Here is a 70,729-nt window from a genome sequence, read left to right as displayed (position 1 = left end):
GGTAATTCAAAAAATGCAGTTTACCCAAACTGTAATTAATCCAGAATATTACTTGAACATTAAAATAACGCTTTCTCCATCATATATCAACCCTGGGAGAAGAGGTGCATTGTGGGAAGTGTAGTTTGTGTGTTTTGCTGAAGCCTCACAGCTCTTTGTGTGACTGTAGTTGAACTTCCTTGTTTGGTAAGTAACCGCTGCAAAAATCTTTTGTTTAACGGAAGCGAAAGGCCCTACTGGTGATATTGTGATAAAGCTAATTATTAGTATTAGCATCTCAATGGCAGCTGCTTTTAGAAGCCTCCATTTATATGTTGCTTGCAAGGATTTATCAGAATAAACAACTACTCTTGAATGTCTATCAGTGTATCTACCAGCAGGGGTGAAAAGATGAGACTAAACACACAAACCTTGAGCTCAACATCCAACAAGAAAATGCTACATACAAATAAATATAAAATGCACTTGCAGTCCAGAATAACATGGTTTAATTTGTCCGTTAAGCAGAAGAACACAAGTATCTCATGATAAATATTAGAAGTAAATACATTCAAATGATCTTTGCATTTGTCAGCTGTAAACATATCAGGAACAACTGTAGCAACAGTAACCACAATGAAAAAATAAATAAAAAATAATTAAAAAAAATAAAAAAATAACAAGATTTCTGAACTATTTATGGTGAGTAGAGCTGACAAAATGAGTTTGATTATGACTAATATTCAGGAAAATGATGAAAATGATGAGGAGAAGGATGATTTATTTTGGCTTTGAATATGCTTATAAATGAATTACATTATGTATTAGTTATGTTATTTTATTAGGTAAATCAAACTCGTTTGTGTTTTGGTGTTGATGAAGAAATGCTTGAGTCTCTTTTCCTCGGTTAAGTTCAGAAAATCTGCATTAAACTCTCAGCAGTTCCTTAAAATACTTTTTAAACTCAAATCTCCAGTAATCCTGCTAATACGGCTCTCTTCTATGAGTGTAGAGTAATATAATAATTGATGCTCATCTCACGTGATGAGAATCAAACATTAGTGTTAACGGACTGTGTGTCTGTGTTTCCATGTGATGTTGTGGGTGTTACGTGTAAAAACTGACCAGGAAATTAGCTGTGAGCCCACAAACCGCAATATGTTTCCTGTCTGTTTCTGATCTTTCTCCAATATGTTTGAGAAGTTTTCTGTTGCCCTTTGCTGGCTACAAACCCATACAGCAGAATGAAAGAAAGAGATAAAGAGAGAAAGAAAAAGGAGGAAAAAACAAAGAAAGAGTTTTTTTTTCCAAATATTTTTTTTTTGTTTGTTATATGTATTTATAAAATATATTCATACATTATTTATTTATTTATTTATTTATTTTGAAAATGTGCTAGAATATGTGTCAAAATATATTAACAAAAATATATTTTATACCAATATTCTTTGGCAATTTTTTTTTTCATTTTTTTCAAAAATAAATAATAATAATAATAATAATAATAATAATAATAATATTTATAATGACAACAATAAATAGATGACTGACAAATGCTTGCTAGGGTTATTTTCAGTGTTAATCAGCAGCATGGCAAATATGCTGTTGCTTACAGAAACTCTCAATAATACAGAATATTGCTTAAATAAAAAAAGTCTCACTTTCCCCATCATATATCAGCCCAGAGAGAAGAGGTGCATCGTGGGAAGTGCAGTGTGTGTGTTTAGCTGAAGCCTCACATCTATTCCTGTGACTGTGGTTGAACTTCCTGTTTGGTGTACCTGCTGCAGGCATCTCATGTTTCACTGAGGCAAAAAAAAAATTAAAAATTAAAAAAATTAAAAAAAAGCCCTACTAGTGATATTGTGATAAAGCTAATTGTTAGTATTAGCATCTTCTAGAGCCTCCATTATATGATGCTTGCAATGATTTATCAGAATAAACAACTACTCTTGAATGTCTATCAGTGGAGAAAGATGTTCTTTGGCAGCAGATGGGTGCAGTGACAGCATCTACCAGCAGGGGTGAAAAAGTGAGACTAAACTGACAAACCATCAGCTCAACATCCTACAAGGAAATGCTATAAATACAAAAATGCACTTGCAGTCCAGAATAACATGGTTTAATAGTTTCAAATGATCTACATTTGCGTATGTCAGCTGTAAACCTACCAGGAACAACTTTAGAAACAATAACCACATTGAAAATAACCAAGTAAGTAACCAAATAACAAAATAACCAAGTCAAGAATATGATTCTGATCTATTTATGGTGAGTAGAGCTGACAAAATTAGTTTGATTATGATTAATGCTCAGCAAAATGATGAACATTATGAGGAGAAGGATGATTTCTTTTGGTTATGTTATTACAATAGCTAAATTGAACTTGTTTGTGTTGTGGTGTTGATGAAGAAATGCTTGAGTCTCATTGACGGGTCTATAGGGACACATTCTTTATAACACAACTTTAAGAAACAAAGCAGTAAACCACAGTTGTTTCTGTGTCTCTGTCTCCTGGATTACAGTGATGTCCAGTGTCTTTGATCTACAATCATGTAAAACAAGAACTAGTTAATTAACAGAGAAAACAAATTAGTCCAAGTGAATCTATTTACAGTTTTAACACACAAATATGATAATTCACATACCATCTACTGGATATTCAATGTCAAACTACTGAAAATCACTGTAATTACAATCTTGAGTGAAAATGTCTATTAAATGACAGCAATCATCAGTTTCTGAAGACTCACCTGTTCATATAACACTGGATTAAACTCTATGATAGAGGACGACAGACCTGTCCAATAGATCAGCGTTAGTCTTTCTGAGATTAATGCTGTAAACCTCCTTTAAAAGTTAATCTAGGTACCCACACATGCCATCCGAAACCCAACCAAAGGCAATCTTGTTTGATTATTTAATGTAAAATATTACCTTTAGTCTTCTTTTTCTTCCGTAGAGCCACTATAACCAATGGAAGTCCTATCAGGAGTAAAACCAAAGCCTCGGCAGTGAAGATAATCACAAATGAACCTAAAACAAACAAGAGGAAAGCACTGTCTAAAATATTGCAAAACAGAAACAACCACCAGAATCAGAACATAAATTGGTTTACAGAATGAGTAAATGAAAGACTATTGCATGAAATAAGACAGATGGCTGTCACGGACAGACGTCATCGAGGCATAGAGTATATTAAAGGAAAATACAATGAGAGTGAAATATGAACTGACCTGTTGAGGAGGTGTGCTGATCTGTGGTTGTTTCTTTGTTTTCTGTGACTTTGATGCTGGTGGATTGTGGATTTACTTCTGTTGTGCTGGAATATGATGGTGTGGTTGTAAAAGAGCTGATGGTTGAAACCTCAGAGGTCTTGTTATCTGAAGAGTGACAGAAAAGATCAACTTTAACTCAGTTAATATTAACACTCAGCATGCATTTATTTTACAGTATATATATATCACTTACCATAAAAATCACTTACCATGTTTAACCAGCAACAGTATCTCTGAATAGCCATCATAAATCCTCCCCTCCACACCACACCAGTATTGTCCTTTATCCTCTGTTCTCAGATCAGTGATGGTGACAGTGAAAACTCCGGCCGTCTTGTTGTCAGTCAGAGAGAATCTCACGTCTTTAGCTGGAGAGTCTGATTCAACAATTTTGTTTTTGTTGTGTCCATAGTTACACTCGCCTTTACAAAAATACTTTGAATTTGATTCATATTCAGTTTTATAGCTGCATTCGATGTCAAGCCGCTTTCCTTTGTATCCAGTAACTGGTTTTGGAGCACCTACAACAACTGAACAGATAAATACCATTATATAGATATGTTATATGTGAGAAAGAGTTAATAGACAAGAATAATAACTTACACATATGACACTAATGATCATGTAGTAACGGAGGAATAAATAACATTTTAAATTCTGTTTAAAAGACCTCAGAGTCTTAAACTCACCTGTACAGATGCTGCAAAAGAGGAAGAGAACGTCCCACATGCTGAACATTTTACACACATTTTGCAACAACACAAAAGTTATGGTTGTTCTCTTCCGTATACAGAGTGTAAAAGCATGCTGCGTCAGCAACAGTCATTAACATTTCCTTCCCCTTCTTTGTATCTCTTACCACATCAGCTCTTCAGCACATCTTCAGAGAGCACATCTGTGACGTTTTATTAGTATAGTCATACATCAGCCGTGGAACCGTATGTCTGTTGTGTGCATCAGTAAACTCAATCATCTATGCATTCAAATATGAATAATATTAATAGAGGCACTGATTCTTCACACAGGAAAACTGCATGTACTGGGTCTAATATTTTAGATCTCTTGGATGCTGGAGCGTTAATAGGAGTGCTGCTTACTATACATCTGTCACGGTTCATGGGCTCACTCTCTCATCTTGCTGCGTTGTGTGTGTGTGTGGGCGGGGCCGCTGCTGCTTACGAGCTGATGATTTCCAGCTGTCGCTCGTTTGCTCAGCTATTTAATGCTGCTCTGTTTGTCTCATGTTGTCAGATCGTTGGTTTGTGTTCGTCGGTCCTGGTTCTCTCCCCGTGTTTTCTCCATTCCCTGTTTGATGTGGATTCGCTTCCTGGGATCTCTCTGTTCCGGCTGGCTGCTGCTGACTTCTCCTGGTCGCCCATTGATTACCTGCGCTACCAGTGTCTACATCGGCACGCTCACCAGCTCATCTGACCATCTCTGTGAAATTACCTGTCTGTCTAATAAACTGTTGAATTTACTCGCGCTTGAATCCATCTCATTTATCATGACAGAACGATCTGACCAACTAATGGATTCAGCGAGTGCTCAGACGCTGCAGGATATTCTGTCTTCCAATAACGCTCGTATGGATCGGCAGGACGAGCAGATGCTGGCCACCGGACGAGCAGTTCAAGCCCTGGTAGCGCAGGTATCCGAGCTCACCAACCAGTTACAACGCTTGAGATCGCCCGCTGCGCCACCCCCACCGCCGTCCCCTCCGCCCGCTGTGGTTAACCCCACTTCCCATCACGAGCCTCGATTGCCGACCCCGGAACACTATGCGGGTGAGCCCAATTTATGCAGAGCTTTTTTGACGAAGTGTTCCATGTTCTTCTCGTTACAGCCCAACACTTTCGCATCTGAACAATCGAAAGTGGCGTTGGTGTTAACTCTGCTGTCGGGTCGAGCGGCTCAGTGGGGAACGGCGGTGTGGGAGAATAAACATCCCTGCTGTGCCTCGTTCCAGCTCCTCTCCGAAGAAATGAGGCGGGTTTTCGATCGGGCCGTCATCGGGCGCGAGGCAGCCAGCAAACTAGCCAGTCTACGGCAGGCTGATCGCTCTGTTTCGGATTATTCCATCGAGTTCCGGACGCTGGCTGCCGAGTGCAGATGGAACGAGGCGGCGCAGTGGGACGTCTTCCTGCATGGGTTGGCTGACCGTATTCAACGAGTGATTTTCACGTTGGAGTTACCCCCTGATCTGGACGGACTGATTTCCCTGGCCCTCCGGGTGGATGCTAGACTTCAACAACGTGATCAACTTACCCACCTCAATCCCGGAGCGGCGTGGATGGATCCAGGCTCCAGCGTCACTAATACGGTCAGCCCCCCTCAAGATCCTGAACCCATGCAGGTGGGTAGAGCTCGGCTCTCCCGGGAGGAGAGAGAACGTCGTAGATCCAGAGGTCTGTGTTTGTACTGTGGAGCCGCGGGACACTTCCTCAACACCTGCCCAGTAAAAGACCAAGCCCGACAGTAGAACAGAGGTTACTGTCGGGCGGCTTATCCCAGGACAAACCCTCATCCACCACTCTCCTCCCGGTGAGACTTCAATGGGCGGCCAGTTCTCATCACTGTCAGGCTCTTGTGGACTCTGGAGCAGAAGGTAACATCATGGACTGGAGCTTAGCTCGTTCACTACGTCTTCCTACCACTCCCCTTAAGACTGTTATCTCTGTCAATGCTCTCAACGGCCAAACTCTTCCTCCTATCACTCACTCCACCTGTTTCCTCACGATGATTACCTCTGGCAACCACAAGGAGGAGATCGCCTTCCTGCTCGCAGAGTCCCCCCTGGTTCCCATAGTCCTTGGGCATCCCTGGCTGGTCCGCCATCGTCCCACTGTGGATTGGGGCCTCAATTCTGTTTCTTCCTGGGGCGAATCCTGCTTTGCTAACTGTCTCTTGTCTGCTTGTTCGTCTGTCTCTTGTTCTCTGTTGCAGGATGAGTCGGTGGACCTGTCAAACGTGCCCCAAGAGTACCTCGACCTGAAGGGAGTGTTTAGTAAGTCCAGAGCTGCTTCTCTACCTCCGCACCGTCCCTACGACTGTGCTATAGATTTACTGCCAGGTACGTCTCCGCCTAAGGGCAAACTATACTCACTTTCTGCTCCTGAGAGGGAGGCCATGGAGAAATATATTTCTGATTCTCTGGCAGCCGGGATCATCCGCCCTTCCTCCTCTCCGGCCGGGGCAGGATTCTTTTTCGTGGGTAAGAAGGATGGCTCTCTGCGACCATGTATTGACTATCGAGGTTTGAACAGCATCACGGTTAAGAATACTTACCCTTTGCCGCTGATGTCTTCGGCCTTCGAACGGTTGCAGGGAGCGTCTTTCTTCACGAAACTGGATCTTCGCAACGCCTACCATTTGGTCCGCATCAGGGAGGGGGATGAGTGGAAGACCGCTTTTAATACCCCCAGGGGGCACTTTGAATATCTGGTCATGCCCTTCGGGTTGTCCAACTCCCCCGCGGTCTTTCAGGCACTCGTCAATGACGTGTTGAGAGATATGGTCGATCAATTTCTGTATGTCTACCTGGACGACATATTGATTTTTTCTTCTTCTCTCCAGGAACACGTTCAACACGTCAGGCGAGTGCTCCGAAGGCTGCTAGAGAATGGGCTTTATGTCAAGGCGGAGAAGTGCGCGTTCCATGCACAGTCAGTTCCCTTTCTGGGGTTTATCGTCTCATCCGAGGGAGTGCGCATGGATCCCGACAAGGTTAAGGCTGTGGTAGATTGGCCAACCCCCGATTCCCGCAAGGCCCTGCAGAGGTTTTTGGGGTTCGCCAATTTTTACCGGCGTTTCATTCGCAACTTCAGCCAACTAGCCGCGCCTCTGACATCCTTGACCTCTACCAAGACTACGTTCAGGTGGTCTGATGCTGCCGAGACAGCATTTTCCAACCTCAAGAGCCGCTTTGTTTCGGCTCCCATCCTTGTTGCCCCTGATCCCACACGTCAGTTTGTGGTAGAGGTCGACGCGTCAGAGGTGGGGGTAGGTGCGGTTCTCTCCCAGCGAACTCCCGTGGATGATAGGATGCATCCTTGCGCGTTTTTTTCTCATCGTCTGTCCCCCGCTGAATGTAACTACGATATTGGTAACAGAGAGTTGTTGGCAGTCAAGTTAGCGTTGGAGGAATGGCGCCACTGGTTAGAGGGCTCGGGGGTGCCTTTTATCGTATGGACCGATCACAAGAACCTCGAATACATCAGGTCTGCCAAACGCCTCAACTCCAGGCAGGCTCGATGGGCTCTTTTTTTCGGACGCTTTGATTTTTCGATCTCGTACCGGCCGGGCTCCAAGAACATCAAGCCTGATGCCTTATCACGCGTTTTTGACCGCTCCGAACATCCGTCCACTCCCGAGTGCGTCATTCCGGAGAAACTTATTGTTTCTACACTCACTTGGGAGGTGGAGACTAAGGTCCGCAAGGCCTTAGAAGGGATAACGTCCCCGGTCGGTTGCCCATCGGGTCGCTTGTTCGTGCCGGAGGGGCTTCGGTCCGACGTCATCAGGTGGGCCCATTGTTCCAACGTGGCTTGTCATCCGGGAGTAAGTCGCACTTTATTTTTGGTTAAACAACTATTCTGGTGGCCCTCTATGGCTCGCGACACTCGGGATTTTGTTTTGGCTTGCTCAGTCTGCGCCCGTTCTAAGACTTCCAATCGACCCCCAGAGGGGTTCCTCCAACCGCTGTCGGTCCCTTCGAGACCCTGGTCCCATATCTCGCTCGATTTTGTTTCGGCCCTCCCACCCTCCCAGGGCAATACGGTTGTTTTGACCGTAGTGGACCGGTTCTCGAAGGCGGCCCATTTCATTCCCTTACCTAAATTACCCTCTGCTAAGGAGACAGCGGTAGCTGTCGTAGACCACATCTTTCGCATTCATGGCCTCCCGAAGGATGTGGTGTCCGACAGGGGTCCCCAGTTCGTTTCCAAATTTTGGAAGGAGTTTTGCCATCTACTGGGGGCAAGTGTTAGTCTGTCCTCTGGTTTCCATCCTCAGAGCAACGGTCAGACTGAGCGGGCCAACCAGGACCTGGAGAGAGTGTTACGATGTTTGGTTTCCCAGAATCCTTCCTCCTGGAGCCAACAACTCTCATGGGTTGAGTACGCGCATAACTCGTTGCCAGTATCGTCCACGGGCCTGTCGCCGTTCGAATGTAGTTTAGGTTACCAGCCACCTCTTTTTCCCAGTCTGGAATCCGAAGTCGCGGTCCCCTCTGCCCACGCCTTCGTCCAGAGGTGTCGCCGCACCTGGAGGAGAGCCAGAGAGACCCTCCTCCAGGTGGGAGCGCGCACCAAGGCCAAAGCCGATCGCCACCGGTCTAGGCCTCCCGTCTACGTCGTTGGTCAAAAAGTGTGGCTTTCATCCAAGAACATTCCGCTCCGATCCGTTTGTAATAAGCTTGCTCCTAAATTCATAGGCCCGTTCCCTGTCACTAAGATCATTAGCCCAGTGGCAGTCCGCCTCAAACTCCCTCCTGCGTACAGGAGAATCCATCCCGTTTTTCATGTCTCCAAAATTAAACCCGTCTTTTATTCTCCTATTAATCCGCCTGCCCCAGTTCCCCCACCGCCGCGTCTCGTAGATGGGGAACCCACTTATTCGGTTAACCGCATTCTGGACTCGAGGCGGAGGGGACGAGGATTCCAGTACTTGGTGGACTGGGAAGGTTACGGTCCGGAGGAGAGAAGTTGGGTGCCTGCTAGGGACATATTAGACCATTCCCTTATCGATGATTACAATCGACGGGTAAGTTCTTCTGGGAGCGCCAGGAGGCGCTCCTAGGAGGAGGGGTACTGTCACGGTTCATGGGCTCACTCTCTCATCTTGCTGCGTTGTGTGTGTGTGTGGGCGGGGCCGCTGCTGCTTACGAGCTGATGATTTCCAGCTGTCGCTCGTTTGCTCAGCTATTTAATGCTGCTCTGTTTGTCTCATGTTGTCAGATCGTTGGTTTGTGTTCGTCGGTCCTGGTTCTCTCCCCGTGTTTTCTCCATTCCCTGTTTGATGTGGATTCGCTTCCTGGGATCTCTCTGTTCCGGCTGGCTGCTGCTGACTTCTCCTGGTCGCCCATTGATTACCTGCGCTACCAGTGTCTACATCGGCACGCTCACCAGCTCATCTGACCATCTCTGTGAAATTACCTGTCTGTCTAATAAACTGTTGAATTTACTCGCGCTTGAATCCATCTCATTTATCATGACAACATCAGTGAGAAAACATATTCGTTTCTGCCAAAATAACAGTCTTGAGAATGTTAAACTCTTGTTTACCCTTTATTTCCAAAGGTACATCTAGTTTTCTTCAATGCCATTAAACACATCAGCAACTGATCACTCTCCACACTGACCTCTAATGGCCAACATATGGAAGTAAACCAAAGCGACATGCTTTTGGAGGATCTTAAGGTTTCAAGTGGTCTTATATTTATTTATTTTCGAAGCATATGCAAACATATGTTTAGAACTGTGTTGTAGGAAAAAGCTTTTAAATGTTTTTATTATATGGCATCTCCATACATCTTACAACACAAATTTACTTTGTTCTTTTCAAGTGGTTGAGGTTTGCTGCCAAGATCTGGGTAATGGGCTGGTTTGCAAATATCAGTTTACACCTGGGCCTAGTTGTTCAAACGTTTAACCCTCCTGTTATCCTTGGGGTCAATTTGACCCCATTCAATGTTTAACGTATGTACATATATAATTGACTTTTTTTTTTTTTTTGCTTCAGATTGAATGACTTTTCCTAATTTAATGGGGAAAACTTGGTAAACATAAAACTAACATGATATTATTTGTTCAATGCCCTGTACACATTTTTGTTACATCGGTGTTCTTTGGGGTCAATTTGACCCCAGGTTCTTTTAGCTGTATAAAACATAAGAAATATAAAAAATTTACACACATTTGTTTTGGGTGATATTGAGGTCACTATAACATGCTATGATTTTATAATATGCACTATAATTTTATATGTTAAGTATAATAAAAAAAATAAAAAATAAAAACTAACACAACCATATCTGTAGTATTGCGAGAACCACTGTCAGTTGAATTGCTCTCTCAATCGAAAATGGCCTCTAAGCAAAGGTTTTCTGTCAGTGAGATTTTGTCACAGGTGTTTGACAGTGAAAGTGGGGGTGTGTTTCAGATTGTTGTTAAGTAGTCAACAAAGACATCAATTACCTGACACTAACCTTTTAGCAAAACAATATCATATTCTAGAGGTTTTAAATTTGGGGTCAAATTGACCCCAATGGGAAAAAGGTGTTAGCGGATTTTAGGGTAACAGGAGGGTTAATCGAGATTAAATCCATCCAGAATAAGGACATTTATCTTACTATCTTACTTGTCAGTCCACTGCTTCCATTTATGGCAGAGATAAAGTGATCATATTTACACTCGGTTTACATTTATTAGATCTACAGGATTATTAAAGTCTACTGTACCATTTTCAAACATTCATATGTAACATTCATATGCAACAATCTAAAGCAAAAAGGGTTTTGATTATTTGTTGATGGGGCTTCAGTGTTCAGTCCATCATTTAATGAATACTGTGATAAATGGACTCTTTTTGAACCGAATCAGCTGTGAGACTCTGATAAATCTGACTGTGTCTACTGGCATTCAGTTCTGTGCAGATGTGATCTGGATTCATGCTGTTTCTCAGTACAGCAGCAACGTTTATGTAATCATGGTCTATGTCGACTGCTTCTGTGTGTGCAGGTCTGTGAAACTTGTTCACTCCAAATCCAGCATCACTTTGAGCTGTGTATGAGTTTGAGTCCACAGCTGGCTTTCCTTTCTCATAAGCATTCTGTAACTGGAATAAGGAAATGATTGTTTCTTCATCATTATTGAGCAGTAATGTGAACCATGACTTCTACTGGTTAAGAATTATTCTAGAAATGTTAAGCAGAGATGATCCTGACTCACCTCTTGTCTTCTGTTTTCTTTCAGTTGAAGCCCTTCAGCAGCAGAGGAATGATATAAACCTGTGATAAATGAATATTACATTACTTTTAAAACATCCATGACAGCTTGAATTAAATGTCCATAGATTAGCCCAGCAAAATTTAAAACCTAACTGTTTTAGTCATATTTGTTCTAAATAATTCAATATGATTTTATGTACACTGAGAAAAAAAAATAAATAAAAAAAATAGAGAAAAGAAAAGGTAGAAAGACTGGAATAGTATTTTCTTGAAACATACTCAAATAACCTTTGTTTTGTTTACACATTCAAAAAAAAAAAAACAACTTCCCCCATAATTAGAGACTATAAAGAGCAGATTTGTTTGAACTCACTGCTAAAAAATTAGAAACATAGATTTTTTTCATTCCACATTACCACATCTCTGCTTTTTCTTCCGTGTGGCCACAATAAGCAATAGAGCACAGATGAGGAGCAACATCAAAACTCCTGCGGTGATGATGATGACAAATGAACCTACAAACCAAAACAGAGTGTACAAAGGAGACATTGTGTGATTTTACAGGAGCAATGCGCAATGTTAAATAGCATAATTATATCCTGAAGGAAAGCAACAATCGATTTAGCAAAACAGCAACATCAATTGATTACCATTTACAGGAAAAATAAATAAAAAATTATATATATATATTAGTGGTGGGCCGTTATCGGCGTTAACGTGCTGCGTTAACGTGAAACTCTTATCGCGCGATAAAAAAAATATCGCCGTTAATCTATTCTCAAATCTGGGTTGGGAGCTGGGTCTAAACTACGCAAGCTATGATGATTTTCACCTTGATAGTTTAACGCGGATGTATACCGAAGACTACAGAATATGGTCGCGCGTTTAAGTCTCCTCCGCCAAAACACAGACGGGGTCGCATCGTCCTCCATTCATAAAAACCGAATCTACTATAGCGAAATGCTACGTAAATTCGTCGTTTTTTGGATTCATAAATCAAATGTTGGTCAGTCACTTAATTCAAATCGCGATATGGAATAGTGTATGTGAAAACTGAAATGCAAAAAGACCGTTTTAAAATGAATCCGATATGTTCCGTTTGCCTAGCTGTATGTATGCATTGCGGAGACGAGCTTTTACTACACGCATACTGAAACACACGTGACGCTCCCGGTAATTTTTGGCATTTTCATCTCACATGAACAGATAAACTCAATCTCCCAAACTGCTGTGAGTGTCACTTTTACCGTTTCATTTGAGAAAACTAGCATCATATCATACTGTATGACACAGAACTTCAAGGCAACCTGTCAAAATAAAAGTACGGTGTAACATGTAATGGGCTGGGTAGGTGTTGACGTTAAAAAAACACAATCTAATAGGTAGAAAAAATAATTTCATTGTTAGTTAGTTAACACAAGTACATCTAATTTAACATAATTTATTTTCATCAACAAATTATCATAGAACTGTCACGACCACACACAAAGGGAGAAGGTGAGTATCTTTCAAGGTATTTATTAACAAACGTGCACAGTTCAACACACGTGCAATCGGGTGAATAAGGTCTCTGTGGTCAAATCTTCAAACATAACACAACAGGTGAGTTCAAGTTCATAAGGATTATAGCGTTAGCAACAGTCACTTCCCTTTGACACGATTAACGTGTTTCACAGGAGAACATCAGAGCAATCCACGGGGAGCACAGGAGAACATCGGAAGAATCCACGAGGAGCACAGGAGAGACAACAGGAGGGGGAGAAGATCCACAGAGAAGCGTCCATGCAACTTCGATACCAGCCGGTGAGTGAGTGATAGAGGTAAGTATTTGAAGGGTGTGGTGATTGCTGGTGCAGGTGACGGTGATTAGAATTCTGGTGATGGTTCACGGGTGTGCTGTGGTGGTGATTGGCTGGTTGGTGGAGGATCGTGGTGATTGGGGCTGAGGGAACGTGCAGAGGGTGTGACATCACCCCCTCCTCCACGGGTGACTCCTGGCACCCAAGAACGGCGACGGGGACGACCACGACCTCTGGGAGCTGGGCGTTCGGGATGTTGGCGGTGGAATTCCTCGAGGAGAGTCGGGTCCAGGATGTCGTCACGGGGTATCCACGATCTCTCCTCGGGTCCGAACCCCTCCCAGTCCACTAGGTACTGGAGCTGGCCGTTCCGCCGCCGGGAGTCTAGGATTTCTTGGACTTGGTAGATGTTATCTCCAAGGATCTCTGGCGGGTCGGGAGGAGGAGGTGACTCCGATTCTGTGGAGGAAGGGAACAGGGGTTCAGTGTGGCGTTTGAGTAGGGAAACGTGAAACGAGGGAGCGATTCTGTAATGTGGAGGTAGGTTTAGACGGTAGGTTACAGGGTTGATTTGTGAGTGCACGGTGAAGGGCCCTATGTAGCGGGGACTCAGCTTCCTACTGGGCAGCCGGAGGCGTATGTCTCGAGTGGACAGCCATACCTGGTCCCCGGGGAGGTAAACTGGGTTGGGTAACCTACGACGGTTGGCGTGTTCCGTATGCCTCCGTACTGCCCGCTGGAGATGGACGTGCGCTGAGTCCCACACCCTCTCGCTCTCTCGGAACCAGTGATCTACCGCGGGCACCTCGGAGGACTCTCCAGTCCATGGAAACAGAGCTGGTTGATAACCTAGAATACATTGGAATGGGGTTAGACCAGTAGAGGTTTGACGGAGGGAATTTTGCGCATACTCAGCCCACGGTAGATACTGGCTCCAGGTGTTTTGATGTTGGGAACAGTACGTCCGTAGGTAGCGGGAGATTTCCTGTATTTTCCGTTCGGTCTGCCCGTTCGTTTGAGGGTGATATCCGGACGACAGGCTGACTGTGGTACCCAGGAGTTGGAAGAAGGCCCGCCAGACCCTGGAAATGAATTGGGGTCCCCGATCGGACACGATGTCTTCTGGGAGTCCGAAGTTCCGGAATACATTGTGGAACAGTGCCTCTGCGGTTTCTAGTGCTGTGGGGAGACCTTTGAGAGGTATTAATTTGCAAGCTTTTGAGAATCGATCGACTACCACTAAAATTGTGGTGTAACCCTGAGAGGGGGGCAGGTCTGTGGCGAAGTCAATGCCCAAGTGTGTCCAGGGTCGGCGGGGAATAGGTAACGGTTGTAATTTACCTTCGGGTAAGCGGCGTGGGGTTGTGTTAACGGCGCAGACCGAACATCCTTGGACGTACCGTTCCACTTCCCTGCTCATGTTGGGCCACCAATATTTCTGCTGGAGGAGCGAGAGGGTTCGCCTGCTGCCAGGATGTCCTGAGCCGGGGGACGTGTGCGTACTATCCAGCAGAAGGGGTCTGAGACGGCTTGGGACATAGACACGACCCGGGGGAAGCTCCGGTGGTGCAGGTTCCTCGAAGGTGGCGGCCCGTATATCTTCATCCAGCTGCCATAGTATGGGTGCGAGAAAGACAGATGGGGGTAGAATTGGATCAGGATCGTCAGAGGTAGGTTCAGGTGAGTACATACGTGATAGGGCGTCTGCTTTGGTGTTTTTGTGGCCGGGTTGGTAAGTAATGTTGAAATTGAATCGGGCAAAGAATAGTGACCAGCGAGCTTGGCGGGCATTTAGTCTCTTGGCGTGCTGAATGTACTGGAGGTTCTTGTGGTCGGTTATTACGGTGAAGGGGAACTGGGCTCCTTCCAACCAGTGCCGCCACTCTTCGAGGGCGAGCTTTATTGCCAGCAGTTCGCGGTCTCCAATTCCATAATTCTGCTCGGCTGGGGTGAGTTTCTTGGAATAGTACGCACACGGATGGAGGGATCGGGGTTCATCAGACCACTGGGACAGCACAGCTCCTACGCCTACGTCCGCCGCATCAACTTCCACCACGAAGGGCCTTGAAGGGTCGGGGTGCTTGAGGATAGGAGCGGTGGTGAACATCAGCTTTAGACGGTCGAAGGCTCGCTGAGCCTCTGGAGTCCACTGTAGTACCCGGCGTCCTCCCTTTAAGAGGGAAGTGAGTGGAGCCGATAGGAGGCTATAGTTTTTTATAAAGCGTCGGTAGAAGTTAGCGAAGCCTAAGAAACGCTGAAGCTCCTTCACCGTCCTGGGCTCCGCCCACTTGGCCACTGCGTCCACCTTACCGGCTTCCATACGAACTCCCTCCGCAGTGATCACGTATCCGAGAAAGGAGATGGAGGGCTGATGGAATTCACATTTTTCTAATTTCAGATAGAGTTGGTACTCACGGAGGCGTTGGAGAACCTGGCGGACGTGGTCTTGATGTTCCTTTAGGTTACGTGAGTAAATGAGGATATCGTCAATGTAGATGATTACGAATCGATGGAGGTAGTCGCGGAAGATTTCGTTCATGAAATTCTGAAATACGGAAGGACTGTTAGCCAGGCCATAGGGCATCACCTGATATTCATAGTGACCGGTCGGGGTGATGAAGGCGGTTTTCCACTCATCTCCTTCTCGGATACGGATCAGGTTGTACGCACTGCGGAGGTCGAGTTTGGTGAAGATGTGGGCTTCCCGTAGTTCCTCCAAGGCAGCTGGCACTAGAGGAAGTGGATAGGCGAATTTCACCGTGGCATCGTTGAGCACCCGGTAGTCAATGCAGGGTCTGAGCCCGCCATCCTTCTTGGGGACGAAGAAGAAACTGGATGCTGCTGGGGACGTGGAAGGTCTGATGAACCCCTGTTGGAGAGCCTCCTGGATGTAATTCTCCATGGCCTCCTGCTCAGGACGTGAGAGGGGGTAGATCTTCCCGTGGGGTAGTTTGGCGCCTGGCAGCAGGTCGATACTACAATCCCAGGGCCGGTGCGGTGGTAGTTGTGTGGCCCGTTCCTTGCTGAAGACATCGGTGAAAGACTGATAGACGGGGGGAATGGCGGTGGCGGATTGAGTGGCAGGGCTCTCTATGGTGGTGGCGTGCAGAGGGATAGGATGGTATGGAGACTCTGCATCCGACGAGGAAGGATGGTAGCCGTGGTTCTTACACGTTTTGCCCCACTCCAGGACCTCTCCTGTGCTCCAATCTATGCGGGGTTGGTGCTTAATGAGCCATGGTCTGCCCAGGATGACATCCACGTTGGCTCGCGGGAGTACTAGGAGGGTCAGATGTTCACGGTGGTTGTGTTGGGAGACGAGGGTCACTTTTCTGGTCCGGCGAGATATCTTACCATCGCCCAATGGTGAGTTTTGGATTGTGGTAATTTGGTATGTGACCTCATTTTGAACGGTGGGAATTCGATGTTTAGCAATGAAGTGTGATGAAACAAAGTTGCCAGCCGCTCCGGAATCCACGAGCACATAGATGGGGAGAGTACGAGAGTTTACTATTAGTTCAGCGGTAATATGGGGTAAGAGAGACATGGCTGGAGTAATAGATACGGTACTCACCATTGGACGAGGCGGGCGGACTGGACAGGCACTGATGAAGTGAGAGGCTTCTCCACAATATAGGCACAGACGATTATTAATTCGTCGTTTCCTCTCCGCAGGATCCAGGCGATAGGAGTCAGTAATCATAGGTTCCTCCGCATCTCGTTGGGGTGACGGTGTTCGGAGTGGAGGGAAGCTGGGTACAGACTTTGTAGAAGGACACGCTGAGAGATGTTGAGAGATGCCTACTGCCTTCTTAATAAAGGTTTCCAGCGGTACGTTGTCATCGTAAATGACCATATGCTTGCGGATCTGGGGTTTAAGCCCCTTACGGTAGGCTGCTAGGAGAGCGACTTGGTTCCAACCACTGGTGGCCGCTAGGGAGCGGAAGCGCAGGGTGTATTCATGAATATTGGACGCACCTTGATTCAGAGTGATCAGTTCATCGTGTACGGAAAGGGGAGTGAGCGCAGCTCCAAACACGTCCTTGAAGTGGGCAACAAAAGCATTATAGGAGATTAAAGCGTCGCTCCGTGAATTCCAGAGTGCGTCTGCCCATTGAAGTGCCTGCCCAGTGAGGAGGGAAATCATAAAAGATATCTTAGAAATTTCGTTAGGAAACTGGTGTGCGTTGGCTTCGATATAGAGGGAACTTTGCAGGAGAAAACCATTGCAGCCACCCGGGTCTCCGGAATAACTCATAGGGCGAGAGAGGGGCGTGTTGGAAATCGTCGTTGGAGCAGCAGGTAGAGATTGATGAAGGACGTTTACCATATCCGAAAATGGGTCGGGGGTGTCTTCGGTGATAGCGGCGCTCGCCTCCATGAGTGACGCGGTGAGTTAATACTTTCGGGGCTGGTATCCTGTCACGACCACACACAAAGGGAGAAGGTGAGTATCTTTCAAGGTATTTATTAACAAACGTGCACAGTTCAACACACGTGCAATCGGGTGAATAAGGTCTCTGTGGTCAAATCTTCAAACATAACACAACAGGTGAGTTCAAGTTCATAAGGATTATAGCGTTAGCAACAGTCACTTCCCTTTGACACGATTAACGTGTTTCACAGGAGAACATCAGAGCAATCCACGGGGAGCACAGGAGAACATCGGAAGAATCCACGAGGAGCACAGGAGAGACAACAGGAGGGGGAGAAGATCCACAGAGAAGCGTCCATGCAACTTCGATACCAGCCGGTGAGTGAGTGATAGAGGTAAGTATTTGAAGGGTGTGGTGATTGCTGGTGCAGGTGACGGTGATTAGAATTCTGGTGATGGTTCACGGGTGTGCTGTGGTGGTGATTGGCTGGTTGGTGGAGGATCGTGGTGATTGGGGCTGAGGGAACGTGCAGAGGGTGTGACAAGAACAGCTTTATGAGCTTTATGATCCATTCGCAATGACTTTAAATCATTATTTGGGTAGCACACATATTCTGAATGCCTTCAGCAGAATTCAAATTAGCCATTTTAATCTAGATTAATCTAGATTAATTCCAAGATTTAATCTAGATTAATCTAGATTAAAAAAAATAATCTATGCCCACCCCTAATATATATATATATTTTTTTGATTTTTTTTAATTTGGAGATCTCTTAATTGTAGTAATGACAATTGCATGAGGGCATTCAAATGAGATACAGACTGAGAAAATCTGTGCAATCATGGGGTTTCATTTTTCATTATCCAAACTGATAGACAAAACAAGTTGTAAATGAGCTTTTGAAGTACTAATATTTTTTGTGATTAAACATCATTCAGTCATTGTCTGACAATGGGTGAGATATAACTATATGAATTTGCAGATTCAAATGGTTATGTATAAGTTCATTAAGAAAGTTATTTTGTAATTGCACATAAGACAGTTATTTTGATATTATTTGGACATTCTATGTTAAACATTACTCAACATTTATCTTTTTTATTTATATTATCAGACTTTTAATATTTGCACATTTTATTAATGTTGTTTGTTCATATTTATTCATGAATTTTTTTTTTATTCATTATGACTGACAACATAAATAATACAATGATTTGGAGCATTATAAAACCAGCGTTGGTAAATTCAATCAAAACAAACAATCAGAGAGTGGGGTATAGCAGCCAGCGTTAACCAGTGTTACACAGTCAACCCGGAGGGAAAAATATCAGTCAGATAAGGAAAATCAATTTACATCATTCACAAATAAAGCATATAAGTTAATGAGAGAGGAAGGCAGAAGCTGATTTGACCTGTTGAGGAGATGTGATGATCTGTAACTGTGATGATGCTGGATTGTGGATTCATGTCTGATGTTCTCAAATGGGGCGCCGTGTTTGATAATGAGCTCATAGTTTGATCTGAAGGAAAAATATAGATTGTGTTGTTATCCTCACACAGTAATGCATATGTAATAATGAATATCCAGTACCTGGATGAATGGTGGAGGTAAAGATCTGGACAGGTCTTGGCCTCTCTGGAGCTGAAAAACAAGGAGAATGTTCATGATACACAAAAAGAAACAAATATATTACTGAAATGATCACTGATTACAACAGAAAGCACAGTTTGAAACAAACTGTTGTTAATTATTGTAAATCAGGCACCTCTGATCACATTTAGATGGATTTGTTTATGGTATCCCCATCCAGCTCGACAGATATACGGTCCAGCGTCTTCCATCCTCAGATTTCCAATGGTCACTATCAATAATCTCATCTTGCGATCATCCCGCAGTGAGAATCTGCCATTGACTGAAGTCTCTCCTCCATTAGATTGTAGTATAATGACATAATCTTTGTAATTACCTTTGTAAAAGCATTTGTACGCTTTTTCATATACTTTATCATAAGAACACTCAATAATCATTTGTTCTCCCTCCGTTCCTCTCACTGTAATGTCCACACACCGTGAACAGTTCACTGTACAAACACAAACACACATCAGTACACTTCTGTCTAGAGAACTATTGTCAAAGATGATTAACAATTGGCCTAGAATGAATAAGAGCAATGCTAACTCCAGTAGGGTAAACAGAACAGAACCATGCAATAAGCATAACATTTTGTGCTATCAGACTTGTTAAAAATATTTAACGGAATTGACGCAGGGGCGGAGCTTCTGCCTCTTTGTTCTTGACAAGAATTGCATTCAGATGCAGAAGTTGTGAGAAAATATGATTCGTGTCAGATCTGCATCATGTTCAGCAGTGGCAGCTCTTAAAGTAATAGCAGCCAAAATAACCCAATAACCCACACTGTAAAAAGTGTTCACCAGTTTCAACTTAAAAACGTAAGTTTAGCAGCTGTCTTAAGTTTTTAAGTTAAATCAGCTTAAAACTACAAGTTATTTTAACTTATTACAATAAACATGAGTTGATATAACTTGTGAGTTTAAATGACTTAAGTTGATTTAACTTCAAATCTTAAGGCAGCTGCTAAACATTAATGTCAGGTGGGATTAATAATTAATTACAGAAAAAAGTGCCATTAATTAGTTAATTGTTTAATCGATTAACAGCACTAACTAAATGCATACTACTAAAAGATCATCTTAAAACAAAAAATAGAACTAAAGAGCAGAGCTTACACATCAGTAGAAACACACAGGCCGTTTGCGAGAAGCTCATTCTTGCAGTCACATCAGTTATTTTGTGAAGGTCAAATAGTCCCCTCCAAATGGCTCTTCTATCACTGAACTGTTAATCTAATGTAAATGTTGATTGTAGTTTTGATGCTTGTCTCGTGATGAAGGTCAAACAATAGCTAAAATACCACGGGTGTATGTGCATAAAATGTTGAGTGGTGCATCTCAGTGGTAATCAGGAAATTAGCTCTGAACTTTGCCTCTATAGACTGACCACAAGCAGTTTCCTGTGTGCAGTGGTGTTTTTCTTTTAACATTTCCATGTCTGCAGCAGACTGCACTCTTAAAAATAAAGGTGCTTTGAAAGGTTCTTTAAAGCAATGCCATAGAAGAACCATTTTTGGTTCCAAAAAGAACCATTTAGTCAAAGGTCATGTAAAGAACCATCTCTTTCTTACCTTTTTATACTCTGAAGTATCACCACAAATAGCCTTTTGTGTAACAGAAGGTTCTACAGATTTTAAAAGTTCTTTATGGAACTATTTAGACCAAAAAAAAAAGTTATTTTATGGCATCCTGAAGCACTTTTATTTTTTAAGAGTGTACATATACAGTATGCATTCATGAAACATTGGTGTTTTTAAAGGCATATTTCATTTTTATTAGTTTTTTTTTTTTTTTTTTTGTACAATACACACTCAAATACACTGCATGAATAAAAGTATTGAGGCAGTAGACCTTTTTTATGGCCTTTCGCTTTTCTTTAGTGCAACCATAGTGGGTTTCAGGAACTCATTCCCCTCTATACTGACGTTTAACTTGCTAGTAAGGCCCATGTTAGCCCCTGCTGGTAGATGTCATAAATACACCAGCTGCAAAACATCATTCTACATTGACAACCAAACCACATTTCCACATTTGCAACATTTTAACTGTAAATATTTCAAATTTAGGGGCTTTTAGAATGTCTTTGATTTCATGTGATGTCATCAGTGAATCAGTGTTGTCATGACATCATTAGCCACTCCCTTTGATAAACAGTAGTAAACATTTACAGCAGTTTGTGTCTTTCGAGACTTCTGTTATCATTATGTGATTGTTTGTTGATGAGGTTTCTATGTTCAGTCTGTCATTTGATCAATACGGTTATAGATGGACACTTCTTGAAGAGAATCAGCTGTGAGACGCTGATAAATGTTACTGTGTCTACTGGCGTCCAGTTCTGTGTAGATCTGATCTGGATTCACGTTTGTCACTGCAGCAGCAGCATTTATGTAGTCGAGGTTTGTGTCCACTGCTGCTGTGTTTGCAGGTCTGTGAAACTCGTTTGCAGAAGAACCATCATCACTTTGAACTCTGTGTGAGTTTGTGACGTCAGCTGGGTTTCCTGTCTCGTAAGCATTCTGTAAATTGGAAGATGGAAGAATTGAGCAACAATATGAACCTTGACTTTTTCTGGGAAGAACTAAAGTTCATGTTGTAATTAATTATATAAATCTTTATTACAGATAATCCTGACTCACTTCTTCCCCGATTCTTCCCGTCACTTGAAGCACTGCAGCAGAGAAGGAAACCAGACCTGTGATGGATGAATGCGTATTTTAGTTTTAAAACTTCCAGTAACTGAAATTAGTTCCTCATGTTAGCTTGAATCCTATCACTATCTCATAAAACAAATCAATATATTTATTCTTTTATTTATTTATTTTTTCAAACCCATTGTTTGCATGTTGATTTTCCATCATTGGAGACTATAAAATGCAAGTGTGTCTATGTTGTCTGAACCAGGGTTATTTTAGTTAACTAACTCATTGAAAAAAAATATATAAAATAAATAAATAACTACATAAATAAATAAATACATACTTAAACGTTAAAACTGAAATATATAATATAAAAATACAAATGAATTCAAAATATTAATAAAACCTATAATAGTATCTCAGCAGTAAAATAACACTTTTTATATTGGGAAAGCATCATACATGTAACCCTGGACCACAAAACCAGTCATAAGTGTCAATGTTTTGAGATTTATGCATCATCTGAACGCTGAATAAATAAGCTTTCCATTGATGTATGGTTTATTAGGATAAGAAAATATTTGGTTACAACTTTTTGAAAATCTGCAATCTGAGGATGCAAAAAAAAAAAGATGAAAAATAAAAATTAAGTTGCCTTTAAAGTTGTCCAAATGAAGTTCTTAGCAATGCATATTACTAATCAAATTAACTTTACATATATTTATGGTATAGGAAATGTACAACATATCTTTATGGAACATGAGCTTTACTTAATATCCTAATGACTTTTGGCATAAAATAAAAATCGATAAGTTTGACCCATACAATATTTGTTTGGCTATTGCTACAAATATACCCATGCTACTTAACACTGGTTTTGTGGTCCAGGGTCACATATGCCTATTTTATATATTTCATAAATAGTTAAAAAATATTACCACATGTCTTTTTCTTCCGTGCGGCCACAATAAGCAACACAGCACAGATAAGGAGCAAAACCAAACCTCCTGCGGTGATAATGATGATGACAAGTAAACCTGAAAATACAAAGACAAAAATTACCATTCACAGAATTACATGAAATGTTTATGTGGGAGAAACATGAGCAGTGGAAGCAGTGGTGCCGTCAATCGGCAGCCAGGTGCGATACAGGGCCCACAACTGATCTAAATTATCCGGATAGAAATGTGTTACCCATTCTCAATGGTAAAGTGCCCAAGCAACACTGCAAAAAAAAAGTTGCCGGATAAAATTGCTCAAAAAGTTGCTCCTTGTATCATCAGCCTGAGTGAGTGAGATGTGGAAGGATGTTTACCTGAGTCAGGTGGAGGCGTCTGCGTTAACAGGGGTTGATGAGTCAATGGAGCTGATGAAACATGTGTGATTGTAATTGAAAACAGACTGATGGGTGGAACTTCAGTCATCCTTTCATCTAAAGGGATGACAATAAAGACAGAATAGAGACAAATAAATTACAATACAATACCCCTGAGTGTTTGGTCTTAAATTTATCCCCATTGGTTTCAATGCAATATGACTTTACACTTGTTGACTGTGAAACTCAAATAGATGAAGAAAAAGTAAATTATATTGGATGATTAAGCAGATGAGTCTTTAATATCAAGTAAACTCTGAGTTATAAATGTCACATCTTCTGACTTCTTTAATACAAATGTTGGTTTTTAGTGACTTGCATGGAAAGCAATGGAGGTTGATTTGTCCTCAATACATTTAATGTTACCAAAATGTGTACAGTCTCTCTCAAACACATCGGTGTGTTAAAACTTTCAATGCATGTTCATTAGAAAAAGTCCTATCCATACACAAGGTACTACAGCAACTGAGTCTTTTTCATGTACAGTTCTATTACACTCTTTTAAATAAAAGGTGCTTCAGGAAGCCATAGAATAACCATGAAAGGTTCCATGAACCTTTAACATCTGAAGAACCTTTCTGTTTCACAAAAGGTTCTTGGTGGCAAAAGAAGGTTCTTCAGAGTATAAAAGGTAATAAAGAAATGGTTCTTTAAAAAAACTTTGACTGAATGGTTCTTTGTGGAACCAAAAATATGGTTCTTCTATGGCATCGCTCGAAGAACCCTTAAAAGAACCTTTGTTTTTATATTAAAAAAAAATGTAAAGGTCACAGTAATCTCACCCTGTTTAACCAGCAACAAAATCCCTGAATAGACATCAACAGTTAAAAACCTCCTCACAGCACACCAGTATTGTCCCTCATCCTCTGTTCTTAGATCAGTGATGGTGACGGTGAAAACTCTGGATGTTTTGTTGTCAGTCAGAGAGAATCGCGTGTCTGTAGCTGGAGATCCCGATTTAACCTTGATGTTTTTATTTTGAAAGTTACACTTGCCTTTACAAAAATACTTGACATTTGTTTCATATCCAGATTTATAGGGACATCTGATGTCAAGCTGCTGTCCTCTGTGTCCAACAATTGCAGTTTGAGCATCAACAACAGCTGAAAACAAGACATTATTAGCCAGGATTATCACATTTACCGTATTAAGAAACACTGTCTGCTGATTGTAGACTATTAGATAAGTAATACAATTAGAGAAGTGTAAAACCATCACACACAAGAGTCCTGAACTCACCGATATGCATGCAGGACCAGAGAAAAATAAATCTCCACATGGTGAGGATTTACAGCACTTTTGTCTAGATAAAACAAATGTTTTTCTTTTCGGTACTGACATGTATATGGCGCAATCCTTAACTTCTCCTTCCCCTTCCCTGTTTTTCTTACAAAATCATCACTACAAACACATGATATTTTGACATTTAAAGCTCACTGTGCACATCAAAACAATATCAGGGTGCCTTCAGAGTATTTTTTATTTTTTTTTTACTCACACGTAAAATGTGTAAATGTCATTACATTTGCTTTTCATAATTTCCACTCAGTGTCATTTCTTTTTTAGTAGAATATACAATGAAGTTGTAAGAAATGCATCAATAGTCCATTTTGTAATTTATGCCCTATATTTTTATTCAAAAGTATTAACTAACCATTTCAGACACTACTATGTGACTTTTCACCATACAGGTAATTGTAACTTAATTCAAAATCATGTAATAGTTTATCTTTTTTTTACTTTTCAGACTTACTCTTTATTCTATTTACAATTCTTCAACTTAGAGAAATGTTCTTCAATTTGTATGGCTTACTTCTGCACAGTAAGTGGATATGAAAGTACTTTAGTGTCTGAAAATGACAAACCAACTCCTTAAATACTCAACTGAGGGTGGGGAAATGCCATATGTGTTGACTCATAATCTGAAGGACATTTACACTCTTAACAATAAAGATGTTTTACAAAGCCATTGAAGAACCTTTTTTTGTCTAAATGGTTCCATAGAGAACCTTCAACATCTGAAGAACCTTTCTGTTTCACAAAAGGTTCTTTGTGCTAAAAGAAGGTTCCTCACATTATAAAAAGGTAAGAGATGGTTCTTCAAAGAACCTTTGACTGAATGGTGCTTTGTGGAAGCAAAAATGGTTCCTCAATGGCATCACTGTGAAGAACCTTTTAAAGCACCTTTAGTTTTGTAGCTCACTTGCACTGTATAAAAATATTAATGTAGACATGTAAAACTTTTTAGCAAATAAGTCTGTATTCAGCATAGCAGGGTTTCTAAAGTTTGGTCCTTGAGGTCGACTTTCCAACAGATTTTTAACTCCAACTCTAATCAAACACACCTGAGCAAGCTAATCAAGCACTTCAGGATCACTAGAAAGTTACAGGCAGGTGAGTTTTATCAAGGTTGGTCCTAAACTCTGCAGAAAAGTGGACCTTGAGGGCCAGTACAAAAATAGAAAGACATTTACACTATAAATTAAAAGTGAACTTGTCAAATCAGCCTAATCTACAGTTCTTTGCGAACATTGCTATATATTACTGAGCTTGGATCAGTGATGTCTGACTGGTGTTGAGTTCGAATAGATGAATAAAGTGTTTCCTGTTCATTCGGGTTCATTTCAAGTGTCTGATTGGTCTTCATGCTGCAGTTGGGTTTTTTGATAAACTGCACAGAGGAATAGTCCAGATTGTCTGATTGTGCAGTGAAAATCGGTGTGGTATAAATCAGAGAATCTGGTTGATGTGCAGACGATGTCAAACTGGAGGAACGTCTCTTCTCTTTCCGTAGCTTGATGAATATGAAGAGGACGAGTGTAAAAATCAGCACCAAAGCACCAAGACCAGCTCCGATATAAACCAGAGGATCTAAGGACAGAAACAGCACAAATGGAACATTTATTTCCTTCCTATCAAGAATACTATATATATATATATGTATAATAAAAAAAAATAAAAAAAATAAATAAATAAAAATATAAATATAAATAAAATTAAAATTAATAAATAAATCTCATTTACCAGTCAGTGCAGTCGATCCGCTCGTCACTGATGTTCTTTTATTCTCTAAAAGGAAATATATGAATGAATATGTGTGATCCTTAACCACAAAACCAATCATAAGTAGCACAGGTATATTTGTAATAATCAAAAAATACATTGTGTTGGTCAAAATTATAGATTTTTCTTTTATGCCAAAAATCGGTAGGATATTAAGATCATGTTCTATAAAGGTGTTTTGTAAAATTGCTTCTGTAAATATATCAAAACTTAATTTTTGATTAGTAATATGCATTGCTAATAACTTCATTTAGACAACTTTTGGCGGTTTTCTCAATATGCACCCTCAAATTCCTAAGATTTCCAAATAGTTATATCTCGGCCAAATACTGTCCTATCATACCAAACCATACATCAATTGAAAGCTTATTTAGTCTGCTTTTAAAACCCTTATGATTGATTTTGTGCTCCAGGGTAACATATGATATCAAAATGGATTGAGATGGGGTGGATTGAACTGAATGGATAGATTGGGAAAGGGATGCTTTGGGTTGAACAGATTTGGTAGGATAGACTAGGATGGGAATGGATTGATTAGGATGGCCATATTATTTTCAGATGATGATGGATGGACAGAAGAATGGATTAGGATTGGCAATTACCTGTTATATCTGCTATATCTTCTAAAAAAAATTCAATGGATGGATCTGGTTGGGATTGATAGCAATTGCCCGTTATGCCTGTATTTCCTCTAAAATATTTAAATTAATGAATTTATGATTTTACGATGGATTGCAATGGCGATGATTAGGATGAATGATTTGGATGAGGGTGGATTGGGTGAAATTGGATGGGAATGGATTGTGGTAAATGGATTGGAATGGAATGGAATGGATTGGATTGGATTGGACTGGATTGGACTGATTGATTGATTGATTGATTGATTGATTGATTGATTGATTGGGATGGTAATGGACATTAGGACATTATAGATTGGAACAGGGATGGATTAGGAAGGATGGATTGATTGGGTTGGATGGATTAGGTTAGGACTGGGTTGGACGGATGGAACTATGGATTAGGGTGGATGGCAGTTACCAGTTATGTCTGTTGTTCTTCTTGCAGGTGGTCTGGATGCATGAGGTGTTAATGTAGAGACTGTGGATAATAGAAATATTAGTGAAAAAAATGTACAAATATGGTGTTGATCTGCTGAAATAAACATACATTCATGAATATGATGTTATTAAAGGACATTAGTGTTATTTGTTATGAGTTCTCTTGTTGGTAACCAGAATTTGTAATCGTAATTCAGAATTCTAATATTTCCACATATTTAAAAAACATAGAAGTAAAACTTTCAGAGTAAGTTTGTTAAACACTTTTAGTGAAGTCTTACATATCATTTTTGAATATAAAGTTGAAGTAAAATGACTCCACAAAGAATGCAAAACACTATTTAAATGAGCAAAGTTTTTTTTTTTTTAAATACTTAAGTAATGGGTAACTATATGTTCATCTTTCCAGAAAGACGTTCAACCTCTTATTTCGTCAATTTTTACAGAAAAATTTATGTGCCTTCACGAAAAATACAAGTCACACTACCACTCCAGAACATTGTATGCCACAGACACTGTCATTCCAGCTTCAGTCATCCATTATATTAGACAGGCACAGCTGATATGAAACAACGACCCATACAATGTTCTAAAATAACTTCTAAAACTTCCTCAATGCATAACTTACCCTCAATCACATGTAGAGTTACATAGCTGTAAGTGTCTATCAAAAGTCTTTCAATTGCGCAGATGTAAGTGCCAGAGTCTGATAAACGCAGATCAGCGATGGTCACGGTGAAGTCTGATCCTTTGTCATTTATCGTGTATCTGCCTTTGTGAGTCGGGTTCTCTTGTGTCTTAGATTGAATGATAATATTCTTGTCCACACAAGAGTCTCTGCATAAATATTTTATGTTTCCATCAGCCAGAAGATGAGAACAATGAAATGTGATGCTTTCTCCCACTTGAGCAGTTAGAGAATTCAGAGACACCACTGCAAGCGAACAGTCAGACACAGGATGTGACATCACATGATCAACTGAATCCATAACACAAATCAGTCCAAATATCAAATTAAATGCCATAAGGGTTTAATCTTTAGCTACCCATTTCCTTAAGCAAATGCTAACTCACCTGTGAAGATGTGGGAGAGGAAAACTAGAAAAATCCACATGCTGAAAAGATTCACTTCACAACACTTTTAATAGCTAAAACTGTACGGAATCCACAGTAGAGTTTGCCTTCCTCTTGCATGCTACGGTAAATAATTTACTTCTCTTTTTGTCCCTGCATCTACTTGAGACATCTGCAGTGATGGAACGGTCACACAACGTGACCTGTGACCACACTAAACTCACACACACATTACTATATCATCACTAAATCTCAATACTGCTAAAAACATCTACATCAGTTTTCATTTGAAGACATTTCTTTATTCAAGACACAATGAAATTATTTTTTTATAGATTAAATCAACACATAACAAACTGATGAAAACTGGTAACATTATACAATAAGGTTCCATTAAAGGTGCCACAGAATGCATTTATACAATATTTTTTAATTGTTCTCTGATATCTACATAGAAGGTATATGGCATAGGAAAGGGCAAACAATCTCCAGAAATGGTTTTACAGGTCCATTTACAACCCTAGGATTTGTCCCTATAATGAAATGCTCTGTTATTGCCTTATTTGGAAGCTTCACGAATATTAACGAGCTCTGCTCTGATTGGCTGTTTCACAGAGCTGCTCATCTCAATAGCGCGCACATGGATAAAAATATATATTTAATTACGGAGCTCTAGCCGCTTTTAATATGCGGTTTGTTGAATCTGCCGTTTTGAATCGCGGACATTTTAGTCTCATTACTGTGATGCATGTGCTCTGTGTAAAGTTATAATGCAGAGACACAAGTACTTACCACACAAGTTCAGATGCTCGTCAGTGATTTTCAAGATCTGTAAATCATTGGCCATCATCAGCACAGTTATTTCTCCATCATTCGCCATCATCGGCGCAGTCATCTCTCTGTTTATGTGGTAAGTGAAATCCTATGTACTGCAATGTAACAGGCTAACGCTAGCATTAAGCTAACCGTGTCCCTTCAGTGGCTCTCCTTATTTTACTGATGTGCTGACGTTACCGATGATTGGGCGATGCAAATGTTGGGGGCGTAACTATTAACGATCTCAGGAAAGTTTCGTAACAGTCGGTGTTATGTTGGAATTGACCTATTTTTCGGTGGTCTTTTGCAAACACTATATTTATATATGAAGGAGGAAATGGTGGTGTTTGAGACTCATGGTATGTCATGTCCGTGTACTGAACTGTTATTATTTAACTATGCCAAGGTGAACATAGTTTTCCATTCTATGGCACCTTTAATGCATTACTAATAAGGTTACCGTTAGTTAACAGAAATAAAACTGTAAGTTCATGATAGCTCAAGTCCATTAAATACCTAGTTCTGCCATGAAACTCTAGATGACACAGGCTGACGGGTTTTTAACATAACTGATGATATCACAGAGTTATACGACTTGGCACAAGCTGATTGGTTCATGTTGCATACACAACCAATGAGCGTGCAGCTTGCAGCTATTTAAATGGCTAGTTCATCTGAAACCCTCCACCTTCCCCAGCTCCTCTTGTATAGATTTGCTATGGTTTATTTTATGCTATTTTTGGGCAGCAGCAGCATGTCTTAAATACTCACAGCACCGTATCACATATTCTTTGGCAGTAGCAAGTTCTGTACTTGCTTGCAGCAACAGCAGCAGCAGCAATAAACTACAACTACTGCAATAACCATCAACAACAGCAATTCAGCAGCAGTGTAGCAGATCTATTCCTCCAAGAGCAAACACATTAACACTGACATATCCATTACCATGCTAAACGTTAATGTCTGTAATTAACAGAAAGTATTTTTATTGTTTGTTCATGTTAACTATTGTTAACAAAAGGAACCTATTGTAAAGTGTTATTGAAAAAGCTATTGCAGGAAGAATAAGAATGTAAGAATGTAATTTTGATTGGCTGTTGATGAGGATGCTGTAGTCAGTCAGTGATTAATACTCTGATATACTGGCTCTTGAACAAAACCAGGGCTCATTTCTGTGTAGATCTGATCCAAATCTGGTTGCGCAAGATGATCTGTGTAGCAGGCATCGATGTTTGCAGGTCTGTGAAAGTCATCGACAACTGAAGCTTTATCAGCTGTGGGTGAGTTTTTAAGGACGACTGAGGTCATTTTCACATACTCATCCTGTAGAGAGGAAGTGACAGTGTCAGTGACGATGTTAGTTAGCTTCATCTGCATCACGGTTAATGTGATAATACTTGTAAACATCATACTATCGATTACACTCTTACAACAATTTGAGCCGATGTCTTCCTGGTGTGATAAGAAACAGAAACTGGAAGAGCAAAATGCAAGTATTAATTGTTGCATAATAAACAGTAAAGCTGTGAGTGAAGATCATATCATAAAGATCTGATGCAGTGATCTCACCTGACGGCTTGGAGGCAGAGGTCCATTTTATAACTTTAAACAAAACGAATGGACACACAACCAGGAGTGTGCAAACACACACCAGACACAAGACGGTCACAAACCTGATGTAGGATTCTGTGGAAAAGGGAAACAATTTGACACACCTGAGAAAGCAAAACGTTCTTACTTCCAACTCATCACATGTTGACACTTGGTCAGGCATCGCTTTTTGTTGCTCAGAGTACCCCTTTAGCAGTTTGCGATGTGCAGGGTCCTCCATGGTTTTCAGTTGTTTGTCTTAATTTGAAGGTTTGTATCCATTTGTAATAATAATAATAATAATAATTTTATATAAATGTACACTTTCATTGGAGCACCTACTGTAAGCCCACTCCTACCCTAAACCTACCCACTTGTGAACAATATAAAACATGCAACAGGCAAATATAAGTACAGTCACAGGTATTTATTGCAAAAACTTAAAAGACTTAAAAGCAGTATAAAAGCATTACAAAAAAGCATTCAGAGTTTTCTGAAGCTGTACAATATCATTATGCAATGTAAATAAAACTATTGTGACTGTTTGCATTACAAAAAATCACACCCCGATATATATGCAATAATGGAAATATTATTACCCAATATATATTTTAAACTCGATGATAAAATTCCCAGTGCCTTTCGCATCAGCATATTGACTCCAAAGATTACTTTAAAGGGGTCCTATTATGCTTTTTCAGCTTTTTTAGCCCCTGTGTGGTGTGTATGTTTGGGCATAAAAACATCTACACAGTTACAAATCTCAAAGTCCACTGTGGACTTAGGACAGTGTTTGTTTTCTGGATTGTCTGATGTCAAAACACAGTCCATTAGAATATAATTTAAATAAATCCTGCGTGTGCGGTATAGAGGGTCTTAGAGTTTTAGTAAAAGCCACCTTTAGCGATCCAATGTGTTTTTGTAAGAAAAATATCCATATTTAAAAATTTAAAATCACTTTAATCTAGCTTGTGCAGATGTACACGGAACTTGCTGCTTTGGGAAGGGGTGTGGCAGGACTGAAACGCTGTCTAAGCTGCTAACCAATTGCAACGCAGTGGGAGTGCTAACCAATCACAACACATTTTGTTTTTCAGAAGGCGGACCTTCATCAAACCCGGAACTACAGCAACTTAGACAGACTAAGCAAATGACAATAATAGACTGATAAAGGACAGACAGAAAGACAGACAGTTTACCCTGATCTCTAGTCTTGGCCCAGTTCTGTGCTGTGATGTTTGCAGGACGGCTCGTGCTGTAGACAATTACTAAAATGCAACATTTAAACAGATACAATTAATATATTGTGTAAGTAAATTACATATGATTGTTTCTGCATTTCTGTAGTACCTTTTGGTGTTGGTGTTGGTGTTGGCGTTGGCGCTGTGGGTCTCTGCACTTCCCCTGTGCAGAGAAGAAGGCATGTGAAACTATCGAGAAACTATTCCTTAAGCCACATTCACTTCTGCATTCCGTCATGTGAGTGGAAAAATAGACATTTTAGCCTGTAAAAACATTAAATGATTCTCACCTGTAATGACGGTCAGTTGTATTTCATCTCCAGTAAGGTCAGGAAGCAGTTTAATATCCACACCAAATGAGTAATTGCCAGAATCTTCTGCGACCAGTCCCGAGATGACAGCGGTAAGGACATGTGTGGACGTGTTGTCGAATAGAGCGAATCGCCCCTGTTTCACCCACTGGTTGGGATGAGACGTCTGAACCAGTTTCTCAAAGAAGAAGCGGCGATCAGTTCTGCCGAAGTACTTGGTGTTTGTCTCATAGTCCGGTGGGTAAAAAGCTTTAAAGGTTATGTATTTTCCTTCATATCCGATCTTAGAATAGATAGTATCCAGTAGACATCCTGGAAAGGAAATTAAATTACATTTAAAAAGTATTTAAAAGCACATAAGCAGCAGTCAGTGTTACTTATTTCCAACAACTGGCACATTTAAGATTAAGATGACCATTTGCAGAATAACTAGCAATAACATTATTAATGTTCATATAAGTTTATGTATGTTTAACAATGTAGTAATAACAATATTAATAATTAAATATTAAAATAAAGTGATTTAGCTATTTATAATAGTGATATTTACAGTAAAATGATCTGTTAAAATGCGCTCAAATGAGATCCTCTATGTTTGCTCTATATATTAATTCAGCTTGGCTGTACTTGAACAAGATCTACCCTATGCCATGCATGACAAGCAAGAGTTTCAAAGTAGTTTCCCAAACACTGATGCTGACACTTTTGAAATTAGAGTCTGAGGGGCTGTTGTTTTGTTGTAAAGTGATCGCTACCACTCACCTATATAGATGCAGAAACAAAAGACTCTTGCTGTCCACATGCCGAATGGTTTTTAATTGATTTCGGTGTATGCAGAGAATAAAACCATGACTGTCTGGCAGTGTCTCTCTCACTTCCTTCTTTCTATATAAGACCAATCCTCAACCCAAAACAAAGGCAGTTCAAATGCATTTTACTTTCTCAATAATGACCAGCTTCCCCGTCAATGTGAACAATGCTATTTGTAGTATTTTCCATATTACACATGCTATTACACTTAATATTGTAAGTTATAACTATTGAAAGTGTTTACCTGGTTAAAAGAGATTAATCTTTTTAAGATTAATTAATTTGAAGTAAAATATAATAAAACTTGTTTTCAGAGAAACTGGATGTTTCAATATTTTTACTGCGAAAAGCAAGACAAAAATGCCCATGCAGGAAAAAGGTGACAATTCAGAGCAGACAATGGCAAAAAGATAAGCATAATTTAAAAAAATATAACATTACAATAATGTAATATGAAGTTGTTGCTTCACAAAACTATACCTGAGACAAATGAAAATGATTTCTGTATTTACTTAAGAAATGAAATACAATCAATGTTGACACAAGTTTGGATGACCACAGCTGTTGGAGGGAACTTCTGATTGGCCCTTGGTGAGGATTCAGTGTTCAGTCAGTCTTCTGTTCAATAGTGTGATAGATCAACTCTTGAATAGAATCAGCTGTAAGACTCTGATATTCATGACTTTGTCTATTGCTGTCCAGTTGTGTGTAGATCTGATCTTTTGTTTGTGCTGAAATGACATCTATGTAGTAGGAGTCTCTGTCGACTGGTTCTGTGTTTGCAGTTCTGTGAAGTTCCTCCTTTTCACTTTGAACTTTGGGTAAGTCTGGAAGATTTATTCTCTGGTGGCCATCCTATATGAAAGAAATACATATCATTGAATTCATCACAAAATTATACTCTGTAATTATATGATGTAGAAGTTCATGAACTCACTGCCACTGGGTTTGATATAGTCCTGGTGCAGTGGCGAACCAAACCTGATAAGAACGGATAAAGATTTAAATGACATTTTTTTTCTTAAATGGGTGATTATCACATGTTATATGACCCATTATCTATTATAACGTGCATAATGTGGTGTAGTCTTGTTTGTGCTTGTTTAATTTTGTAACTATCACTTTTAAGGGGAGACACCTTTTACCTGTCAAGTTTGAGATTTTGGGATTTTTGGTGTTTCATAAAGTTTTTTTCTTTTTTTTTTCTTTTTCAGACTAAAGGAAAGAAAACATTGAAAACAAGACACTGTTAAGTGTTTCTTTTATAGCACTTTATGCATTTGTGTCGATAGATTTCAATGACAATACGTATTTGTAAAGGCCATTTTCTCAAAATTAGCTTTTTTTCTTCTACACTGAGCGATAAATGTCCACTTCAGTAGCGCTTACACACACACACCAGACTTTACAATTTTATTCTTGTCTATATTCTGAAGTTTTTTTACAGAAGGATTTGTTCATATAGAATTTGCTTGATTTTATACAACATTATATTCCCCCAAAAATGGTAAAAAAAAAAACATCCAGTGTTTAGATTTTTGTACTAGAAATGCATGCAAATGAGTGCATATTTAATTAAATAAAGCCTCATTTGCATATTTAATCCTAATAATTTATGAAATTTGTAATACAAAAAAAAAATGTTTGCAGTTATCAATGTAATCAATCAACTAGGTAAGTAAAGTGATAACTATTAGTTATTTTTTTACCCTATTCATCTGCAGAGTCTTGCCAAAATTTCACTTTTAAGCAAAATAAATGCATTAAAAATGTTGCCATGGAATTATATGTATATTTTGCCATTATATAATCATTTAACTCCAGATTTTCCCATTAAAATATCTTGGGCTTCAACAGAACGTGGGCGTAAAAGGGAGTTTTCTTTATTAGGCGAGACATACTAGAATGTGTTGCCTGTAGATCATGTGGTTTCAAATAAATCATGTGTTGATGGTGTGCTTGAGATGATCCACAGAGATCTGCTCACCTGAATTACTGCAGCTGCTGCGTTTGAGGACTTGAAACAGACTGAACAGACACACAAAAAACAGGGCGCCAACACACATCAAAGCCACCATCATCATGAAGTTCGAGTAAGATTCTGTTGATGCAAAGTCGACAATAATTTGCCTGAAAAAAGCAAAATCACATGCTCTCTCTCTCTCTCTCTGTGTGTGTGTGTGTGTTTTGCAATCTCACCGCCAGGCTCTTCCGGGAACAGGTCTGTGGTTTGCTCTGGTGAATGTTCTGCACAGAAAACAATAGTGAAAGGTGTATAGTTCATCCTCATATATGGAAAGCTCGGCTGGCATTCGTATACCCCTATATGTGTGTGTGAATTCAGTTCTCACACTGACTCATTATGAGACACGTAAGAGGAAGAACATGCTGTATCACATCCCATCTGAAACCGATATGAGGTTCAGTGGAACCTCAAAAAATTCCACAACTGTTATAAGTCAGTGTTTATGATGCCGAAGAGATAGTGATCTCAGTAATAAGCATAACATGCAGGGGTCGACTGATTAATGTTTCCCCAAAGCAACTATGGTTGCAAGTTTTGGTGTTACCAATAGAGTTCAATGGAACAAATGAACATAGTTAGGTAATGATACTTTTGGGAAAAACACACCCCTGGCCAATTATCGGCACCCATATAAAGCATATTTATGGTTATCGGTATCTGCCTTTTTCAAAACCGATTTGCCAATAACTAATTTAAAAGCATTTAAAGAAAGTTTTTGTCAGAGCCCTTGCTATTCTTAATTTTGACATTCATTTTCATTTTTAACTACATATTGGTTCAAAATATCGGTTATCGGTCTACTTGATCTGTAATAATTTGTATCGGCTCTGAAAACCACATATCAGTTGACACCTAATAACATGGACATGCATTTTGACTCCCTGCTCTATTTAAAATGAATTGGTCAAATTTAATCCTTATTCATTTTTATTTCATATACACATCACACTGCAGAACTAAATCATTGGGCATGGAAGAAATTCCTTCCTTATTACAAGTAAAAATTGCGACTTAACTTCTTCCAATCTTAGGGACCAAATTTTGTATTATCGTCTCTATTACGGTAACTTTCACGTGAGGCTGCAGTGTTTTTAACTACACTGTAAAAAGTTTTCACCAGTTTCAACTTAAAAAGTTTAGCAGCTGCCTTAAAATGTTAAGTTAAATCAACTTAAGTTAAAGTGACTTGTAGTTTTAAACTGATTTACCTTAAAAACTTAAGGCAGCTGCTGAACTTAAGTTTTTAAGTTGAAACTGGTGAAAACTTTTTACAGTGTAAAGTTTATGGTGTTTGTGCATTTTTAAGCGTTTGCCCGTTCAAATTTTAAAGCAAAGTTAAACCACAATAAAATGTACAAGACAGACGGTTTTGACAGATGGTTTTCTGCATATACACAACATAAGCAATTTACTTCCTTTGAGTTCCTAATTTTCAAGGATTCACAAGAGATGTTCAGTTATAGAATGTATTTAGTGTATTAGTATTTTTTGTTAGCTGTGATTCAATTATTAATGACAAAATTGTATAGATTTTAAGGTATTTTATCAATTCACGGTCAAATGTTTGACTAATTAAATTAATTTATTTTAAAATTTTTAATACAATTTAATTAAATAATTTATTTTATTAATTTTATTTACTTGTATTTTATGCATTTATCTTGACTAATTCTCTTTTACACAATGAAATAAGTGGTAATACACATCACGTCAAATTCAGTACATTCAGTAAAACAGTGAATCCTCAGCTCTTGTGTATCTCACCTTTGGCGACTGTTATCCAGATCTCTGTGGTAAAATCCGGCAGCTGAGCGATATCTACCCCACACCAGTACTTTCCTGAGTCTTCTGGAGCCAGTCCAGAGATGTTTGCCATGAGAACATGAGCGCTGGTGTCATCCAAAAGAGCCAGTCTCCCTTGTTCAGACCTTGTCTTTTGTTGGGTGATGTGAACACACTGAAGATCTCCTTGAGCAAACGAGCCGCTCATCTGGCAGAAATACTTGCTGTTATTCTGGTAGGTTTCAGGATAGCTGCAGGTGACTGAGATGTTGCTTCCCACAGATCCAGTGATGTTAACAGCCAGTGAGTTCTCCATCAGCCACAGTGCTGAAAGACCAAACACTGCTGACAGATGGCATTTTAAAGTTAGTATACTGAATTTCAGTGTTTATCAATGAAATAAAACAGTGAAGAGTAAAAAATGCAATTCTTACACACTGAGTATATTATGAAGGATATCGTACCTGAGAAACTGATGGACGTGGTGGTTCTCATGACTGCCTGCTTCAACCTCAACTCACACTACCTGTTCTCACGCTAAATACTAGGTAGATAATCTGTGTGTGAGTTACACTTCCCTAATGCACATGGATATGTAAACACATGTCAGTCTGATCTGAAAACAGCTCCCTCTTTAGAGCAACAAAGGTAAACTCTGTCCATCCTCAAGATGATAGATGATAGATATTATTTTGTTTACTGTTTTAATTTGATTTGTTTATTTGTATTTATTTGTTTATTTGTCCTTTTTAATTCATTTAATGTTGATTATGTATGTATGTATGTATGCATATTATATACATACATTATATTATTTTTTCATACATTTTGATCTTATTGTGCCAACATTTATTGTCTATAAAATGAAGAAGTACTTATTTCTAAAGAAACATGTTGCGTGTTCAGGAAACTGAATAATGCCATCTGATCATGGTGACAGAAAGTTTCCCTTTTACACTGAAAGTTTCATTAGGTTTGTTATTTTTATTTTTCCTGTAAGCCACCGTCATGCATTTAGACTTTTTTAAATAAATCTTCTCGAATGAGTTTATTTTTATTGTATGCATTAGTTAGTAGTTTAATTTGTTTAAAACTTTTTTTAAGTGGTTTCATTTGGGTTGTTCCTGTCTAGTTAAGGGGCAGGCCACTAAAATAGACTTTAAAAAGAGGAAGGAAAAAAAAAAACTGTGTAAAACAGCAGACAAACATTTTCAGCTTGCATTTGCAGTTCACTCTGCTGGAATCTATTGGCTGAAACTACTTCAAGGTAAGATACTCATTCATTAATAAACACTATCTAACTAATGTTAACAGCACAGCAAAAGCCCAGTGTTAAATTAACTCTCCCGGGAGTTTATTTGAGTTCATACTCAAGAGAACAAATGAACACTGAAGCGGTGTTAAAGTAAATTAAGTAATTAGGTGATTTAGTGATCATTGACCATTGAACATTTATATATATATATTTTTTTTTGCATTGTTTTCCATTTTCCATTGGCAGATCATTTTTCATCTTGAAAATCCTTCGTGATTTAAGAACTTTTAGCTATTTTGGCTGGAAACAAGGCAAACAAATTTAAGTAAGAAAAGCATTTTTTGCAGTGTTATTGAAGACACCTGATGCTAATAAGCATAATCACCAAAAGGAGAAAATCTAATTTTGTATCTCATCATCATAGTGGTCGGTGTTTATATTAGTTGGCCTCTTTATCCTTAACTTTTTAATATTACATTTTGTTTAAATGATGTAATTGAGTTAAAACAGCCAGACAAACCAGAGGAAATGTGATTATGTGGTGTTGATTATGCTTTGACATAATCATTATGTACACCGCGTTCCAAATTATTATGCAAATCGTATCTTTCTCTGGTTTTCATAATTAGTCAATGCAAATGACAGTCAGTATAATTTTTAAGTCATCAACCATTAGGGTATAATTCGAATTTTATTGAACAAACCTCCTAATGATAACAGTATTTATTTCAAAAATAAAAAAACTGAAAATGCACTGTTCCACATTATTATGCACAACAGAGTTAAAACATTGTATAGGTTGTAAAGAACTGAAAATGGGCATTTGCAGCATTAGGTGGTCATATTTATTGAAATCAAAAGCTATTTCAATCAAAAACATCCTAACTGGGCAAGTTACATCTTACCATAGGACCCCTTCTTTGACATCGCTATCACAATTATTGCATCCATTGAATTTGTGAGTTTTTGGAGAGTTTCTGATTGAATTTGTTTGCAGGATGCCAGAATAGCCTCACAGAGCTGCTGTTTTGATGTGAACTGCCTCCCACCCTCATAGATCTTTTGCTTGAGGATGCTCCAAAGGTTCTCAATCTGGTTGAGGTCAGGGGAGGATGGTGGCCACACAATGAGTTTCTCATCTTTTATGCAGATAGCAGCCAATGACACAGAGGTATTATTTGCAGCATGAGATGGTGTATTGTCATGCATGAAGATGATTTTGCTACGGAAGGCACAGTTCTTCTTTATGTACCATGAAAGAAAGTGGTCAGTCAAAAATTCGACATAACTTTGCCGAGGTCATTTTAATACCTTTAGGGATCCTAAAGGGGCCAACCAGCTCTCTCCCTATGATTCCGGCCAAAAACGCCACCTCCTTGTTGTGGTCGCAGCCTTGTTGGGACATGTTCCATCCACTACTCCATCTATCTGGACCATCCAAAGATGCACAACACTCATCAGTAAACAAGACTGTTTGAAAATGAGTCTTCATGTATGTCTGGGCCCACTGCAACCGTTTCTGCTTGTGAGCATTGGTTAGGAGTGGCCAAATAGTAGGTTTATGCACAACTGCAAGCCTCTGGAGGATCCTACACCTTGATGTTCGCGGGACTCCAGAGGCACCAGCAGCTTCAAAAACCTGTTTGCTACTTTGTAATGGCATTTTAGTAGCTGCTCTCTTAATCTGATGAATTTGTCTGGCAGAAACCTTCCTCATTCTGCCTTTACCTTTACTGTGCTCTGAATCAGCCTCAAATCTCTTCACAGTACGATGATCACGCTTACGTTTTCGTGAAATATCTAATGTTTTCATACCTTGTCCAAAGCATTGCACTATTTGACGCTTTTCGGCAGCAGAGAGACCTTTTTCTTTCCCATAATTGCTTGAAACCTGTGGCCTGCTTAATAATGTGGAACATCCTTCTTAAGTACTTTTCCTTTAATTGGGCTCATTTGGCAAACTATTTATCACAGGTGTCTGAGATTCATTTCAGTGATCCAAAGAGCCATGAGACACAATACCATCCATGAGTTTAATTGAAAAACAAAAAACTGTGTGTTTATGACACATCCAATTTGCATAATAATTTGGAACGCAGTGTAATGACCTGAATAAGTTAAGTGTCCTTTATTGATTATGTCAACCCTGTGAACAATATAACATTTGTTATTATCAAACATGTTTTTAAATGATTTTAAATGAGTTCAGTGACTCAAATTGCGTTTATGTTAAAATAGAATTATCACCAACGGATGACTTTTGCTCTTTGGCTCGTCTGGCTGTTTTAACTCAGGTACAGTAGCTAAACAAAAACTAATACTAAAAAGTTAAGGGTCAAGAGCACAACTAATGCTAACACTGACCACTATAATATTGACGTACAAATTTTGATTTCTCTTTTTGGTGATTCTGCTTATTAACATCAGGTGTCTTCAATAATGGTAAAACACTCAATGAATCACTTAATTACCTCATTAAGTTGGCTTGAGAAAGCCAACTTACTGATATTCTATTTAAATTTAAGCCAAAATTTTCTGATTGTATCTCCTGTATCTAGCTTTAACTCTAAACTCCAAACTCAGCCCAGATCTTCAGTCTGGTCTGACTCGACAGCTATATTTTTCTAACTGATCGGAATTCCGGTTTTCCTAAAAATGCTAATTAAAACTGGGAAAAATCCCATAGACTTACATTGACAGAATGTTCAAATGGGCCAACACTTTCAAACTCCAACTGTCAAAACTCCCAGAATCCTTTGAGACTCAATCAAGCTTCCATTCTACAGTATGTACTGCAACCTTCTAGCTAATCATGCTACAAACATGCTAGAATCATGCTAACAACTTGCAAATCATGCTATAAACATGCTAGTAACCACTCTGGGTACCCTAGTAACGCAAAGCAACACTCTAGCAACCACCCCATGTACCCTAGCAACCACATAATAACACCTTAGAAACCACCCTGGGTACATTAGCAATGACATAGCAACACCCTAGCAACCACCCTGTGCACCCTAGCAACCGCATAGCAATGCCTTAGCAACCACCCAAGGCGCCCTGTCAATGACATAGCAACACCTTAGCAACCACCCCAGGTACCTTAGCAACCACGCCGGGCACCCTAGCAACTGCCTACCAACACTTTAGCAACCACCCAGAGTACCCTACCAACCACATAGAAACCCCCTAGCAAGCACTCTGAGAACCTTAGCATCTGACTGAAACTTTTTAAAACTACTTTAAACTTCAAACTATTTCAGACTGAAATCTGGTCATACTTTCTCAAGCCAACTTCAAAGTTTGTCCCGAATAACTTTTTTATCTAGTTAACTTTAATACTGCTTCAGTATTCATTTTAATACTCTTGAGCAGGGGTGCCCAACCCTGTTCCTGGAGATCTACCACCCTACAAAGTTCAGCTCCAACCCTGATCAAACACACCTGAAGCAGCTAATTCATCTCTTAGCACTTGATAATTACAGACAGCTGTGTTGGAGCAAGGCAGGAACTAAAGTCTGCAGGTAGCTACATCTCCAGGAATATGGTTGGGCAGCTCTGCTCTTGAGTATGGACTCAAATAAACTTTCGGGAGAGTTCATTTACCACTGGGCTTTTTGCTGTGTAGTAGACACTTAACTTGAGAGGCTTTTTCTTTCATAACCTTTGGATATGTAGTCCTTGCGTGTACTTCCGGATCAACAGTGTAAAACTACTAACAGCAAAGATTTTAATGGAGTTTTATTTTAACAGTGTTTTCAGTACAATGTTGTTATTTTTATGAAATTAAGAATGAGGTGTTGTACTGTTGTATATTAACTTCTTTTCTGTAGTGATGTCATCGATCATGGATTCCACTTTTCCTCTGTTTCTGCTCATGATTCCAGGTAAGTCTCACCTGTAAATGCAATGGGATTAATTATGAGTCCATCTCATAATTAAAACAACAACAACAACAACAACAACAACAACAACAACAACAAGAAATCTGTTGTCCCTCCAACAGAAAATAATGATGTACAATATGAATCTGTATTAATGATTATTGAAATGGTTTTGCAATAACAGCATATGATGAACATGCAGTGTCAGTAATTCTGAAAGAATTATTTGGTGTAATTTAGCCCTTTAATGTGTTTCAGGGGTTTTTAGTGCTGATTGGGGTGTGAATTACAGTCATTCAAACATCTGTGCACTAAAGGGGTCAACAGTGACAATGAGCTGCACTTTTACATATCCTTATGGATATCGGATCATAAAAGTCTTCTGGACTAAAACAACTGTTAAAGGGAATGAAGATGAGTTTCCAGATCTGTCTGAGGATCCTGAATACAGTCAGAGGCTTCAGTATCTGGGAGATAAACAGCAGTACTGTGCCATCAAAATGAGTCATGTGACACAGAAGGATGAACAAATGTTCTATTTCAGATTCACAACTCATATACCTGATAAGAAATGGATTGGTCTTCCAGGAGTGAATCTTACTGTCACAGGTGACTTTCATCAGGTTTTGCTCTCCTTCTGTGCATTATGTTGAATAATAACGAGTGTATGACAGCAGCACTAGATATAATGTGTGTGTGTTGTGTTCAGATCTTCAGGTGGAGTCTCCTGAGAGAGTGACAGAGGGAGATTCAGTCAGTCTGACATGTAAAAGCAGCTGCACTCTGACTGACAGAGCAACATTCATCTGGTACAGAAACTCACAGCCATTAACTGAGAGAAGAGACACAAACAATCAACTCCTGCTGCAGTCAGTCAGAAGAGAGGATGCAGGCAGATATAGCTGTGCTCTACATGGACACACTTACATCTCTCCTGATGTTTATCTCAATGTCATGTGTGAGTATATTCTTTAAAGTTTTCTTTCAAATTCACTTGTCCCTCCATTTCTTTAAAACACCATTAATCTGGTTACAGTGAGACACTTGCGTGTTTACGGCTGACATGCAAATGTTAATTACTCACTTCAGTAGCACAGCCACAAGACAAAGTGTGTGTTACTGTCAGTATTTTGTCCTGTCCTGTTCTGTTTTCCCAGTGTTTTTCCCCCTCTGTTTCTAGTCCATATGATTAAGTCCTTGTCGCCCCCTTTTGGTTAAGTCTTAGTTGGTTTTGTCGTGCCCATATTTGTATTTCCCCCTCGTCATCCTTGTGATCTTGTTTGTAACCACGCCTTGTTTTTCAGTGTATAAATATCTTCAGTTCCTCACTCCCCTTGTCCGGTGTTAATGTTACATGTGCTTGTTTCTTGCTCCCGGTTTTTGTTTGTTTGTTATCTTTTTCAGTGTTTTGTTTAATAAACTTTATTTATTTCATTTACTCCGGTTCTCCATCTTCATCTCCACTCCTCAACCCGCCAGACTGTGACAGAACGACGGACCCAAAAACTGAAGATGAATCGGGCTGAGGCAGACCTGGTGAGACTGCGGCAGGGCGGTCAGAGTTTGGAATGGTATGTGGCGGATTTTGTCGAGCTCTCACATCAGGTGGGCTGGCCTGATGCCTCTCTCGGTGCCGTGTTTCTGATGGGACTGAATGATGAGACGATTCGTTGCGATTCTCCTGCCTGTAATTTCTCCTTGATCGAACTGATCAATCTCATTCTTGATTTAAATTGCTCTGATTTTGAACTTGAAGAAGTAAGGAGTGTCAGGTCTCATCGTTCGGTCCCCTCTGAAACACATCACGTCGGGTCAGCCTGTTCTAAGCCGAGAATCCCCACATACCGTGCCAACGGATCGGACTGCAAGCCCAGTCTCCAATCTCCAGTCATCCTCCAAAGCTCCGCTGCTGTCCTCACCCCGATGCGGCCGGCCTCCTCCCTGCGCTCTAGTCTGCCGGCCACCGCCCAGAGCTCAAGCCCAGTACCTCAGGCTTCCTCTCCGCGATCAAGCCTGTCAGCCGCCGAGCCGGCGCCAGCTCACAATATGGCCGCCATGCCAGCTGACAATATGGCCGCCACGTCAGCTCACAAGATGGCCGCCACGCCAGCGCACAAGATGGCCGCAATGCCCGAGTCTGCACGCAAGATGGCCGCTATGCCCGAGTCTGCAAGTAAGATGGCTACAACGCCTGAGTCTGTTCACAAGATGGCCACCATGTTACTAGCTGCCCTCAAGATGGCTGGCAAGCAAGATGGCTGCCACGCCGGAGTCTGCAAGCAAGATGGCTGCCATGACAGAGTCTGTTCGCAAGATGGCTGCCACACCAGAGTCTGTTCACAAGATGGCCACCATGTTACTATCTGCCCTCAAGATGGCTGCCACGCCATAGTCTGCAAGCAAGATGGCCTCCGTTCCTGAGTTCCCGGCCAAGATGGCCGCCGTTCCTGAGTTCCCGGCCAAGATGGCCGCCAAGCCTGAATCCCTTGCCAATATGGCCGCCAAGCCTGAATCCCTGGCTAAGATGGCCGTTGTTCCTGAGTCCCTGGGCAAGATGGCCGCCAAGCCTGAGTCCCTGGCCAAGATGGCCACCGTTCCTGAGTTCCTGGCCAAGATGGCTGCTGTTCCTGAGTTCCCGGCCAAGATGGCTGCTGTTCCTGAGTTCCCGGCCAAGATGGCCGTTGTTCCTGAGTCCCTGGCCAAGATGGCCGCCAAGCCTGAGTCCCCGGCCAAGATGGCCGCCAAGCCTGAATCTGCACCCAAAATGGCTACCGCCAAGTCAGAATCTCTGCTGGTTCCGCCCAGCCTCCCAGAGCCGCCACTGGTCTCGTCCAGTCTCCCAGAGTCTCCGCTGGTTCCGCCCAGCCTCCCAGAGTCTCCGCTGGTTCCGCCCAGTCCTCCAGGAACCGCGCTGCCAGAGTGCCCTCCAGTGACCGCTCGCCCAGAGCCTGCTCATTCAGAGTCCCGCTCCTCAAGAGCGCCGTCCAGAGCCCGCTCCTCAAGAGCGCCGTCCAGAGCCCGCTCCTCAAGAGTGCCGTCCAAAGCCCGCTCCTCAAGAGCGCCGTCCAGAGCCCGCTCCTCAAGAGCGCCGTCCAAAGCCGACGCCTCCAGCGCGCCCTCTTTACTCGGCCATGGCTTCCTGAGCCCCCAGATCCGCCATGGCCACTTGGACTGTTTACTCGGCCATGGCTTCCTGAGCCCCCAGATCCGCCATGGCCACCTGGACTGTTTACTCGGCCATGGCTTCCTGAGCCCCCAGATCTGCCATGGCCACCTGGACTGTTTACCCGGCCATGGCCCCCTGAGCTCCCAGACCCACCATGGCCTCCTGGACTGGTTACCCGGCCATGGCCTCCTGAGCTCCCAGATCCGCCATGGCCTCCTGAACTGTTAACCCGGCCATGGCCTCCTGAGCTCCCAGATCCGCCATGGCCTCCTGAACTGTTAACCCGGCCATGGCCTCCGGAGCTGGAGACCACCCCTGTATCCTGTGTTTCCTGTATCCCTGTCTAGTGGTCTCCAGGGCGCCCACCCTCCCTCCCCTATGGATGTTAGATGGCGTGAGATGCGCCTTTTGGGTAGGGGAGTGTAATGCCAGTATTTTGTCCTGTCCTGTTCTGTTTTCCCAGTGTTTTTCCCCCTCTGTTTCTAGTCCATATGGTTTAGTCCTTGTCTCCCCCTTTTGGTTAAGTCTTAGTTGGTTTTGTCGTGCCCATATTTGTATTTCCCCCTCGTCATCCTTGTTATCTTGTTTGTAACCACGCCTTGTTTTTCAGTGTATAAATCTTCAGTTCCTCACTCCCCTCATCTGGTGTTAACGTTACATGTGCTTGTTTCTTGCTCCCGGTTTTTGTTTGTTTGTTATGTTTTTCAGTGTTTTGTTTAATAAACTTTATTTCATTTACTCCGGTTCTCCATCTTCATCTCCACTCCTCAACCCGCCAGACTGTGACAGTTACCATAATTTTCAGGAGTTCATACTTTTCTTCAATAGAGTAAAACATATTTTGGCATGCTGTCCGAAAGGCCTGAGATAGACAGAGATAGGAATATTTAGATGGGGTTTGTGTGAGAGCGGAGGAGTGTGTTATACAGTAAACTTTACCTATGACAGTGTATGCAATATTTTTAGAAGAACATATCTGAACAATGGAAGGTTCCTAATAAGGACTGTTCTTGTTAGTATTAGGGCAGAAATTGCATTTTTCCAGACTTTGTTTTTACTTTTGTTTTGTGTTATGTGTAAGTCTCTACATGTCTGTGGACTCTGTGCATCTTTTAAAAGAGTACATTTGTGTACACATGGCTGGGTTGTTGTATAACAACAAGGAATTATGCAATAACCTTGTTTTTGTGAAACACTGCCACTGGTCAAAAAGTTGCTCAACCATTAACTGCATGACAGCCAATTGCTATGAGGTTCAGATAGTGGCACCTGCCTTGAGCATTTTAACGTATTCCTATTGTCCTATTGAGTTTATGTTGGTTTTTGTAGATTAAACACACTTGCTACAGACACCCCAAAGTGAAAGTGATGTTTATTTGCTTGACTGAAAAGCAATACCAAAGTATGTGTGCAAAAGACATCCGATTATTTGATTATATTGCTTTGACACTGACTTCATACAGTAGTAATGCATGAACAATACTACAGGTCCTTCTCAAAAAATTAGCATATTGTGATAAAGTTCATTATTTTCTGTAATGTACTGATAAACATTAGACTTTCATATATTTTAGATTCATTACACACAACTGAAGTAGTCCAAGCCTTTTATTGTTTTAATATTGATGATTTTGGCATACAGCTCATGAAAACCCCAAATTCCTATCTCAAAAAATTAGCATATTTCATCCGACCAATAAAAGAAAAGTGTTTTTAATGCAAAAAAAGTCAACCTTCAAATAATTATGTTCAGTTATGCACTCAATACTTGGTCGGGAATCCTTTTGCAGAAATGACTGCTTCAATGCGGCGTGGCATGGAGGCAATCAGCCTGTGGCACTGCTGAGGTGTTATGGAGGCCCAGGATGCTTCGATAGCGGCCTTAAGCTCATCCAGAGTGTTGGGTCTTGCGTCTCTCAACTTTCTCTTCACAATATCCCACAGATTCTCTATGGGGTTCAGGTCAGGAGAGTTGGCAGGCCAGTTAAGCACAGTAATACCATGGTCAGTATACCATTTACCAGTGGTTTTGGCACTGTGAGCAGGTGCCAGGTCGTGCTGAAAAATGAAATCTTCATCTCCATAAAGCTTTTCAGCAGATGAAAGCATGAAGTGCTCCAAAATCTCCTCATAGCTAGCTGCATTGACCCTGCCCTTGATAAAACACAGTGGACCAACACCAGCAGCTGACATGGCACCCCAGACCATCACTGACTGTAGGTACTTGACATTGGACTTCAGGCATTTTGGCATTTCCCTCTCCCCAGTCTTCCTCCAGACTCTGGCACCTTGATTTCCGAATGACATGTAAAATTTGCTTTCATCCGAAAAAAGTACTTTGGACCACTGAGCAACAGTCCAGTGCTGCTTCTCTGTAGGAATGGGGCACCTGTAGCCCATTTCCTGCACACGCCTGTACACGGTGGCTCTGGATGTTTCTACTCCAGACTCAGTCCACTGCTTCCGCAGGTCCCCCAAGGTCTGGAATCGGTCCTTCTCCACAATCTTCCTCAGGGTCCGGTCACCTCTTCTCATTGTGCAGCGTTTTCTGCCACACTTTTTCCTTCCCACAGACTTCCCACTGAGGTGCCTTGATACAGCACTCTGGGAACAGCCTATTTGTTCAGAAATTTCTTTCTGTGTCTTACCCTCTTGCTTTAGGGTAAGATGGCCTTCTGGACAGCACTCAGGTCGGCAGTCTTACCCATCATTGCGGTTTTGAGTAATGAACCAGGCTGGGAGTTTTTCAAAAGCCTCAGGAATCTTTTGCAGGTGTGTAGAGTTAATTAGTTGATTCAGATGATTAGGTTAATAGCTCGTTTAGAGAACCTTTTCATGATATGCTAATTTTTTGAGATTTTGGGTTTTCATGAGCTGTATGCCAAAATCATCAATATTAAAACAATAAAAGGCTTGAACTACTTCAGTTGTGTGTTAATGAATCTAAAATATGTGAAAGTCTAATGTTTATCAGTACATTACAGAAAATAATGAACTTTATCACAATATGCTAATTTTTTGAGAAGGACTTGTATTTTCAGATTCTTATTTTTAATTTAGAGTTTCAGTTTAAATACTTCTTCTGCAGATCCGCCAAAGAATCCAGTGATCTTCATCAGTCCATCTGGTGAAATAGTGGAGGGAGATTCAGTGACTCTGAGCTGCAGCAGTGATTCAAACCCACCTGCAGAAATCAGCTGGTTTAAAGGAGGAACATTTGTAGAATTTGGAAGAATCTACAGCATCTCAAACATCATCTCTGATCACAGTGGAGAATACAAGTGCAAGTCCAGAAATAAACATGGAGAGAAATACTCTGATACTGTGACTTTAAACGTCATGTGTGAGTTTAATGATGGTTGCATATGTGATATTTATTTATCTGTTTTGTCAAATAAATTTCAATTCCGAATTAAACAAATGTTTTTATTTGTTTTTATTTATTTATTTATTTATTTATTTATTTATTTATGTTTTAGACCATCCAAAGAGTGTCTCAGTGTCCACCAGTCCATCTGGTAAAATAGTGGAAGGTGATTCAGTGACTCTGATCTGCAGCAGTGATTCAAACCCACCTGCAAAACTCGACTGGTTTAAAGGAGAAATGTTTGTAGGATCTGGAAGAATCTACAGCATCTCAAAGATCAGCTCTGATCACAGTGGAGAATACAAGTGCAAGTCCATCAATAAACATGGAGAGAAATACTCTGATGCTGTGACTTTAAGCATCATGTGTGAGTTAATGATGGTTAAGTAACTGTGATAAATAATCCTCTGTGATGTCAAATGTATTGTGGTTGTTAATTATATCAATATAATTTTTTTTCTGTTTTAGACCCACCCAGGAATGTCTCAGTGTCCTTCTCTGGTGAAATAGCGGAGAGAGATTCAGTGACTCTGATCTGCAGCAGTGATTCAAACCCACCTGCTCTGAACTTCAGCTGGTTTAAGGAGAATGAAACCTCAGCTGTTGGATATGGAAAGAGTTTCAGTGCACTACAGAGTGGACGCTTCTACTGTGAGGCTCACAATCAACATGGATCTCAGAGATCAGATACTTTATCAGTAACTGGTGAAGACCTTTTTTTATAAAGACTTCAAGACATTCGTGGAGCTTTGAGAGTCAATATTAACTCATATTCTTCATTTTTCAGTGCATCACGGTCTGGGTTGGCATGTCTGGTTGGGAATCACAGTGGCATGTGTAGGATTATTCATCATTATCATCATCATCGTGTTCATAATGTAAGTTTGATTAAGAGCTATTTTGGAGTTAATTAGAGTGCAGGTGGAATTGCCTCATGTGCATGCAATTGTTAGTCATATTTTTTTGAAACACAACTTACAATTTTAATGTCAATGAAAGGAGGAGAAAACAAAGAGGTGCAAAAGCTGAAGATGCCACAGAAAACCAGGTGAACCATCCAGACATGACTGGAAATTTGTCATATAATTTTAGGTGGATTTCATGTGTATAATCATTTGTTGTCTTTCATCTCAGGATGATCTGTACTCTAACGTAACCGAGAGGGATGTGTCTGAATCAGCCATTTGTCATGACGTTCTGTATGCCAGCATTTCATCCAGCAAACCCAGTGGAGACAGAAACAAAGCTGCTGAGGAGATCCAGTATGCCACCGTCCAGCATCACAAAACCAAACCGATGAAGAGAGCAGAGGAGAACGAAAACCATTATGACAATATCAGGACTCACCAGCCTGGTGCTCCCATGAGGTGCAAAAATAAAACTTCTGTCATCATCTGCTCTGTACTGAGACATTTATAGTTATTTAAATCAGGACATTTTACTAAATAATGCTAAATTAGAAACATTACAAGGTGGCTGTATTTTTAAAATGACTTCATCATCAAGTAATCTGATGCATAACATCATTGTTTTGCTGTTTTTTTTTCTTTTTATTTCATTCCGTTTTAGGCAAACAGATGTGGAGACTGTGGAGGACGTCTCTGTGATCTACAGCAGCGTCAAATGACTGACAGACCATCATGAAGCCTGTGTTTAGACATCAATCTTGACTGCTGAAAAAAGCAAAAGCTGAAAATATTCACTGAATATAAGCAAATGTTACTTAATGTGCTTGAAAGTACAGTAATTTATGATGCAGTTTAACATAATTTATGGCATACTAACCATTAAATTGGGTAAACAATGTGTTGGAGACAGAAAAATCCAAAATTAAAATTAAATGTTTAAATGATTGAAATTTTGATGTCAAAAGTTTCTGTGACCAAATAAATGAATGTATCAGTTTCACAGAACTCATCTTCAGTTGTTTAAGATTTCAGTTCTTTAAAGCTCCACTGACATGCTTTCATAATTTCAGCTGAAACAGGAAGACAGAGCAGGACATATCAAGCAGTCCCCCCCCCCTTTTTTTTTTTTTTTAATAATAGTCAATAATTAAGTCAATAATGTTTTGTTCATATCACAGCATGGGCCAGAGCCATTGAGCTCAGTAAAGCCACATTTGACAGCGTATGACAGCCACAATCTCATCCATATCGTTATGCATTCTTTGTAGGATTCAAATGGGTCCTGTTCGTTTCATGGTCTGCGCCGACTCGCACATATGATTCGCTCTGTACCATTGTGTCTCACGCACAGTGCAAAACCTCATTCGCCCCAATGGAAAGCATATTTACACTGTCTGAATTGCTCCCTATCCCCATTCATTATACAGAGTTTTTTTTTTTTCTCGAACAAGTGATTTCAGCCGCAGCTTTAGCATCTATTTATTGTGTATGGGGCGGGACGTTTCAGATTCTAGAGAGCATTTGATTGGACAGTTTAATGAGAATCTGAAGTGATGATGTCATTAAAATTGTTGATCCATATTGGCGGAAGTGAGAGACTGCACATTTTGCCAATAACACAAAATGTGTCATTGTTTTGGCGTGCACTAGCTAATAGATTACCTTAAGGATAACATTCATAATAAAAGCCAAGAAAAAAAAAAACTTTTGATTTCATGGGGACTTTGTTTATTTCCATTGTAGCAGATGTAGTCAATTCCAGGTCATTGTAGAGCTAAACTCAAAACATATACCTATATACACCATTTGCACTGTAGTACAACTGTGTGTTAAAGGGGTCTTATTATGCTTCTTCACTTTTTGAATTTTAGCCAATATGTGGTATGTATGTTTAGGCATACAAAAAAAGCAATAAAATAAAATAAATAAAATAAAAGCCTCCTTTAGTGATCCAATGTGTTTTTGTAAGATAAATATCCATATTTAAAACGTAAGAATCACTTTAATCTAGTTTGCACAGTTGTACATGGAACTTGCTGCTTTGGGAAGGGCCATTGCAGGAGTGAAACACCATCTAAGCTGGAAATTGCAACACAGTGGGACTGTTAACCAATCACAACACATTTCGTTATCGGAAGGCGGACCTTCATCAAACCTGAACTAATCAACCCATTTGTGCCAAGCTGGGGAGAAAGCTATTGTAATGATGTAAATTATGTGAAAAATAATGCGTTTTTCGAACCACCAAGCATGAGAGCATGTTCTAGTGCACCCCCAAAACAAAATAAAGACTTTGTAAAAGAGAATAATAGGACCCCTTTAAGAACTGGCCAAAATCATTGGTTAAATCAGTGTGACCAAATCAGCAGCTGTCAAGTATGAAAAAGTATATCATATTTTTCCATATCATACTTTTTTCATCACATGTTCATTTAGGGGCAAAGCTGAGAAAGGATTTTGATTATTTCAATCACTAACGTATGATGAGATGCTGTCAGTGGTCGCATAACAGATGTAGCGTTTCTGGGTAAGGATATGTTCTGTCTCTTCCATCTCTACTCTCCACCACATACAACCAAACTGACAGCAAACTGAACATTTCTCAAGAACGTTCAAAAATAACTTATCTGTCTGTGGTCAAAGTTAAGACATCCAGTCTTACGCAACATATGTTTCAAAATTCCTCAGAAAATCTCCATGGTGATTTTAAGGCAAACTTTGTTATTCGTGTGAAATAACACGTTTGCACAATCATTTTAAAATGAACAGTCTAAACCATGAGACATCAGTAAGAGTTACTCTGAATAAAATCGGAATAATACTGCTACAGAAACCACAGATAGAGTCAATAGGGAAGTATTCTCATTGAAAACTGATTTATGGAGATTTTTTTGTAGCTAATACTAGTGTTTTTATAATGATCACTGTGTGTTATATTGGTCTTGTAGTGATGTCAGTCAGAATGGCTCCTCCTCTTGCTCTGTTGAGTTACACTTCCCTAATGCACATGCAAACACAAGATGTCAGTCTGATCTGAAAAAACAGCTCCCTCTTGGTGAACTCTATAAGGAACACTCTGTCCATCCTCAAGGTTAGATGACTGATTGATGGATTTATAATTTACTGCTGTTAATTTATTTTTGTTATGTTATTTTATTTGATTTATTTGTTTAATTAACTCATTCATTTATTACTTATTTAGTTTTCATTTACTGTTTTTCATGACTGTTTTTTCTTCCTTTTTTAGTAGAATATATTTTGTTCAATATTTTTTAGGAGGCAAATCAATTACATATTATTAATGAACATGCATCTAAACATACATTTTAATCTAATCTAAACTGATTAATGCCATCTGACCATGGTGAAAGGAAGTTTTCTGTATTTTTATTTTTATTTTTGCAAGCCACTGTCATGTATTTAGACTGTTTTAAAATCCATCTTCTTGAGGAGTTTATTTTTATTTTATGTATTTAAAAACTAGTTTAATTAGTTTGAATATTTTGTAAGTGGTTTCGTTTGGGTTGTTCCTGTCTTGTTACAGGGCAGATCGCTCAAATAGAGGAAGAAAAAACAAAACAAAAAAAACGGTAAATCAGCAGAAGAACATTTTCAGCTTGCATTTGCAGTTCACTTTATTGGCCAAAACTACGACACGGTAAGATATATTCTCATGTATTAATAAATACACTTAACATGAGAGACATTTTCTTTCATAACCCCTGGACATGTAGTTTTTGTGTGTACTTGAGTTTCAACTGTGTAAAACTACTAACAGCACAGATTTTAATGGAGTTTTATTACTTTTACAGTGTTTTCAGCACAGTGTTGTTATTACCGGTGTTGTACTGTTGTATATTAACTTCTTTTCTGTAGTGATGTCGTTGATCATGGCTTCTCCTCTTCCTCTGTTTCTGCTCATGATTCAAGGTAAGTCTCACCTGTTAATGCAATGGGAGTCAATCTCTCTATCAACAGAAAATAACGTACAATATGAATCTGTGTTGATGATTATTGAAATGGTTTTGCAATAACAGCAAATGATGAACGTGCAGGGTCAGTAATTATGAAAGAATCCTTATGTGAAACGTTGTCCTTTTAATGTGTTTCAGGGGTTTCTAGTGCTGATTGGGGTGTGAGTTACAGTCATTCACACATCTGTGCACTAAAGGGGTCAACAGTGACAATAAGCTGCACTTTTACATACCCTACTGGACATCAGATCAAGAAAGTGTACTGGACTAAAACAACTATTAAAGGGAAAGATGAAGATTTTCCAGATCTGTCTGAGGATCCTGAATACAGTCAGAGGCTTCAGTATCTGGGAGATAAACAGCAGAACTGCAACATCAGACTGAGTCATGTGACACAGAAGGATGAACATGAGTACTATTTCAGATTCACAACTGATATACAGGATAAGAAATGGACTGGTCAACCAGGAGTGACTCTTGCTGTCACAGGTGACTTTCATGAGGTTTCACTCTTCTTCTGTGCATTATGTTGAATAATAATGAGTGTATGACAGCAGCACTAGATATAATGTGTGTGTTGTGTTCAGATCTTCAGGTGGAGTGTCCTGAGAGAGTGACAGAGGGAGATTCAGTCCGTCTGACATGTAAAAGCAGCTGCACTCTGACTGACAGAGCAACATTCATCTGGTACAGAAACTCACAGCCATTAACTGAGAGAAGAGACACAAACAATCAACTCCTGCTGCAGTCAGTCAGAAGAGAGGATGCAGGCAGATATAACTGTGCTCTACATGGACACACTTACATCTCTCCTTCTGTTTATCTAGATGTCATGTGTGAGTATATTATTTAAAGTAAAGTCAATTGAGACCAAGCAGAGGAAATAAACAGTTAATGATGCTCGTTAAAAATATTTCAATATTTTCAGAAGAACAGATCTAAACAATGGAAGGTTCCTGATAAGAACTGTTCATGTTAGCATTAGGAGGTTTCTCATGATGAGCACTGCTGCATTTATGACAACTTGAATGACACGGGGCAGCCGTGGCCTAATGGTTAGAGAGTCGGACTTATAACCCAAATGTTGCAGGTTTGAGTCTCAGGTCCGGCAGGGATTGTAGGTGGGGGGAGTGAATGTACAGCACTCCCTTCACCCTCAATACCACGACTGAGGTGAGTCCCTTGAGCAAGGCACCGTTCCCCCAACTGCTCCTCGGGCGCCGCAGCAATGGCTGCCCACTGCTCCGGGTGTGTGTTCACGGTGTGTGTGTGTGTGCACTTGGATGGGTTAAATGCAGAGCACAAATTCCTAGTATGGGTCACCATATTTGGCCTCACTTCACCTCCTTTTTTAATACTGCTTACTATTAATTAATAATGCATCATGCAGTCTAATATTTTATTCTATATTTAGGCTCATAATCTGTTAACTCTATGTGCTATTAAACCATTTTAAAAACCTTTTTGTTGGCTGTTGTCATGACAGAGTCTGGCAGTGGGTTTGAACTGCCTGTCACAGTGTGAATGGCAGATAGTTTGGTGAAGTTTGTTAATATAATCAGCTTTGATTAACCATCTAATTTCAGTTGTTCTGTTACCGGAATTAGCCTTTGACAGATTTTTTTCCCCCGACTTTGTTTTGCTTTTGTTTCATGTCATGTTTAGGTCTCTGCATGTCTGGTGCATCTTTTAGTATAGTGATTTTTTTGTACACATGTTGGCTAGCATTTTGTGAAACACTGCCAAAAAAGTCAAAAAAGTTGGTCAACTGTAAACTGCATGACAGCTGTAGTGATGCCTGTCTTGAGCATTTAAAATTATTCTAGTGCTGAGTTTATGCTGGACTTTGTAGATTAAACACACTTGCAACAGACAAAGTTAAAGTGATGTTCATTTGCTTGAGTGAAAAGCAATAACAGACCCAGGCCATGTGTGCAAAATTCATTAGATTATTTGGTTACATTGTTCTAGCATTGACTTCATACAGTAGTGATGCATGAACAGTACTACTTTCACATATTTGTCATTTAGAGTTTTGATTTTAAATACTTCTGCAGATCCTCCAGGGAATCCAGTGATCTCCATCAGTCCATCTGGTGAAATAGTGGAGGGAGATTCAGTGACTCTGAACTGCAGCAGTGATTCAAACCCACCTGCAGAAATCAGCTGGTTTAAAGGAGGAACATCTGTAGGATCTGGAAGAATCTACAGCATCTCAAAGATCAGCTCCGATCACAATGGAGAATACAAGTGCAAGTCCATCAATGAAAATGGAGAGAAATACGCTGCTGTGACTTTAAACGTCATGTGTGAGTTAATGATGGTTGCATATTTTATATTTATTTCTCTGTCATCTCAAATTTATTTCAGTTGCTATTTTTTTTTTCTTTTTTTCTGTTTTAGACCCTCCACATAGTGTCGTAGTGTCCATCAGTCCATCCGGTGAAATAGTGGAGGGAGATTCAGTGACTCTGATCTGCAGCAGTGATTCAAACCCACCTGCAGAAATCAGCTGGTTTAAAGGAGGAACGTTTGTAGGATCTGGAAGAATCTACAGTATCTCAAACATCAGCTCTGATCACAGTGGAAAATACAAGTGCAAGTCCATCAACGAACATGGAGGGAAATACTCTGATGCTGTGACTTTTAGCATCATGTGTGAGTTAATGATAGTTAAATAACTGTGATAATTAATCCTCTGTGATGTCAAATGTATTGTGGTTGTTAATGATATCAATGTTTTTTTCTGTTTTAGACCCACCCAGGAATGTCTCAGTGTCCTTCTCTGCTGAAATAGTGGAGGGTGATTCAATGACTCTTGTCTGCAGCAGTGATTCAAACCCACCTGCAGAAATCAGCTGGTTTAAGGAGAATCAAAGCTCAGCTGTTGGATCTGGACAGAGTTTCAGTGCACTACAGAGTGGACGCTTCTTCTGTGAGGCTCAGAATACATATGGATCAATGAAATCAGCTGCGCAATCAGTGACCGGTGCAGATTTTATTAACACACTTGTGTATCTTCACAGCTTTCATCAGTCTAGAGAGTTAATTATGATGAGCTTCCTCTTTCAGTTCATCATGATGGTGATAGCAGTGTGATTGTGATCACAGCGGCATGTGGAGGAGTATTCATCATCATCAGCATCATCATCATTATACTATTTATAATGTAAATAAACTAATATATATATATATATATATATATATATATATATATATATATTGTTTACTTTCAAACTAATGCAGAAGAATATTTGATTATTAGCTGTTTATGAAACACTGAAAGTAATAGCTTGTATTTACATTTTTGACAGAAAAAGAATGAAGAAAATATCTGCTATACACGAGTATGAGGTGAGATGATCAAAGATTTACATAGATATTAAATTTTTACACTTCATTACCAGTTTTAACTTGTCAATGCTGGCAAACGGCCATGGTATATGCGGGATCCACTTTGCGTCAGTTGTTTCTCGATCTCCACGTTGTGCAGTGTATATTGTCACGGGTGGGAAGAAACACAGGACAGAAACTCACAATTCAGCCCCGGAGGGTGGATTTATTAATGAGAGGTTGCAATAGTGTGAAAACAGTTGGCGGTGTACTGAGTGAAGCTCGTGACGGTCGGTGCTCTCAATCCTTGTGCTCTGTGTAAATCCAGTGATAAGTGCAGGGGAATCGGTTGTCAGCTGCTGTCTGGAAGAACAGAGAGGAGAGAAACTGTTAGCGTCTGAACTCTGTGGAGATCAATCTCAAAGTGATTCACCGGCGCGCCGCTTTTAAGGACGCCGGCTGATGAGCGGCAGCTGAATCCGATTCCACTGTGATGAGCGTGTGGGCGTTGCGCTCGTTGGTTTCCAGGGCGACGCTGATGATTGTTCGGGACGCTCGTCACACTCCCCCCCCCTAAGCGTCGGCCTGGTCCTGTGGAAGACATGAGTTAGCAGGGGAGAAATAGGGGGTGGGTGGGGAGTGACCCCTGACAGACCTGCGAAAGCTGCCCAGATCCGAGAGAGTCCATCCGCGTTGGAGTTGGCGGCCCCGGCCCGATGTTTGATGTCAAAGCGAAAGTCCTGGAGCGCGAGAAACCATCTGGTCACCCTGGCGTTGGTGTCCTTAGCCTTGGCCATCCATTGGAGTGGGGCGTGGTCAGTTACCAGGGTGAACCTCCGGCCTAGGAGGTAATAGCGCAGCTCCAGGACTGCCCACTTGATGGCCAGGGCCTCTTTTTCTACCGTGGCATAATTTCTCTCGGCTGGGACCAGCTTTCGACTGATGTAAAGGACTGGATGCTCCTCGCCCTCCTGGACCTGTGAGAGGACTGCCCCGAGGCCTGTGTCCGAAGCATCCGTCTGTAGCAGGAAGGGACAGCTAAAGTCGGGAGCCCGCAGGATCGGTTCGGAGGTGAGGATCCTCTTAATTTCCTGGAAGGCATCGTCTGCTGCTGGAGACCATTGCACTCTCTCTGGCTGTCCCTTCCTGGTCAGATCTGTCAGGGGGGCGGCTAGAGAGGAGAAGTTAGGGATGAAACAGCGGTAATATCCCGCCAACCCCAAGAAAGCCCGTACCTGAGTTTTCGTCTTCGGTTTTGGTGCGGACCTTACGGCTTCTACCTTCTTTTCTTGTGGCTTGATCAATCCTCTTCCGACTTGGTAACCCAGGTACTTGGCTTCCTGTAATGCTAGGTGACACTTGCGGGGGTTGGCGGTCAGCCCAGCCTTTCGTAGTTCAGTCAGCACCCTCCGGAGACGGTCGAGATGGTCCTCCCATGCCTCTGAGTGGATGACTACATCATCCAAGTACGCGGCGGCGTACGCTTGATGCGGCCGGAGGATGACATCCATTAGTCGTTGGAAGGTTGCTGGGGCTCCATGAAGACCGAAGGGGAGGGTCCGGTATTGCCAATGGCCGCTGGGGGTGGAGAAGGCGGTCTTCGGTTTGGCGGTTTCCGAGAGAGGTACTTGCCAGTAACCTTTGGTTAGGTCCAATGTCGAGATATACCGGGCCCGTCCCAATCGGTCTAGGAGTTCATCCACCCGAGGCATGGGGTAGCCGTCAAACTCCGATACTTCATTGAGCCGCCGGAAGTCGTTACAGAACCGGAGGGTGCCGTCCGGTTTTGGGACCATGACGATTGGGCTGGACCATGGGCTGCGAGATGGTTCAATCACCCCTAACTTCAGCATCTGTTGGACCTCGTCCTCAATAGCCTGCCGACGAGCCTCTGGGACCCGGTACGGCCGCTGCCGAACGACGACTCCAGGTGGGGTGCGGATGTCGTGTTGTAGAACGTGGGTCCGCCCGGGGAGTGGCGAAAACACATCGGAGAACTGACCGATCAGGTGTTGCAGGTCTCCCTTCTGGGCGGCAGAGAGGTGGGGGTTCACATCCACAACCACGGGTTCGGAGGTGTTGAAGGCCACGAGCTGGTCCATAGTCCCGACCCATCTTTTGAGGAGGTTTACGTGGTAGATTTGGTCTGGCCGTCTTCGGCCAGGCTGTCTGAGACGATAATTAACGGGCCCGAGTCTCTCGATGACGGTGTAGGGCCCTTGCCAGGTGGCGAGGAATTTGCAGGCCGCTGTGGGGACTAGGACCATTACTCGGTCTCCCGGCTGAAACTCCCGTGGTTGGGCGGTCCGGCCGTAATGTCGCTGTTGAGCCTGTTGTGCTTTGGCCAGATGTTCCCGGACTAATGGCATCACCCGGTCGATCTTTTCCCTCATCTGCTGTACGTGTTCCACTACAGAGCGGTGACGGGCAGGCTGCTGCTGCTCCCAGGCCTCCTTCGCCACATCCAGGAGGCCACGGGGTTGTCTGCCGAAGAGGAGCTCGAATGGGGTGAAGCCAGTTGAGGCCTGAGGGACCTCTCGGACGCCAAAGAGGACGTATGGAAGCATCAGGTCCCAGTCCCTCCTGTCCTCTGCTGTGACTCGTCGAAGCATCTGTTTAAGGGTTTGGTTAAAGCGTTCGACGAGTCCATCGGTCTGTGGGTGGTAGACGGTGGTCCTCAACTGCTTCACCCGCAGCAGCCTGCAGAGATCTGCCATTAGCCGGGACATGAAGGGAGTACCTTGATCGGTCAGGATCTCGGAGGGTATGCCCACGCGGCTGAACAGCTGGAAGAGCTCCTGGGCGATATTCTTGGCGGTAGCCTTTCGAAGGGGAACAGCCTCAGGATACCGCGTGGCATAATCAACCACCACGAGGATGTGTTCATGGCCCCGGGCAGACTTCGGCAGCGGGCCCACCAGGTCCATCCCGATGCGCTCGAAGGGCACGTCGATGATGGGCAAAGGAATCAGCGGTGAGGGGGGAGGTTTCCTCGGGGAAGTCCGCTGACAAGTGGGGCAGGCTTGACAAAACCGTTTGACTTCACCGTCCAGACCGGGCCAGTGGAAACGGTCTCGAATCCTCCGCACCGTGTTTTCCTGCCCCAGGTGGCCAGCCATGGGGTGCGAATGAGCTAGTTCCAGGACTGCCGCCGTCTTTGTCCGGGGAACGACGAGTAAGCGTTTTTCCTCCCCCCTTCGCTGTGCGACACAATACAGCAGGCCATTTTGGACCACGAAGTGCGGGAGAGGGTGTGGGGCTGGTAGGACGTCTCGGCCATCCACGGTTCGTACTTGACTCCAACAATGTTTGAGCCGGTCGTCCTCTCGCTGCTCCCTGGCGAATGAGCCCCCTTCAGTAGCCTGTTGGAAGACATCATAGAAAACATTAGGGTGTTGTGAAGGGGACTCACCATCTCTCCCGCTATCCGAGGCCAGAAGGACTGGGCGACGGCGTGGTCCACGAGGTGTCCTGGGTCTTCGGCGGCTCCCTCTCGGGCTGGCAGGCTGGGTGGTGGCTGCAAACAGGCGGTCAAAACCTGGCCAATCCCTTCCCAGCAGTACCGGTACGGGGAGATCCTTGACGAGGCCAACCTCTACTGGCCAGGTACCTGAGGAGGCAGAAATAGTGACTCGTCGCAGTGGGACTTGCCTCGTTTCTCCGTGGACACAGGTAATGGGTAGGACCGCTTTGGATTCACCCTTTGGAGGTAGAAGATGGGACTGGACCAGGCTGACCGCGCTGCCGGAGTCCAGAAGGGCACGGAACACTTTTCCGCCGATTTTCACTTCCACCTCCGGAGCTCCTGATGGTAAGTCGGCATGTACAATGCAGCCTGCCAGCCAGTTTTTGGTAGGGGTCGTTGGAGCTTCCGTTGGCATGGGTTCATCCCGCGGAGAGGGGGCCGCCGGCCTGCTGAATGGTCGCGGTGTGCCCTCCAGCGCGCGTCGCTCCTGGACCACCCTCCGGGGAAAAGGCGGCGCTCTCTCCCCGGCCTCCCGCTGTTGGGTAGCATCCGCCAACTCCACCGCATCGATGAGCTCTTGCAGTGTGGATGGACTCCTCATACTCACAGCTTGGCGATGGGGGCGGGGTAGAGCCCGCAACAGGCGCTCGATGACCACGCGCTCCGCTACTCGATCTGCTGATGGGTTACCTTCTAATAGCCAATGACGGGCCAGGCGGGCGAGTTCAACGACCTGGGCACGGGCGGGAAGTCGAGGTTTATATTCCCAGTCGTGGAACAGCTGCGCAGCACAAACCGGGGAAAGTCCCAAACGACCGAGAATTTCATTCTTCACTTCCGTATACTGCTCCGCTGCCGTAGGAGAGAGAGAGAAATATGCACGCTGTGCCTCGCCGGTGAGAAGGGGTGCCAGCGCCCGTGCCCAGTCTTCCTGTGGCCACTCTTCCGCCGTGGCAGTGTTTTCAAACATCTGCAGAAATGCCTCGACGTCGTCATGAGGCGTCAGCTTTGGCAACAGCCGGACCGCCTGGGTGCGGGCGTCTAATAGCGGAGCGCGTTGGGCGGCGGTGGCTGCTTGAAGGGCTGCTAATCCTTGCTCTGTTTCGCCCTGCCGGGTGGCCAGATGTTCAACAATTTGTTGTTGGCGGATGCTGACCTCGGTGAGGCGTTGTAGAAGCTGGTCCATCTCGGGGGAGGAGCGCACGCCTACCGCCGTGGACCGGGACATGGTGAAAAACAGAAAAGAACAAATAGGTGAGAAAAAAAATGTTTTCTGCCTGTGAAATCTTCACCAATCTGCCCGCATTCTCCACCAGACTGTCACGGGTGGGAAGAAACACAGGACAGAAACTCACAATTCAGCCCCGGAGGGTGGATTTATTAATGAGAGGTTGCAATAGTGTGAAAACAGTTGGCGGTGTACTGAGTGAAGCTCGTGACGGTCGGTGCTCTCAATCCTTGTGCTCTGTGTAAATCCAGTGATAAGTGCAGGGGAATCGGTTGTCAGCTGCTGTCTGGAAGAACAGAGAGGAGAGAAACTGTTAGCGTCTGAACTCTGTGGAGATCAATCTCAAAGTGATTCACCGGCGCGCCGCTTTTAAGGACGCCGGCTGATGAGCGGCAGCTGAATCCGATTCCACTGTGATGAGCGTGTGGGCGTTGCGCTCGTTGGTTTCCAGGGCGACGCTGATGATTGTTCGGGACGCTCGTCACAATATATATACATCGATCAGGCATAACATTATGACCACTGACAGGCAATAAACTCTCTGGAGAGTTCATTTAATACAGGGCTTTTTGCTGTGTAGACTTTACATACTTTATTTTAGTACCAGCTGTTAAATTTAGGCATTTCTTTATTCAAATAAATAGGAAAAAATTTACTCAAACAAATTGAGTGCAAAGTGTTACCTCAGTACCTTCAGGTTCTATAGGTTGTTCTTTACAGTGTGGCAGTCATTGTGTTGTATATTATTTGACTTACCTAACCTAAACTAACTGTTTCTCTGGTTTAATTTGATACTTTGTATTCAACTTAAAACCCACATGCTAAAACAGTTTGCTATTTTATGGCTGTTTGGTGTGGGGATAGTTAACAGTTAATTAAAAATGTTGCAACCAGCTCCTTATGATAATTCCAATGGTCCAATTATCCAATCACATTCTCTATTGAGGCAAAGTCATGTGAAGTTTTTGTTGCACATCAAGGGATTTATGGAAAATGTGTTTCCAGCATAGTTTATGCGCATATTCTTATTGAATAAAAAAAAATCAAAATGTCCGCCTCAAATGAGCACATGCGTCTTTTTGTCAATGTTTGCACATCATGACATTTTCATCCAACACTTTTTTATGTGATTTTCCTAAATTCACATAAAAATAGGTAGATGCCCATACCGAAATGTAATATATGTGCTTATATGAAATAACCATGTATTAAATACATGTCTTGTATATGCCATATCCATATATGATTCCTATTAGAAAATGGAACAATTTCATATATTGACATATAAGTCTACCCCATACAAAAATATATGTTTATGTATGTATAATACATGTATTGCCATATATGGAATATATATACTTATTAATATATGTGTGATATATGCATTTTTTTATTATGTTATATACAAATTAGACATATATGAAACCATATATTTCATGCATATTTAATATTTTAATATGTGATCTTTGATCTTTAAATACAGGACACAGGTGAGACACTACACTCTACAAAGTTGCAGTGCATTGCACAATTCACACCTTGAGCCTTAAATGTTAAATGTTACACAAAGAAACATCTTTATTTAAACAGAATTTATTTAAATAGGAAAAAAAAATGTTACTGACATGCACAATCAAACAGAAAAAAAGAAACAATTACATATATAACTGATCAAAACACTGAACAGGCATAAGAAACAAAACATCAATTGTAATGGTTCAGCTAAAGGTCTACAGGTTTGTATTCCCACAGCTTGGTTAGTTTTTGGTTTATTGCCATCCCCAGAAGGCCCCAGGAGAAGAAATGTCTGGATTCCAGCATCTGTATAAAAAAAAAAAGATAAAAGTTAGATTTTGATAAGATAATTACAATAAATTTTCTGAACCATATACTTAAGACTTGCAATCCAACACTGTACCAAAGTGATAAACTACTATAAGATGACAAATATACTGAATATTAAACAGTTGGTAAAGTTAAAGATTCTTTTAAAACTGCAGAATACTAATTATGTATATATGTTTGTAAGTTGTAGTTGTAAAATATTCCCAGATACCACAAGGACATGGCAGAACAACAAAGCACAGCCTGCATGCCCATTCAAATAATATGTCTCTATATACATGAAGAACTAAAATATAGTAGCCCAAATGTTCAATGACAGAGTTCACAGCTAAGGTTACAATTTAATTTGCTATTTAGTATCAATTAAATAAAGTGTTGACATTCATAATACCTAATATGTGCATTGTTTTGGCCTGGAGAAAACAGGGTGGAACTATTACATGGATTTTTGAATGACAATTTTGATTAAATCCCCTAAAATAAGGTCCGCCGTTCACACAAACTCATAATCCTTTAACATTTTATTCTATGACATAAAAAAACACCAGTTAAACCCCACTTTTGATTCGTATTTTAATTTTTAAACTCTTATGTTTCTTAAAAAAGATGGTTGCTAACATGCTTAATGGGACTACAGGGCCTGTCGGAGGCATTAAACGTCATCACGCCAAACAGTTTATCAATTTACTGTGTTTTGCATTGTAGTGTAATTTATAGTGCAATTAATTGTAGAATAATCAATTAATAGTTTCCTGCACCACATTTACTGCCTTTGTCACAGTGAAAGTGAAACTTTAATAATCTATAGTGCTTAAAGCCACGTTTAAGATAAATGTTTACGGCCATATGAAGCTGTTAGAAAGCAGATAGATTGAGGATTTTCTTGAAGCAAGGATAAAATAATATTTTGTGTACCCACCCTAACAACATGATAGCTAAAATGTGGTACTTCATTCACTAAAATAAGTTTAATCTTACCATATCCAAAACCTCTACAGTTATTTATAGATTAAGTGCACTAGAATTTTATTAAATAGTACACGGAGACACATGTTTTGTTGATTTGATTTGTCTACATATTTAACCTTTTCTGTGTAGACGCTCCATCATTCACATCACTGCCATCCACATCTGCAGGTTCGGCCTCCATTTCTGTTTTCTGAGAATTTCAGGACATTACCTATTCATGGGACACAAACGAGAATAGCACAATTATCAGCAAAGATATGAACAAAATTTACTACGATAGATTAACCATATTTTTAAAACCCCATAATCACATCCTTTGGTGTACTGTTACCTTTATGCAATGTACACAACATGCATGTTCTTATGCACCCTCTCTAGGCATGTCACTGACATGTCAATGCACTTATGCAATATAACCAAGTACTGTAATTTACTATATGAATTCAAGGTGCTTTTATTTAAATAATTCCATTTTGTGCAGTTTTATAGTTCTAGTCTAGACTACATCTCAGAGATAAACATAATTTTCATCCGTTATTTTTGTCAGACAGCTTTAAATAATTTCCAAATGTGGTATTGCTTATCCAGTGAAAACAATGAGCTCACAGTATCTCCATACAGATCGTTCATTAACCTACCGAGTAACGTTAGCTAAAATTAACTTTAATGCAAGCAAATTGCAAAACACATCAATGCAACTGTAATCATAACATCATATATAAAACAATGCAAGGGAATATTTTAAAAAACTTATCTGCTCTATATAGAGACAGAGGCTCTTGCAGACCAAAACAATCATATAACACTTAGTTTCTATGAAATATTAGCGTAAGTTAGGTATAAAGCGTTGAGTAAATTAGCATACATTACCTGCACCGCTGCCACATTCAAAGGCGTTTCATTCTTTCCAATCCGTGAAGTCGGTCTGTCTTCGTGCCCGTCTATAAAATCATTGTCGTTTATTATGTGAATGTATTGGCCCATTTGTTATCCTTCCACTTACTAAGAAAAACATCTTACCGCAGATGACTTGTATCATTGCCCAGCCATTGCTCAGACTCTGCCGTTAGCGCGGGTGAGTTTGAATTGTGGCGCATGCGCAGTAGCGGTATTGTGACATGCACTCAATCGCTCATGTATTTTAATGAAATGCGTTTTAGTTCATTGATGATGACAGCACATATGGACAAACAGTTACATGAAGTGTGTTCCCCCTCAATAACTCCATAATACATTCGTTTTACTACAAGTAACTAGTACATTGGCATTTTTTGAACAGGTTATATATTCATCTGTATTTTTTCCCCAGAAAACTGAATTGAAACAATAAAGTTAAGCAAAAAATATTTTGTTATGTGATTTACAATAAGCAGTATCTTTTAGGCATAAATGGTTAATAAACTCACATAAATTCAATATATACATTGGTAATTTTGATATATATTGTTAACATATATGGTCTTATCATATAATACAATATACAATTTTAATATATATTGTAAACATATATGGTCATAACATGCAATACCATATAAAAGTTGACCATATATATACTTTCAATATATGTTTATATACAAATTGTACTATGGGAAATTCATATATGTTATAAACATATATCTACATATATCCAGAAGATGTATATATGTGATAATAATATATTGCCCTATATTTAACATATATGAGAGTAGCACTTCTGATATAGGGACATATATGTCATATATTACATTTCGGTATGGGTGGCTACACAGCTAGTGGCTGAATAGAGTACACACACACACACACACACACACACACACACACACACACACACACACACACTCACAAACAGCAATTCTTTCTGTGCTCAATTTAAAGTTCTAAATGAACACAGTATATTGTTTTTGTCACTTTAAATCGTTCACTTTATATAAAAAAAAGATTCTTATTTGTTATTCACTTAAGTTTTTGCATAAATGGACAGTTTTTTTATATATTCTTCCTCTTTCTCTGTAGAATGATGATCCCAGTGCAAACACATATACGGCTCTAGATCTCAAGTCCAGATCTTCTGATGTGTACAACACACTCACAGTAAGTGAAATACGACAAACTACATGTGCAAAAGAATTTGCACTTTCAAAAGTGAACTAATAAATCAAATAATCAATGTGTTTTTCATGTAGTCTGTCCATCCTAGACCTGCTGTCCATCAGTCGGGATCTTCTGACTATGAGAACCAGTCAGTAATTTGGAGATAGTCAGGTCTTCGCAGTATCATCAGTAAAGATATAAACTATTCTCATATTAAAGTCTTATTTCTTACAATATGGGTTATAAGAGTTATGTGTGAAAAAACTTATTGTACAATTGTTAATTTATAATTAATTAGTTTTTTTTTTTAATGTTTGCAGACCTGTGTAAATGTGTTCCATTGTCTTGATGTATGAGTCTCCATTTTAGAAGTATGTTTTTTACAGGTCCTGTAGAAAGTAATGCATACAGTAGTTCATGTATGAAATTAATAAACATTTGTTAATATTTGTTTTAAGATTGTATTTGTTCTACCCATTTATTAAAAGGTCAAATAATAAAATAGTGTGAAGATTCAACATTCTCTCTCAAATCAACAAACAAGTCTTCTTTTTGAATGCATGCTCACTTTTTACTTTCACTTTCAAGATTAGCGATCACACATACTCTGTGTGTACTATGGAATGGCAGTATTTAACACATGTTTTACAAGATTTTGTAGAAATTAATCTCCTGTTCACAGAAATATAATTTTCTATTTGGTGAATGGCATATAGCACAATTGTCACGTTAGAAACAAGGGAGGTCTGGGTCCAAAAGCAGGTTAGTAATGATTTTAATAATAAAACAATAAACAAACAAATCATACAAAGCCAACATGGCAAACTAAGAACTAAAACACAAAATAAACAAGATCTAGAACATAAACTTAAGCCAGGGAATTCAGGAACCGAAAAACGAACATGACACGAGACAATGCAGACATCCAGCAGGAGTGAGAAATGAGAGTTCTTATACAAAAGTCCAAATGGTGAACAGCTGTGAGTGAATCAGTGTTAACGACAAGGACAGGTGAATGCTATCAGAAGTGCAGTGTGAATAGCGACCTCAGGAGGCTGAGGGAAACCCCACAGCCCCGATAATGACAACAATGTACAGGGTACAGGGAACAATTAAGACAGTGTAAATATGATTTCCATTGGGGTGAAAAAGTGTGCATTGTGTCACAAGAACGGCTGCGGTGCGCACAGTCTGCTCTTGTCCAAAGATCACGATTTCTATGGAGAGCGACCCAATTACACAATTTTGTTTCTTTTCTTTTCTTTTCTTTTCTTTTCTTTTCTTTTCTTTTCTTTTCTTTTCTTTTCTTTTCTTTTTTTTCTTTTCTTTCTTTCTTTCTTTCTTAATTAATTTTATTTCTTTATTTTTTGTTATTACTAATATAATATCACCACGCACCTCTACCCAACACTTCCATTTGTTTAACTTGTCTGTCTGCTTTTTTTTTAAGATTTTGTTTTTCTCACAAAGTGTGTGTTATATTGGTTTTGCAGCGATGTTAATCAGAATGGCTCCTCCTCTTGCTCTGTTGAGTCTGCTTGTGATTCACAGTGAGATGCTGATTTTAAAGATTTATTTTGATGACATGAATAAAAGACTACCTGTTCTCACACTAAATACAGATATTCTTTGTGTGTGTGTGTGTGTGTGTGTGTGTGTGTGTGTGTGTGTGTACCTGGTATTCATCACGTTGTGGGGACCAAATGTCCCCATAAGGATAGGAATACCAGTAAATTTTGACCTTGTGGGGACATTTCTCAGGTCCCCATGAGGAAACAGGCTTATAAATCATGCACAATGAGTTTTTTTGAGGAAGTAAAAGTTTGCACAATCTCCTGTGAGGGCTAGGTTTAGGTATAGGGTAGGGTTAGGGCGATAGAAAATACGGTTTGTACAGTATGAAAACCACTACGCCTATGGAATGTCCCCATAAAGATAGTAATACCAGTAGATTTTGACCTTGTGGGGACATTTCTTAGGACACAAGATGTCAGTCTGATCTGAAAAACAGCTCCCTCTTGGTGAACTCTAAGGAACACTCTGTCCATCCTCAAGGTTAGATGACTGATTGATGGATTTATAATTTACTGCTGTTAATTTATTTTTGTCATGTTATTTTATTGATTTATTTGTTTAATTCATTCATTCATTTATTACTTATTTAGTTTTCATTTACTGTTTTTTTTCTTTTTTAGTAGAATATATTTTGTTCTATTTTTTTTTTAGGAGACAAATCAATCACATGTTCCTACATCAAATAAATGTACAATTATAAATGAACATGCATCTAAACATACATTTTAATCTAATTGTGCAAGCATAAACATCTGTCTATAAAATGAAGAAGTACTTATCTCTGAAGAAAGAGTGAACAGGAAGCTGATTAATGCCACCTGACCATGGTGACAGGAAGTTTATTTTCTTTATTTTTATTTTTGCAAGCCACTGTGAGGTATTTAGACTATTTAAAAATCCATTTTCTCAAGGAGTTTATTTTAATCTTATGTATTTAAAAGGTAGTTTAATTTGTTTAAATATTTTGTAAGTGATTTTGTTTGAGTTGTTCCTGTCTTGTTAAAGATATATAGATATAAGATATATTCTCATTTATTAATAAATACTGTCTAACTAATGTTAACAGTAGACACTTAACGTGAGAGACATTTTCTTTCATAACCCATGGACATGTAGTGCTAGTACCTGAGGTTACACAGCGTAAAACTACTAACAGTGAAGATTTTAATGGAGTTTTATCTTTTTCCCCCAGTGTTTTCAGCACAATGTTGTTACTATTTTATGAAACTCAGAATGAGGTGTTTTACTGTTATATATTGACTTCTTTTCTGTAGTAATGTCAACGATCATGGCTTCTCCTCTTCCTCTGTTTCTGCTCATGATTCCAGGTAAGTTCCACCTGTAAATACCAATCTCAAATAATGTACAATATGAATCTGTATTGAAATGGTTTTGCAATAACAGCATATGATGAACATGCAGGGCCAGTAATTATTAAATAATAATTTTGTGTAACTTTGTCCTCTTCATGTGTTTCAGGGGTTTCTAGTGCTGATTGGGGTGTGAGTTACAATCATTCACACATCTGTGCACTAAAGGACTCATCAGTGATAATGAGCTGCACTTATACATACCCTACTGAACGTCAGATCAAGAAAGTGTTCTGGACCAAAAAATGTTTTGTTGATGTTGATGACGATGATGATCTGTTTAAGGACTCTGTATACAATAAGAGGCTTCAGTATCTGGGAGATAAACAGCAGAACTGCACCATCAGACTGAGTCATGTGACACACAAAGATGAACATGAGTACTGTTTCAGATTCACCACTAATAAAGTTGGTGGCAAATGGATTGGTCAACCAGGAGTGAGTCTTACTGTCACAGGTGACTTTCATGAGGTTTGACTCTTCTTCTGTGCATTATGTTGAATAATAATGAGTGTATGACAGCAGCACTAGATATAATGTGTGTGTTGTGTTCAGATCTTCAGGTGGAGTCTCCTGAGAGAGTGACAGAGGGAGATTCAGTCCGTCTGACATGTAAAAGCAGCTGCACTCTGACTGACAGAGCAACATTCATCTGGTACAGAAACTCACAGCCATTAACTGAGAGAAGAGACACAAACAATCAACTCCTGCTGCAGTCAGTCAGAAGAGAGGATGCAGGCAGATATAGCTGTGCTCTACATGGACACACTTACATCTCTCCTGCTGTTCATCTCAGTGTCATGTGTGAGTATATTATTTAAAGTAAAGTCAATTGAGACAAAACAGAGGAAATAAACAGTTTATGATGATGCTTGTTAAACATATGCCAAATATTTTCAGAAGAACAGATCTGAACAACAATAGGTTCCTGATAGGGACTGTTAATGTTAGCATTAGGAGGTTTCTCGTGATGAGCACTGCTGTATGAACGACAATTTAATACTGCTTACTAATACTTAATAATGCATCATGCAGTCTTTGGCTCATAATCTGTTAACTCTTTGTGCTATCAAATCATTTTAAAAACCTGTTTGTTAGCGGTTTTCATGACAGAGTCTGGCAGTGGGTTTGGACTGCCTCTCACAGTGTGAATACCACATTGTGTTTGATAAAAGCAATACCAGACACAGGCCATGTGTGCAAAATGCATCTGATTATTTCACTATATTGTTCTGACACTGACTTCATAGTAATGCATGAACAATAGTATTTCACATTCTTATTTGTCATTAAGAGTTTCGACTTTAAATACTTCTTCTGCAGATCCTCCAAAGAATTCTGCAATCTTCATCAGTCCATCTGGTGAAATAGTGGAGGGAGATTCAGTGACTCTGATCTGCAGCAGTGATTCAAACCCACCTGCGGAAATCAGCTGGTTTAAAGGAGAAACGTTTGTAGGATCTGGAAGAATCTACAGCATCTCAAAGATCAGCTCTGATCACAGTGGAGAATACAAGTGCAAGACCA

At 40.6% G+C, this 70,729-nt stretch overlaps 5 protein-coding genes and 1 pseudogene across 5 annotated transcripts in view; 3 read left to right on the top strand and 3 right to left on the bottom strand.

Annotated features, from left to right (window-relative positions):
- LOC141336043 (CMRF35-like molecule 1) overlaps positions 1–3,995 on the bottom strand; it is a 7,199-nt gene extending 3,204 nt beyond the window's left edge. Inside the window, exons 1-3 of the mRNA XM_073841553.1 lie at positions 3,947–3,995; positions 3,463–3,787; positions 3,216–3,331 (exon numbers count right to left, since the gene is read on the bottom strand). Coding sequence (XP_073697654.1) covers positions 3,216–3,331; positions 3,463–3,787; positions 3,947–3,995 — 490 coding nt within the window. The remainder of the gene's footprint in view (positions 1–3,215; positions 3,332–3,462; positions 3,788–3,946) is intronic.
- A 16,779-nt stretch (positions 3,996–20,774) lies between these two features.
- On the bottom strand, positions 20,775–29,063 carry LOC141336799 (uncharacterized). Its single transcript, XM_073842526.1, has 9 exons — positions 29,009–29,063; positions 28,217–28,240; positions 27,771–28,076; positions 25,788–25,892; positions 23,804–24,124; positions 22,962–23,078; positions 22,585–22,683; positions 21,647–21,702; positions 20,775–21,526 (listed from the first exon to the last, which is right to left on the bottom strand). The coding sequence occupies exons 1-9, from the start codon at positions 29,061–29,063 to the stop codon at positions 21,245–21,247; spliced, it is 1,365 nt and encodes a 454-aa protein (XP_073698627.1). The 3' UTR covers positions 20,775–21,244.
- A 983-nt stretch (positions 29,064–30,046) lies between these two features.
- LOC141336797 (uncharacterized) lies at positions 30,047–37,287 on the bottom strand. The gene is made up of 10 exons (XM_073842525.1): positions 37,257–37,287; positions 36,775–37,119; positions 33,922–33,965; positions 33,668–33,839; positions 32,154–32,486; positions 31,973–32,026; positions 31,822–31,890; positions 30,602–30,718; positions 30,463–30,506; positions 30,047–30,355 (listed from the first exon to the last, which is right to left on the bottom strand). Exons 1-10 carry the CDS (start codon positions 37,285–37,287, stop codon positions 30,152–30,154), a joined length of 1,413 nt encoding a protein of 470 aa, XP_073698626.1. The 3' UTR covers positions 30,047–30,151.
- A 4,607-nt stretch (positions 37,288–41,894) lies between these two features.
- On the top strand, positions 41,895–50,367 carry LOC141336796 (B-cell receptor CD22-like). Its single transcript, XM_073842524.1, has 8 exons — positions 41,895–41,934; positions 42,190–42,540; positions 42,641–42,889; positions 48,933–49,169; positions 49,252–49,342; positions 49,464–49,512; positions 49,599–49,831; positions 50,034–50,367. Exons 1-8 carry the CDS (start codon positions 41,895–41,897, stop codon positions 50,089–50,091), a joined length of 1,308 nt encoding a protein of 435 aa, XP_073698625.1. The 3' UTR covers positions 50,092–50,367.
- Positions 50,368–52,922: 2,555 nt separating this feature from the next.
- On the top strand, positions 52,923–66,737 carry LOC141337452 (B-cell receptor CD22-like). The gene is made up of 9 exons (XM_073843277.1): positions 52,923–53,030; positions 53,249–53,302; positions 53,485–53,835; positions 53,934–54,182; positions 55,404–55,655; positions 55,750–56,004; positions 56,102–56,700; positions 66,180–66,257; positions 66,350–66,737. The coding sequence occupies exons 2-7, from the start codon at positions 53,251–53,253 to the stop codon at positions 56,443–56,445; spliced, it is 1,503 nt and encodes a 500-aa protein (XP_073699378.1). The 5' UTR covers positions 52,923–53,030; positions 53,249–53,250; the 3' UTR covers positions 56,446–56,700; positions 66,180–66,257; positions 66,350–66,737.
- A 2,371-nt stretch (positions 66,738–69,108) lies between these two features.
- Positions 69,109–70,729, top strand: part of LOC141336795 (B-cell receptor CD22-like) — a 3,887-nt pseudogene continuing 2,266 nt past the window's right edge.

Source organism: Garra rufa, chromosome 6 (assembly GCF_049309525.1).
Source record: "Garra rufa chromosome 6, GarRuf1.0, whole genome shotgun sequence".
NCBI classification, from domain to species: domain Eukaryota; kingdom Metazoa; phylum Chordata; class Actinopteri; order Cypriniformes; family Cyprinidae; genus Garra; species Garra rufa.
This window is presented reverse-complemented; position numbering and strand designations above follow the sequence as displayed.

Excerpts from the sequence above, each read along its gene's own strand:
- LOC141336797 (XM_073842525.1), bottom strand. The coding sequence starts at position 37,287 with ATGAGAACCACCACGTCCATCAGTTTCTCAG. Across the intron at positions 33,966-36,774 it reads CTGGATAACAGTCGCCAAAG|GTTTGGTTCGCCACTGCACC; the intron begins GTGAGATACACA and ends CGTTCTTATCAG. Across the intron at positions 30,507-30,601 it reads CTCTGCCTCCAAGCCGTCAG|TTTCTGTTTCTTATCACACC; the intron begins GTGAGATCACTG and ends TTGCTCTTCCAG.
- LOC141337452 (XM_073843277.1), top strand. The coding sequence starts at position 53,251 with ATGTCGTTGATCATGGCTTCTCCTCTTCCTCTGTTTCTGCTCATGATT. Across the intron at positions 54,183-55,403 it reads TGTTTATCTAGATGTCATGT|ATCCTCCAGGGAATCCAGTG; the intron begins GTGAGTATATTA and ends ATACTTCTGCAG. Across the intron at positions 56,005-56,101 it reads TGTGACTTTTAGCATCATGT|ACCCACCCAGGAATGTCTCA; the intron begins GTGAGTTAATGA and ends TTTCTGTTTTAG.
- LOC141336796 (XM_073842524.1), top strand. The coding sequence starts at position 41,895 with ATGGATTCCACTTTTCCTCTGTTTCTGCTCATGATTCCAG. Across the intron at positions 42,541-42,640 it reads AGTGAATCTTACTGTCACAG|ATCTTCAGGTGGAGTCTCCT; the intron begins GTGACTTTCATC and ends TGTTGTGTTCAG. Across the intron at positions 49,170-49,251 it reads AGATACTTTATCAGTAACTG|TGCATCACGGTCTGGGTTGG; the intron begins GTGAAGACCTTT and ends TTCATTTTTCAG.
- LOC141336799 (XM_073842526.1), bottom strand. The coding sequence starts at position 29,063 with ATGGCCAATGATTTACAGATCTTGAAAATCACTGACGAGCATCTGAAC. Across the intron at positions 24,125-25,787 it reads AGAGAAGAGACGTTCCTCCA|CTGTTGTTGATGCTCAAACT; the intron begins GTTTGACATCGT and ends TCTTGTTTTCAG. Across the intron at positions 21,703-22,584 it reads ACGGAAGAAAAAGACATGTG|GTCTGGTTTCCTTCTCTGCT; the intron begins GTAATATTTTTT and ends CATCCATCACAG.